The sequence below is a fragment of the Leucopleurus acutus genome, assembly GCF_964270905.1.
Source record: "Leucopleurus acutus genome assembly, contig: HAP1_SCAFFOLD_830, whole genome shotgun sequence".
NCBI classification, from domain to species: Eukaryota; Metazoa; Chordata; class Mammalia; order Artiodactyla; family Delphinidae; genus Leucopleurus; species Leucopleurus acutus.
The window spans coordinates 1-51098 of NW_028138599.1; the positions used below are offsets into that span (position 1 = coordinate 1).

General features: G+C 41.5%; 1 protein-coding gene across 1 annotated transcript; it reads right to left on the reverse strand.

Annotated features, from left to right (window-relative positions):
• Nucleotides 1-5668: 5668 nt before the first annotated feature.
• Nucleotides 5669-43656, reverse strand: LOC309979013 (metabotropic glutamate receptor 7-like; the record flags this gene model as incomplete). The annotated part of the gene is made up of 5 exons (XM_082865831.1): nt 5669-6474; nt 21494-21536; nt 28623-28713; nt 40132-40825; nt 43622-43656. 5 exons carry the CDS (start codon nt 43654-43656, stop codon nt 6297-6299), a joined length of 1041 nt encoding a protein of 346 aa, XP_082721957.1. The 3' UTR covers nt 5669-6296.
• Nucleotides 43657-51098: the final 7442 nt, after the last annotated feature.

Genomic DNA, 51098 nt, shown 5'->3' on the forward strand with positions numbered 1-51098 from the left:
CGCTGGGCCTGCGCGCCCGGAGCCTGTGCTCCGCAGCGGGAGGGGCCCCAACAGTGAGAGGCCCGCGTACCACAAAAAAAAAAAAACACAAAAAAACAAAAACAGAACCACCATATAATCCAGTAATTCCACTCCTGGGTACATATCTGAAGAATACAAAAACACTGATTTGAAAAGATGCATGCACCCACATCCAGTGTTTTTAACAGCATTGTTTACAATAGCCAAGATATGGAAGCAACCTAAGTGTCCATCAACAGATGAATGAACAAAGAATACGTGCCATATATACACAATGGAACACTGCTCAGCCATAAAAAATGATTAAATTGTGCCATTTGCAACAACATAGATGGACCTGGAGGGTATTATGCTTAGTGAAATAAGTCAGACAAAGACAAATACTGTAATGATATCACTTATAAGTAGAATCTAAAAAATAAGACAAATGAATGAATACAACAAAACAGAAACAGATTCACAGATATAGAAAACAATCTAGTGGTTACCAGTGGGAAGAGGGAAGCAAGAGGGGCAAGATACAGACTGGGAATTAGGAAGTGCAGACAACTATGTATAAAATAAACGAGATACAAGGATATATTGTAGGGCATGGGGAATATAGCCAATATTTTATAATAACTTTCAATGGAGCATAATCTATAAAAATATTGAATCACCATGTTGTACACCTGAAATTAACATAATATTGTAAATCAATTATACTTTAATAAAAAATTAGAATTTTATGTACAATAAAGGATACCAAAGTCAGACTGAAAAACAGTTGATGGGTAGAGGACATATACATTATCTAAAACCCAATAAAGGACTCAACATCTGAATACAAAAACTTCTACATCTCTAAAGACACAGAATACTCAATAGAAAAATGAGTGAAGGTCATGATAGGCAATTCATAGAATGGAAAACATGAATAGCAAGAAAGTATATGAAGACCTAACTTTTCTACAATCAGAGCAATGCAGAATTAAAACACCTTACTTGCTATGAATCCACACATGCCAAATTTCCAGAAGTTAAAATGCAAATTATGCTGTGGAGCAACTACGCCTGCGCACCACAACTACTGAGCCTGCGCTCTAGAGCCTGGGAGCCACAACTACTGAGCCCGCGTGCCTAGAGCCTGTGCTCCGCAACAAGAGAAGCCACTGCAATGAGAAGCCTGCGCACCGCAACGAAGAGTAGACCCCTCTCGCTGCAACTAGAGAGAGCCTGAGTGTAGCAACGAAGACCCAATGCAGCCAAAAATAAATAAATTAATTAATTTTTTAAAATGCAGGTTAACAGCGTGTGGTGACAAAGGATATGGCAAGAGAGAAATTCCAAGTATTGCTGGTGAGGGGAAAATGGTACAGCTATTCTGGGGAGGAATCTGTGAAATAAGGCATATATATGACTTCTACCTCAGCCATTCCACGGCTGCACTGTTACTCTGCACTGCTACTCAAGGGGACATGTGGAAAGAGTGTATTAATGCTTTATAGTCGACATAAAGTGTTGAAAATAGCCTAAGTATGTATCACCAGGGTAATGGATAAGCAAAACATGGTATTAGCATATGGTGGAATATTAGACAGTGGCCAGAAGCAATCATTTCTATGGAGCAACACAGACAAATTTTAAAACAATAATTTTGTGTAGGAAAAATAAAAGAATAGGATGTGATTTTTAGTCGATACTACTTTTGCAAAAATTAGAAAATACAAAACAATTCGGTATTTCAAATATATACACGTTTAAAATAACTATGAAAGGTGAGTTGGGAAATTACATATTAAATGGCCCAAATGGTGCTATATAGGGGAAAATAAAGGAAATAAATCTGGCAGAGGAACGTCGGGGCCAAAACCAATCTTAAAAGTATTAGAAAATAGAGTGACCGTACACACTGATGATAAGAGTAACGTGAACTGAGGCATATGGTCCCTTTTGAGTAAATGCCTTAAATACAAACTAAAAAAATAATGTCATGAGATTTACAAGCACTATAAAAATATTTAGCATTATTGCAGTAGATAGTAGAAATATATAACCTTTCAACTTAAATAAAAACAAGACTGATGAAATATCATCTTTGTTCCCATGTCATCCATGCTAAGGAAGAAATAATAAATCAGCTTTTAAGATAGAATTTTTTACAATGAGATAAAAAAACAAACAAAAAGAAACCCTAACTGTTTATCCCATGAAGGGAGAAAAAAACAATTTGAAAAGTCAGAGTAGAACTCTCTGAGGATACTATTTAACATCAATTTTTTTAAAACAGAATTTTAAGAAGCTGGTTTTGAATTGTTTATAGAGTTTCTAATTAGCATGCTGAGGAAATACAGGGTCCATCTTAATCCAGAAGCAAGTAAAAAGTTCTGACTCTTAAAATTCTAGGCTCTAGAGTAGGTGCGTGCTGGTGTGCTGGTGTGTATGTGTGTGTGTGTGTACATTTGCTGTGTGTTTTCAATAAACTCAAGAGTACATAAGGGTGTATGTTATTACATTGTAACAATTCTTGAGCAAGTCTAACTGAAGGTCAGTAGCAAACAAGTAGATGCCGCTTGGGTGGCCCCCCAAACTCTCAGGTAATGCGCAGATCTGGCTTGGCAATCATGTTCTGCTTTTAGATATAATGCATTTTTATGTTCTTGTTAGCATTGAAAGACTAACTTGAATATTTTGCAACTGATGAAATGGACAACAGAGCAGTAACCTAGAGTTTACAAGTATTTGGGGCAGTAAAACTTTAGTTCTAGATTTAACTTGGATTTTAGTCCTAATTTAACTTGGACTTTCTACAACGCATTTTTTTTCTATAAACTGGAGGTATATACCACCATAATCCTAAAAAACCTGTGACTTTGGGCTTCAGGGGTCTAAGCCTTCTCTCTAAGTGACTGAAAGGTACAACTGGATATTAGACCTGTCCAAAAATTGTCCTTTTCTGTCCTCATATACAAGGGTTCAGCTTGATTTTTGGATAGCTGTCATTAAAAAAAAAAAAAATGTGCAAAGAGCTAATGCCTTTTGCTACAAGACAAAACAATTTCTCCTGGACATGCAGTAATAGGAGGCAATGCCATGTGTTGGAAGCATGCACATATTTTATGATAGATATTAATCTGGAGGTTAACAGCTAGGTGCTCTGGTTGAAGTAGTTTATTTCAAACATACATATAATGTTAACCCACTTTGTAACAAAGCCTTCAACATTTCATATGCAAATTCGTTTTTCTTTCTAGTTTAAGCCCAAGGAAATCCCTATAAGTCTTGTCTCCAAAGAGAAAATATAAAGAATTCGTAAGATTAAAGAGTTCTTATCAATTGTATAAAAAACTAGAAATGTACTAACTAGACAAAAATGTAGACGTCTAAGAGAACGTCCAACAAATAGAAAAGTAGAGGACTGCACTGAGATTGCAATCCTGAGAAAAATACATTATTTCTAAATGAAAAAGTAAAAGGAGATAGTATAGTTAAAGCCAGAAGAAAAATTTTAAACCTACAAAAATACGAGTCAATACAAAGCTAAAAACCCATTAATTTTACTATATACCCAAAAGATTCACAAAAGATCTCATGAATATCACAAATTAAAATAAAACAAAAGCCAGAAATATTGTTTTCCCCAAACTGTACTACCACCTGCTTATTGCTTCAGTGGTAAGAAGAAAAATTATCTTCAAATAGTTAAATTGTATACCTACTTATATTTTAACTCTTAGGTGGATCTTGTTATATAATATATATGATCTCTGAAGAAAACTTGTTGATTGTTTATTTTGGCATCTGTTAGGAAATTCCTATTTAATTAGATAAATCTCCTTAGATAACTCTTAAATAAAAATAGATGCAAATATAGTATGTTTCATATCATTCATTTTAGACCTCCAGGAGTTGGAAAAGCTCAACCTGGAGAAGAAACTAGTTTTATTGAGGGAAGAAACTACTTTCCAGTTTAGAAGAAGAGGGATTATCCCATTTCTGTAGAGGAAGCAATCAGGAAGATACAAAAAGAATGATCCTTGCCTAGCGCTAAGGCCAGAACTACTGTGAATATTGTACCAGATCTTGTAAAAACAGCCACTGTGCTGGCACTCACAGGCCCGGGTCATGGTGTGTTCAACAATAAAACTTTGTTCCAAAGGATGGAACTCCTTTGGGCCAAAAAGCTTTCACCTGCATTATTCCATTAACCTCACTGTTTTGTTATGGGAAATGTGTTTATTTTTTGAAATGACATTGAAATATATCCTTAAAAGAACACTTTAGGTCTCAACAAGATTCTCTTCTCTTTCAGCCAACACATTACCTTTTAGAAATCAACAGTCTACTTCTTTCTTTAAATCATCACATTTCAAAGCTGTAGCAGCTAATAAATGTTAATATAATTTTTCCAAAACTGCAATCTCCCTAAATTTCTATGCTGTCTTCTTTATCCTGTCTTTTCAAGGTAAAGGTATCTTTCCAGTTTTCTTAGCATTATCAGGATTATGGATTTTGTTCATTGTTAAAGTTCGTTATTTATGGACGTAAGTTAATGTAAATGCAAAAATATCTTGTATTATTCACAAGCTGGCTGACTTAAATCACTCGCTCTTAAAGCAACTTTACTGCTCTCCAATCTGTTCAAATGCACAGAAATATAAATTCAGGATGATGTGGCTTTTCTGCGATGCTTTCTTTTCAGGCTGCAGTCTACATGACAGCGTTATATTTTATCCTTGCTGCTGTTGTTGTTCAATCTATAAAATCTCTCTTGAAGACCCCCAAAACAGCTTGTAATTTACTTTTACTTTTGGTGATCCACTGTTTTCAAATTGCCATCTCTGACCATATCCCTCTTCCAGGGGAATTTATGCAGACTCTTTTTTTTTCTTCTACATACTGATTTACGCTAACCTGAGCAATTTACCACTTCTACATCCATGTGGTAGCTCAAATAAAATGAGTTCCTGTGTTAATCCCACAGTAAACCTCGGTAATTCTCACATCACAGGAGTTGTAAACGTTTGTTAACAGAAAAAGAATGTTTTTCCCAAAATAGCTACATAACTCTTAAGACTACTCAAATTCCTAAATAATCCTTTTTACAAGACTCCCACCAACTTTATTTTGATACATTAAACATGTGAAGCCTATTTTAAAAGGTATGTAACAGTGACTTCATCAAAACAGCTTCCTAGTTTTTCTCATAATGTCTTTTTTCTAAAGTTTGCAAACTGTTTTTAAGCCAACTTGAATAGTGATGAATGTGAGCCGCTATCAAAACGCTTAAGAAGCATTCTGCCAGACAAGATGGGCAAAAATGTTCTAGATCTGCTCAATCTGACCTTAGAGGTCATGCAACTTGAAAAAATGAAATATCTATTTCCAACACTCATTGAGCCCTTCATTTTAAAAATAACTTCAGGGCTATTTCCACACTCTACATTTAATAATACAATTTTTTTAAAAAGGATGTTAGGCTCGGTGAAATCAGAAACTGATCTGCCACTTAAAGCTGGTGAGTCTATTCTTAATGGGCCTCTGGTAGATTTGGGATACTGACGATAGCAGTTTCATTTAAGAACTTCGCTGAAAAGAATGACATCCGAAAAGGACTGCTGGGGAAGACAGGGAAGAGAAGACCGGAGTCTCCTGAGAAGACAAAGAGAAACGATTTAAATAAAGTCGCTAAGGAGGAAGGAGGTGGTGAGACGCGTAGACAGAAGAGCGAGAAAGAAGATTTAACGAAGAAGTGAAATGGAGCGCAGAGGAAGGCAGAAGCTAATGAGGAAACAGATGGGAAAAGGTAGTGTTTTCAAACGGGCATGCACCAGGAAGGGACGAGTTACCGCCTGGAGTAGCCCCAGTGCTTACAGGTGAAAGAGATGCTCGCAGAGAACAGGGACAAGCAGTTTACTTCCAGGCTTTGGAGCAAACTAAAATTCCCTGCCCCGAGCCTCTCCCAGCCTCGGCCGAGCGCGGAGGCGGCGGCTGGGGAAGGGGCCTAGCCAGGAGCCAGGCCCGGCGTCCCGCTCCTCTGGGCTCCGCGGCCGAGGGAAAGAGGCGAGGATTAAGCGGGGAGAGGTCCCGGCCGCAGCTCGGCGGCACCCCAAAAACGGTCCGGGGCCTCGGCGGTGCCCGCGAGCCGTTCCCCCTGCGGCGGGGCGCCCAGCGGCCTTACCTGGGGCGAGGGAGGGAGGCGAGGTCTAGGGCGTCCGCTCGCGCCCGCCGCAGAACCCCTCTGCTGCACTCAGCCCAGGCTTCCAAAGGAGGCGCGACCCTGGCTCAGCCGCCGCTTACCCCTCGGGGTCTTGGCCACCGCCTCCGCCGCCTCCGGGGCTGTTTACACCGTTGGGCCCCGCACCTCGCCGCCGCTGCCGCCTTCTCTCCACCCTAGCGCCGTTGCCGATTCGGCCGCCGCCACCTCCTCCGCCGCAGCCTCGTCTCTCTGGAGCATCTTCCAGCCACCGAACCCTGAGAAACAGAGACTCCAGCCGCGCCGGCAGGAAACTCCCCCGCAACTGCTAGGGGGGCGAAGCGGTCAGAACACCGGCGGCTTTTCCGCCATTGAGCAGCAGCCGCTCCGCTCCTTCTGCCTATGCAGACTCTTAACCCATAATTGCTTTACTCTTTACCTCTATTTCTGGGTTCTTAAATTAACTGTTACATCAGTGTTCTTCATTACTCAAATTATTTTTTCTTAGGAACTTTTCCTGGAAGTAAGTTCATGCTATTTTTGACAAGCAAACATTTGACTTCTGAAAGAATTCTTACAGAAATGGGTTTATATCCCAAATGCACCACCAAAAATCTTTGTGACCTTGCATAAACGTCCCTTACCATTTCAGGTGCTATCTTTGCTTGACTCCAAAGTGAACTGATTAAAACTATGAGCATCTAGCTGTTATGTACTTTTGTCTCAGTTTGGTCAATGAAACTCTCAAAAATCCATCGGATTTTCATTATTTTTATCATTAGCCTGTTTGTATAAAATAAGTTACCATTTATGGAGCCAGTGTTCTCCTTTATTCCGGCATCCAATCATTGTAAATATTTCTCATGGACACATTCTTAGAAGGCCTATGAATAACCTGGCCTCTTACTGATTCTCCCTTTTGGAGTCTTACTAGCCAGACTTCCCCAGTAACTTTCAGAGAGAGTTTTCCCCCTTTCTGGGTCTTCTTTTTGACTTCTATACACCATAGAACTTTGAAAAGTCATCACACCAATACTAATATTACCACATACCCTCCAAAAAGCTCCAAGCTGTTTATGCCTATTCATTAAGTTAATACTTTATCAAAACTTGTCCAATTGAGTAGTTTTAGCACAGATATTTTACACATTTTAGCACAGACATGCTCTGTTTAAGGCTGACAGATCCATTAGGAATTAACTTTCTGGTACATTTTCCCTCTGACATTTTCCTCACAACTGCGTTTCCTCATAACTGAGCCATCAGTTATCTCTTGCCTATAGAAAGGCAGATAAAAGAAAGCTAAGTGAGAAAAGATATGTAAATAGACTAGCACAATATTGGACACATAATAAGTATTCAATAAATGATAGCAAGTATTCTTACCCTTATCCTCACATTAGTTTATATGTATTAAAAACTGATTACTGGACTCAACTCTTACTTCCATTTCTCATTAGATCCTCACAGAAACCTTGGAGGAAGCGAGGTTTTATCCCCATTTTACAGGTTGGGAGACTGCAGCCTAGAGGGCTTAAGTACCTTAACTGAAGTCATATAGTCAAGAAATAAGCCTATATTTGTCACAATCACTTGCCCATGCTTTGACGTGACACCACCACCCATCATTTACCCAGCTTCACCAAGGTACTACTAAATTTTTTACTCTTATTCTCCTCTCTTTGCTTCATACTACCATTGCCACCAACCCAGTCAAATTCACTTTTAATTTTCCAATGTTAGTGAAGGGAGTAGAAGGTGGAAATTGAGATTAAAGGAGGAAACTTTAATGTTATTCAAGGATGACTTCATCTTAACTTCCAGCCTTCGTCTACCCATTCTCTGCTCCAGTCACACGCAGAGTATTTGCTATCTCTTCCGTAAGTCTTGACTTTTCTTGTCTTTATGCCACTTTTCTTTTCTCCATTTGCAATGAATCTCCCTTTCCCTTGCTTCTTCACCATTTCTTACTCCATACTCTCCATTAAAATTCAAATCTACCTTTAAAGCCCAACTCATATACCAGTTCTGTCCTGCAGTCTCCTGGATCTGCCAAGTCAGAACTAACCACTTGCTCCTCCGTGCTCCTGCAATGGCAATGATGTTAGAAGGGCGAGTGATTTTACAGCTCGCTCACCACCCGCGGGAAATATGTCCTATTTGCCCTTCCACATCCTTTCTCCACCCAACTCTATATGGATGGCTTGCATGGCCTATCTTAGTAAGTGTCCTTGCTCTGGCTTCTGTTTGGCTCACCAATGAAGAGTACCAATAGAAGATTGTAGGGAACGAAGGAGGGGAGTGAAGTTAGGGTATTAATTCTTGCCAAATTGTTGGGAGTTGGCTGCATCCCCCAGCTAACATATAGTGCTTCTCTGTGGGGCGTCACAGCATCTTTGGGGAGGACTCTCTCTCCAGCAAGCCTTCCTTTCTCTTTCATCTCCTATAAAGTAGCCACACTTTTACTGAACCCAGGGCACTACACTATCTCTTGATTCTCTACATTGGGCTCAATTTATCCTTATTGATGTACCCCTGATTTCCTGCTGAGACCCTGTCTGATGAACTTCGTAATATGCTCTTCTAAGCTGTTAATTTTACAAACCACATTATTACACTTATTAGAAGAATGTCTTCAGGATGTGTCAGTAAGCTCTGATTGGTGATAATGGTAAACAGCTAGAATTTATGGAACATAAAGCATGCTTCGGTTACTCTCTTGAGTACACCGTGTGCATTATTCTAATTAATTTAAATCACTATTAGCTAAGCAAGGCACACAGATGCTAAGAGGTTCCCAGAAGTAACTTGCTCATGGTCACTCCAGTGTCTCAGTAGTGTTTAGGACTCAGATCTGTCCAAAGCCTAAACCTTAAGTTCTAGGTCTAAGCAGTGGCTCTCAAACTTGAGTATGCATCAGCATCACCAAGAGAGCTTGCTGAAACAGGTAGTGGGCCCCACCCCCAGAGTGTCCGAGTCTGTAGGTCTGGAGCAGGGCCCAAGACTTTCACTTCTAAAAATTCCTACGTGCAGCTGATGTGCTGGTCTGGGTTACCAGACTTTGAGAACCACTAGTCCAGGCATTTTAGGTCCAGAATTTCAAGTGTTAGAATAATTTTCTGGTGATAAATGTCGAAAAAAAAAGCACTGCATTTTCCTGTTTGTAAGGAGGTAATAAATTCAATCTTAAAGAGTCAATAATGGGGCTAAGTATTTAAGAAAGAAGAGTTATTCTCCAGGAAGATGGGAGGAGATGGACATTCTAAGGACAGGAATGCCCTTTCAGGAAACTTGCAAAGGGAACAGAAAAGTAACATAGTAAGATTCTGCTATCCAGTGTTCACAGAACATGAGTGGGATACTCTTGACTGTAAAATGGGAAGCCAACTTTTGCTCACCATATACATACCTTACTCAGTACAAATGTTTATTAAGAATCTCCAAAAGCTAGACACTAGGCATCAGGGCTACACTGATAGAGCAGATAAAGTGCCTGGCCTCAGGGAGCTTGTGCTTCAGATGATGTACATCAGCTAGATAGACTGAATGATGGATACTCTATTGGGTTCACACTTCGTCTCAAGAAAAAAATATATCCATAGACGTGATCCAGGAGTCAAATGGCAAAAGACCTAGCCTCAAAGTGAGTGTTAATTTCATTAAATGGTAGGTAAAAATTATTTTATATGCCGACATAGGCTCTGCTTAAAAGACACACTATTCCTCCAAACGTATTATACAAGGCAGCTTATGAACCTGTGACTTTTTCTAGGAGAAATGTTGCCTTCTTTCCCAAGAAGGGAGCGGTAGGGGTCGGGGTGGAAATAGTTTCATCATCAGAGGCACAGTCTCACTACTACTGCTCAGCTCCAATTCGCAACCTTCTGAATGGTTTCCAGACTAAGTCATTTAGCAAAGTGATGAAGAAAAAATGGCCCATTAATCTTACGATGCGTGTTATAACTTAACTCTGGGTTTAGCATAGGAAAAATATTATTTGCATTGATTAGAAATATGCTTTATGGCTGCATATATTATTCACTCTGAACATTCTAAAATTATTAGCTGGGTTGACATGATGAACTGCACAGGAGTACTTCTAGATGACATCTCAATGTCATCTGTTACTCACATCATATAGGTCTAGGAATCAATATGTATTTTACTCAATATGAGATCTTATTCCAAACACCAAAATATGCCTGTTTTTATTCGATGGTCATCATCATGAAACTACCAGCTAAACATCATTTAGAAAATTCAAAGCAAGTAAATTACTGTATTAACTGTCCAACTATGATTATGACTTTCCTCCACTGAGAGCTGAACCTAATATAATGATCTGGTCAGTCTGACTAGGAGGATTTATTCATTAATTTACTCAAATGTTCTGAGGTATATTTTGAAGGACTTAAATTATGGTCTGCTTTGTAGGATCCAACAGTAAGGGTGCAGGTTTATCTCTTACAAGCTCTGTGACCTTGCCCAAGTGACTTAGCATCTCTGAGCCTCACTTTCCTAATCTGTAAAATGGAAACAATAATAGAACCCAAGTTGTAAAGCTGAAGGAAAAAAAAGTAATATGGTAATGTATTTTGGCACAAAAGAGCAGTTACGCTGATGGTCATTATTTGTGAATACTGTTGCTAAGATTATTGAAAACCTGTTGTGTGTTAGGTGCTGTTCAAGGACTAGAATTTTAAGACTGTTCTTCACCTTTATCCCAGTTTTACCTGCAAAGTTCTGCCATGCACTGGAAAAACATACTGGTATTTCTAGGGAAGGGGACCACTCAGGTGACATTTTTGTTTCACCAGGTATATAAAGTATACAAAGGTTAGAGTGTATCTTTTAAGTCCTTTGGACGTCTAGTTACCTTTCACTAGAATGATTCTAGTAGATCCTGATAGATACCTGAGACAAGGTCAGGTCAGTGATGTTGGTACCTTTTCTGGCTTAAGAGCATAGGGCAGAAACACAGGAAGAGAGGTCTTCCTTTTCCACTCCTGTTACTAAGAACCCTCTCGAATAATGACAATCTGAAACAGATCACTACATCGTTGCATGTTGTAGAATCAAAGCAGTGTACAAAGCAAAGAGCACTGGCCTCCATTATACTTGCATTTCACTCGAGATTCACTTTTCTAGACCGTGGAGAAAGCAGATGTTCCAACACTTTCCAGGTACTGGAATATTACAAGCTGGCAATCTCCACCACTGCATGTTTGATCACACTATTCCCTGCAAATGGAATGCTGTTCCATCAAGGTCAGATTGACCAGTGCAAATACCCGATTTTATCGTACGGTCAGAACCACATTAACTTACTGAAATTCCGCCCAGCTCAGGGTCTACCTTCTCTGTGAAACCTCCTGTGAGATCCCAAGTTACAAACAACTCTATCTTCTTCAGAAGACATTGTATACTATATAACTAGTAATTTACATATAAATATATGTATATGTGTGTGTATTTCTTTGTTACATTAAGTTATAACTCCTGTGGTTTCTCTTCTTAACTAAACTGGACCCCCTTATCATCACAGTGGCCATGTACATCATTGTATCCTCCAAAAAATCCAGATAATAATATCATGGATTCAGTATATAGTTGTTTAATAGAAAACAATTAACTAACCACTGCAGAATACTAGTGTCTCTCAAGGTGTGTTCAGTGGATCATAAATCCTATGAGACAGTCCATGAAGGAAAAGATTTCAAATAAATTTGGGATCTGTTGTCCACTACATCTCCTTATCAGAGACTCATAATTCACAAGACTCGTAAAAAGCTCTGTAGCAAAGAAACTGTTGACTTAGTTTGACCCAGTATTTCTCTTACAAGAGTATCAGTTCTGGAGGTCAAGGACATTTTCCACCTCTAATACAACATCTCTACTGCCTAGTAGAGTGCCTGGCACTTAGCAGACACCTAATAAATATTTGAATAAGTTTCAACATACATTCCCCTTTTAAGCTATAGAAGAAAAACACAGTATATAGTAGATTTTGATTCACTTGGGGAGAATAATAATATGAATAGATAAATTTACACAAATCATTTTGAAGTATATATATTTGATAATACTTTTTTCCACACATCTACACAATTGCACATTTAGTGGTGATAGTAAACGAACTACATTTGCTTCTGAAAACTTGCTAAGAAGGATGGCTACTAAAAACTACAACTTGAACCCAAAACAATTGATTTAGTTCATTGGTCCCCACTCCTTAGCAGTTTTAATATAGAAGAAAATAGACGCATATATTTCTTTTCTGCCATAATATGACATCATATAAGGAATGTGATTTTATTAGCTAGAAATAAGATTTGCTTTTGTTATTTTAGTACATTTGATCACATAAGAATAATTCTAGATTTTTTCCCCTCCTGTGACTCTCATAGCATCCCCATCTAAAATAGACTTTGGGGATTTAGATCAAATGTCATATCAATTGTCCTAGACTGCTTACTATGTGCTTTCACTATAGATTTTAATGTCAATAGAGAAAGGAGAAGGAAAAGTCAGAGGGAAATGAAACAGGTGTATGCAACACCCCTCTCTACTACCGACATTTCTCAGAATTCTGGGGGAAGTTGCATCTATAAGTGGAAAGTTTTTCACCATGGAACTCACGGTGGTTGAACTTCTCATGAAGAATTTTTTTTTCACTACTGAAGAAAAATATGTTTGATTTTACCATAACTGAAAAGTTCTCCTGTTTCTACTTCTGAGGTTTGCCCTCAAGACTACTGTTGACCTAATGGAAGGGACTCCTATGCATGGAGGAAAAAGTGCACCATTTGAAGGAAAAGCTAAAGGAGTGGTATTCAGGTAGCTCCTCATTCCACCAATGAAAACATACACATAGGTTTTCCACTTTACACCTCATTTTCCACCTTATTTTCATGGTTTTGAAATGAATATGTAGGGTCTGATGAGTTTGTCAATAGTCTATAATTATTAGTGTTATTAAAATAGAATACAAATGATAAGCCATATGTAAAAATGCTGTGTGAATAAACTGCTATACCCCAAATAATACAAATGAGTGAATGGCAGTAAATGCTAAGAGGGATTAACAACATAAAGGATATTAAAAAAATGATGACCGTATTTCATATTTATGTGTCTTTTTCTCTCTCACTCTTTTTTTTTTTTTTTGCGGTCCGCGGGCCTCTCACCGTTGTGGCCTCTCCCGTTGCGGAGCACAGGCTCCGGACGCGCAAGCTCAGTGGCCATGGCTCACGGGCCCAGCCGCTCTGCGGCATGTGGGATCTTCCCGGACCGGGGCACGAACCCGCGTCCCCTGCATCGGCAGGCAGAGCACTCAACCACTGCGCCACCAGGGAAGCCCTTCTCTCTCACTCTTACTCAACTCCTAAATAACTAAGAGAATATGCTCACAAATGGTAAGCATGTTTTGGATGTTCGATGTGTGTTTGTGGGAAAGAACCAAAAAAAACTGCCTCAATTAGGTCAAATATCATACAAGAGATGAATGAGATTAGAGATGGGATTGAGATTTGTGTTAGTTACTCAATAGCTAACCAATCACAGATATGACAGTGTAGTGCAATATGCAAATATACTTTTAAACAACTTCTCTTAAGTTATCTACTGTCTGTAAAGACAATCACACTCAACTGCTCTGCACTTAACCCAGAGCTTCTGAGGTAGAATCTGTTAGAAATAGGTACACGTTTCATTGCTTTGGCAACATTTACATGGCTCTGCATCAGGCAATACAACTGCTAAGATCACACGCTGGGAATTCAGGAAAGGCTAGTGTCCAGTTCTGGTCGTTCTACCACCCAACTGTGATCTAGGGTAAATTCCTGATGAAAAAAAAAAGAAAAAGAAAAACCCTGGAGATGCTGAAACAGTATTTCCTACTTCAGGGTCGTCATGGGGATAAAAGGTCATTAGGATAAAGTGCCTCTCACCCAGGAAACACTGATAAATGCTACTGATGCTACCATCATCATCATCATCATGACTGATCAAGAACATATTGCCACATGGAAATTCAACATTCCCTGGGCCATTCACAACTTTCCTTTAAAGGACTCATATTCTATGTGGGGTCTTAACACCTTCAAATAACAGAAAATACAAGTCTTTACGCCTTTTTTTCTGTAGCTAATTTTGGCATCTTTCACCTCTGTCCACTTAAGTGTTGGTTTAGCATATTCTTGTCACACAAAGAAGCTACTTCCCAAAGAGAGGAACAATGTGTCAAGTGACAAAGACATTGAGTGAAGTCTTTCACATCCTAGATTGTCCACGGTACAGCTCAGCTGGTCTCTGGGTTGGAAGGCCTGGGTCTACTTTGCTCGTCTGTTACAGGGGAAGGGACATGGTCCTTAGCATGTGGTCTGTGAAACAGAGGCAGCTGCGGGTAGAATTATAACACAAGCAGAACTGGCTTCAATTCTTGCTTCTTAGGTCTTTTTCTTCTTGTTCAGCTGTTCAAGGAACTTGCCTGCCCTCTGTCCCTGCCAGGACGATGTTACATCTGCCTGGATAAGTAGGTCACCATTGTATATCAGGAAAGGTCTTATTTGTAATCATCAGGAACCAGATACGGCTAATTTGAGCAGAAAAGGAAACTTTTGGAAGTTTATGGTTAGGTCTCAGTAACTAGAAGCAGACTAAACAACCGAAAGCCAAGGCTATGCTATTGCAATTATAGGATCAGGCCAAAGTGATGTTATAAGTCCTAGCTGGCCTTGCTACCAAGCAGGAACAGGAAACAGGAGGTTGACCCAGCACTGCTGGCCTTGCTTCTTTACATCATTTATTTGTAATTCAAAATCCAAGAGAGGGGTGCAGTTGGCCAACCTGAGGTCGCCCGACTGTTTTCCATCTGTAAGGGAGACTGAGCATGTGAGTAAACAGTGTATCTGACATGTTCAGCTTGTATAACGAGAGGAAGGCTCTGTTTCACACCAAGACCCACAAAGTGGAAAATTCCCCAAAGAGAAAGGAATTTCAGATCAGATGCTTGGAAAGTTAAAAACAACAACAACAAACAAATGCAGATGTGGAATTAAAGACATGGAGTCATTAAGAACCTATATGTGGAGTGATTCAGACCTGAGTTCACATCTGGAGCAAGCTACTCAATCTTGCTGAGCTTCAATTTTTTTTAAAGGAAACAACGTGGAAGATGATATCCACATGTAACCTGTGGTACACATGAAGGAGGGTAGTACAGTATATGATGCCTGGCACATCCTATGCATTTTCTGAAACTACTAGTAGTACTATTATTATTGTTACTTATTATACAATTTATTGTAGAAATTAACAGGGAGAGTATTAATAAATGTTAATACAGTGCTAAGTGTCACATTTATGATCTCAACTAATTATTTGTTGATTCAACAAACATTCCACATATCAGAAAATAACCTGTTAGTGTATATATATATATATATATATATATATATTTTTTTTTTTTAACAGAAGAAAAGAAACCCTGAGGCTTAGAAAGTGTAAACAATGTACCAAAAGTCACTCATTTAAGAGGTAATGGAATATTATTCAGCCTTAAAAAAAATGAAGGAGATCCTTTCATTTGTGACAATATAGATGAAACAGGAGTGCATTATGCTGATGAAATAAGCCAGACAGGATAAATACGAATGATATCATTTATATAGGGAATCTAAAAAGAAAAAAAGCCACACTCATAGAAACAGAGTAGAAAACTGGTTGCCAGGGGCTGGGGTGTGGGTGGGGAAAAGGGGGAAGACTGGTGAAAGGGTACAAACTTTCAGCTGCAGGATGAATAAGGTCTGAGGATCTACTGTATAACATAGTTACTACAGTCAATAATACTGTATTGTATAACTAACATTTTCTGAGAGAATAGAACTTAAGTGTTCTCACCAAAAAAAGAAAAAAAGGAAAAAGGTGTCATGAGCTGTTAGATGTATTAATTAACGTGATGGGAAGGATCCTTTTACAACAGATATGTATATCAAATCATCATGATATACTCTTTGACTATCTTACAATTTTGTCAATTATACCTCAATAAAACAGAAAAAAAAGAGGTAATAAAGATGAGACTCCAATCCAGGATTATCCAGCTCAAAAAACTACACTCTTAACCATTACAATATAGTATCCATCCATATGTTGTAACTGTAAAATGCTTAACACAAAGGAAACGTTAAATAAATGGTATTTATTCTAACTCTAATGCTTACTAGATATTAGTTATGTGGTATGCTTTACATCTAACTACAAGGGTATAAGGTGCAAATTCTTGCTACAGAATATAAAAGCCCCTGTGGTACCCTGTAGGATAAACACAGTACCTGTAAATCTCTCATCTCTCAACCCAGAGTCTCCTCAAGTTGGAGGTCTTTACCCCCTTTATAATGTGGGAATAATGCCTTTCCCACATTTGCACTGGGCATGAAAATCCATACTTCCAGGTGTATACTGAACCTCCACTTAGCTCCTCGTCACCTTGGACTCACCAGACCAAAGATCATTTATTCCATTAATATAAATGATGTAGGGCTAGAAGTACAGAATATACAGAGAGTGTTGGAGGAATCCAAACAACAAGTCCTCCACTCTCAAAACAAATTTTAGAGTTCCAAAAGTAAAGAGCAATGTTTGGAAATAAAACTAAAAATGAAACTAACATCTACAATTAGCCAAGTATTTATTATGGGCCAGGCTACTTACTAGGCACTTGATAAACATTACAGCTCATCTTCCTGCAGTCCTTCAAAGTATATAATATTGTTTCTATTTCATAGAGAAGAAGATTGTATCTAAGCAGGTTAGTGATTAGCCCAAGACCACAGGGCTAGGCTGTAAGAAAAGAAGGCCAAGTTTCAGTGGTCAAAATGGTGATGGATGTTATAACTAGAAGATTACGGCTAATCAAATAAAAATATTCAAAACGGTCCTAATGCATTATTAGGATTTCTTTAGAATAACTTGGGTGCCTTAGTGAATACAGTAGTGGTAGGCACTACAGTCTCTTTAATTTGCTAATCATACAAATCTACTTTAACATTCTTGGTGACAAGGAGCTAACTACCGATAAGACAGCTTCTTCAGTTTTGGGGCTACTCCAGGGTGAAATGCCGGAACGTCTTACTGCCTGCAATGTTACCTAGTTCTACCAGGGGGAATAAAGCAGAACAAGTAGCCACTGTTCTTGACAAATGGATACAGTTTCAGTTTTTCAAAATATGAGTGTCAGATTCATTCATTGTATCAGATAGATCTGTCAAATGGCTTTGCCCATTTACTAATGGATGGCACACTGCAGACACACGTTGGGTCAAAGGACTCAATGTCACCTCATTGATACTGTCATCAATATAATTTGTATTGGCATTTTGTCTCACCCTGACTTTAAGGACTACGTGAGGAGATCCAAGTCTCCAGACCATGGACTGATCACCTCTGCTTGACACAGTATTCTCTGCTCATTTCCAGAGGGGACCAAGGATGAGCTCTTGTACTTCTGAGTCTATTCACCCTACCTGGCAACACATACTACCTGGGCTGATTGGATCAAGCAGGAGCCCCAGAGTTTAAATTTCCAGCTGCATTGGAGGAAACAGAGGCTATGCCCCAATCCCATAACCCTTCACTTCTTACTGCTAGCCTATCCTAGGCTGTTCTTGCTGATAGGAGTACTTCATGCTAAAAATTAATTTTGCTTACCTGATGGCAGTCACACAACCTCAAATGCCATTTTTATAAATAAAGCAACCACCAATGGAGTGTGATTTAGGGTTTTTTCTTCTGTAGACCCTGCCTACCCTATAAAATCTCCCATTACTGCATCATGGAGACTATAATCCCTTTCCGAGGGAATAGATTCTTTCCAACCATAAGATGAAATAAGAACTTACATTTCTGTACTGCCCAAAAGGAAATAAATTGATTACAAAATGCAGGAGAATGACTGATTTTCCACATTTGTTGTGTTCATTAAAGGGTTTTTGAATAGACTTGACAGTATTAAAGAAGTTCAACACACACAAAATAAAAATTAATAAATGAAGAGAAAAAAATTGCATTTACAACAAACAAAATAAACACATTGATATATAAAAGGCTGTTATACATTGATGAAAAATGGATGTCATAAAGTCACAAACTAAAAAGTATTAACAGCCAATAAAGATATGAAAATATGTTCAACCTTGCTATTATTAATCAAAGAAATACAAATAAAATAATTCAGGTGTCATATTTTACTGACTAGAATGACAAAGTTTTAAAAAACTTGATAATACCGGTATTGATATTGATAATACTGGTACTGATGAGTGTGTGTAAGAAACCACACTGGATGTTAAATTCTTGGTAGAAATAAAAAGCACGGTAACCTTTCTGGAAGACAATATGTCAGTATGTACCAGAACTGACAACCAGCCATTCAAGTTCTAGAAGTCCATTCTAAGGAAATAAACAAATGCTCAAAGACATGAACAAGGATGCTTGTCTCATTGCTTAGCAAAGCAAAACAGGAATAATCTAAATGTTGAACAGTAGGGACTGGTTAAATAAATAATAGAATGCTGTTCAACCATTAAAAATGATGCTGCAGATTTTTATTAGGTGATGAGTAATCATACTTATATTACTAAATAAAAATGTTATAGAACTGTTTTGTAGTTTGATATAATAATTAAAGGTATTTTACACTTGCATTGTATTTATATGCACCCCGTCACAAAAAAAGTTTCCAAAGATACCCTCAAAAATGTTACAGAGATGATTTATCAGAAATGGGATTTTGAGTTATTCTTCCTTTTTTCTTTAAATCCTTTCAATTTTGGAGTTTCTGCAATGAGCCTGTATTATTTTTACAATTAAAAATATTTAAATTTACAACAAAAGGATCTAAATTCCTCCACTTTTCCATTTATTTTCCACCCTGACTCAGGGCATTTGTGTAAAAAAAAAAAAATCAGCTTATTTTCTCTTTTGTATCAATCTAAATTTACTTTTCATAAGTTAACTATTTTAGTCTGGCAAAAGTTTCACACAGGAAAATTGTTAAGGTCTGAGTATTCTATTACCTTTAAAAGCACTGGAAACTTTGAAATTCTTTCTTTCAGAATTTTCATATAATACTGAAAGGCGGGGGGGAGGTAGCAAAATGAAGGGAAATAGATAGTAGTAGTCAACTTCAATTAAGAAAAAGCAACAAGAGGCAGTTTGTACTCTTTTGATAACGGCAGAAGCCCCATGTGTCAACTCATGCTAAAAAAGGTATATATACACACACATATATATGTTTGTGTGTATTATATGTATATGTGACACACACACATAATTAATCCACAGTCTTAGGCTAATCACTCATTGTGGCAGAAACAACAAGCTGTTGACTACACTTTAATTAGCTCCTCCAGCCTGTAGAGGCATCACTAGGACCAAGATAGGAACAACATTCTCCATCTCTGCTTGCATCTGGGTATGGTTCTATCCCAAAGAACGTGACCAGAGGTGACCTGAAGAGTTTATGTCTGAAGGATAACGAGTTGATAATTGTAGCTTGCAGCTTCCTCTCTCCTTTCCTTTTTAGGACAAACGTAGAGCCACTTGATGAAGGTGGTGGGTCCCTGAATAACTGAGCAGAAAACTGACCCTCAGACCACCAAAGTCCATACTACACTCCTGAGTGAGTGAGAAACGAACTGTCCATGTGTTGCTCCACTGAGGTTTAAGGTTTATTATTTAGTGTTTAACTAACGCATTTTTTCTTTAAACCTCAGTTGCCTTCTCTGTAAAATAAAGTCTTTGAAAAGGATCCACTGGAAGTTTTTTCCATGGCTTATGTTTTTATCTTAGTTTTTAATTCTCAGAAACATTGCGCGCATTTTACCTTCTAAGTTAGTAAGTCTACTTTTTTTCCCACAAAGACGGGTTCTTCAAGTTATGGAGAAGTCATAGCAGACTGTTGCTTCAGTTTAAGATACGCATTCACATATGAGATGAGAAGGGTGAGGACCCAGAGAAACGCCTTTGACAGAGGGGAGTGAGAGCATACTGAAGAATGTTTAGTAATAAAGAATTCAGATGGGAGAAACGGATGGGTTACATCTAACAGATTTGCTCAAAGGAATTCTGGAAAGGCAAATATGTGAAAATGTATAGCAAAGACATGAAATGCCTTTTGGTCCCTAAATGGATTTCATTTCAAAGACGTGCATATTGCAAATACATGTACCATAACGCTTCTCTGTCCACTTCTAGAATTTTCTAAAGCCTGACAGAACATCTGCAGAGAGAGGATGTCATTCCAAGATAATCGACTGCGAGTTACTAAATTAAGATAAAAATGTCCTTAACCTTGAACAGTTTTTAAAGAGATTTTAGAAGAAAGGAGCCCTCCAGGGGGTTGTATAACTATATAATTGTACCCTTTCTAAAAGGCTATTTACAGATACATAATGTTTCCCCTCCATTCTTTAAAGTAAAATATAGGATAAAAAAAAAATAGTTTGGGGATAATATTTGTTTGGGACAGCAGGCACTGCTAATCAGTACCACTCTCTCCTTATTCCTTACTATCAGAGCCCTGGTTTAGGAGACCCCATTATCCTTAAGGCTAAGGTGGCCAGTTTAAAATCCGAGCTGATGAGATCTAAGTGCAAGTCTGCTGACCATCTGTGGTAAAAAATTTGCTCTCTGAGTTAGACACTGCCTTTTTTTTCTTACTTAATTTCTTTTTTTTTTTCCTTTTCTTTCTTCCTGCCCAAATTGTTGGAACACTATTGGAGATTCTGGGGTCACTTTGAAGCTATGTGGACGTGCTAGAGATGTGGAAGCTGGAAGAGCGAAGCAACCCAGTCCCCTGGTGATGCCCTTCAGCAGCTGGACTAACGCTAGAGGGACTATCTCCAAACTTCCTGCTACCCGTGGAAAGTAAGGTAAATCACTCATTCACTTTCTGTTACCTACTAACTGATCCAGAACTCTAACCTCAGGGTTCTAGAACCCTTCTCAGTATCCCATAGTCATACTCATGTTCCGGACTCCTGATCATCAGACTTGCTTATAGCAGATGTATGGGGAGGGTGGGCTCTTCTGGAAGCCCTCATACTTCCTCCCCTACCCCCACCACACACAAATAATGATCTTTATGTCCACTCATCCTTCTGTCTACACTCAGAGGCCAGGGCCCCCAGGAAGGCTTCACCAACAACCCTTTACTCCTCTCTACATGCAGAAAGGGTAGAGGTGTGGGCTCTGGAATCAGACTTCCTAGACCTGAATTCTTAATCTGTTACTTACCAGTTTAGGACATGGGCAAAGTAGTTACCTTCTCTGGACACCCCTGTAAAAGAGGAACACTAAGCAGCACCCATGTACCTTACTGAAAGGATTAAATGAGCAAATGCAGGTAAAGTTCTTGTAATTTTTTCTCGGGTCAATCAATTCTAGCTGCTATTGTTACCTTTGACTAATTTAGGGCAGAGTCCCTTTGCCCTCCTTTGGTTCTCTGGGCCCGTCTCATTCACAACACACACAACCGCATACTGCAGAGTTTTGAAAGGTGGTTCTCAAAATGTGGTCCCTGGGCCAGCAATATCAGCCACACCTGGGAACTGGTTAGAACTCTGGCACTGGAGCCCAGCAATCTGTGTTTTAACAATATTCTCAGGCAAATCTGATGCACACTAAAGGTTGACGACAACTGAGAACATCTGTCTCAGACTCTCCTGGAGGCATTCACCAAAAATAGTGTTACAGGACCTTACACCTGACCAGCTGGAGAAGGGGTCTAGTAATTGCCCTGGTTATCATGCTTGTCATGATTTTTCAGCACATAAATGTTTGAGAATCACTGCCATTTTGAATGTGTGTTTCACTTGTCTGTTTTTCCAGTGGACTTTACTTCCTTACAAGGAAGGTTTGTGAAGATTTGTTGCTGTTGTTTGCATTATTAGTTTTATTATGCTAATTCTAGAATCTCTGGTGCATAGTGCAATCTCAGGCAGGAAGTAGTGGCTCATTAAAACAGGTATCCCAAAAGTCTTAGTAGAACTTCAAGATTAATTCCTTCAGGAAGAGGTAAAATTGTCATTAGATGCAGATGATATGATAGTATATATAGAAAACCCTAAAGACTCTACATGAAAACTACTACAACTGATAAACGAATTCAGCAAGGTAGCAGAATACAAGATTAACATACAGAAATTGGTTGCATTTCTTTATACCAACAATGAAATATCGGAAAGGGAATGTAAAAAAACAATGCCTTTTAAAATCACAACCCCAAAAATAAAATACTTAGGAATAAACCTCACCAAGAAGGCAAAAGACTTATACGCTGAGAACTGTAAGACATTAATAAAGGAAAGTGAAGATGATTCAAAGAAATGGAAAGACATCTCATGTTCTTGGGTTGGAGGAATTAATATTGTTAAAATGCTCATACTACCCAAAGCAATCTACAGATTTAATGCGATCCCTATCAAATTATCCATGACATTTTTCACGCAATTAGAACAAATAATCCTAAAATTCATACAGAACCATAAAAGACCCAGAATTGCCAAAGCAATCCTGAAGAAAAAGAACAACGTTGGAGGCATAGCCACCCCAGACTCAGACAGTACTCCAAAGTCACATAATCAAAACAGCATGGTATTGGCACAAAAACAGACATATGGATCAATGGAACAGAATACAGAGCCCAGAAATAAACCCACACACCTCAGTTAATCTTTGACAATTAATCTTTGACAAAGGAGGCAAGAATATATAATGGGAAAGAGACAGGCTCTTCCGCAAGTGGTGTTGGTAAAGTTGGACAGCCTTATATAAACCAGTGAAGTTAGAACACATCCTTTCACCATACACAAAAATAAACTCAAAATGTCTTAAAGACTTAAACATAAGACATGACACCATAAAACGTCTAGAAGAGAACAGAGGCAAAATATTCTCTGACATAAATCATACCAATGTTTTCTTAGGTCAGTCTCTCAAGACAATAGAAATAAAAATGAAAATAAACAAAGGGGACCGAATCAAACTTACAAGCTTTTGCACAGCAAAAGAAACCATAAACAAAATGAAAAGACAACCTACAGAATGGGAGAAAATATTTGCAAATGATGCGACCAGCAAGGGCTTAATTTCCAAAATATACAAACAGCTCATACAACTTGATGACAATAAAAGCAAACAACCCAATCAAAAAAAATAGGCAGAAGACTTAAAGAGACATTTCTCCAAAGAAGAAATACAGATGGCCAATAGGCACATGAAAAGATGCTCAACACTGCCAATTATTAAAGAAATGTAAATCAAAACTACCATGAGGTACCACCTCACACCAGTCAGAATGGCCATCATTAAAAAGTCTACAAATAACATATGCTGGAGAGGGTGTGGAGAAAAGGGAACCCTCCTACAACACTGTTGGTGGGAATGTAAGTTGGTGCAGCCACTGTGGAAAACAGTATGGAGGTTCCTCAGAAAACTAAAAACAGACCTACCATATGATCCAGCAATCCCACTCCTGGGCGTATATCCAGACCAAACTATAATTCAAAAAGACACATTCACCCTGATCTTCACAGCAGCAATATTCACAATAGCCAAGACATGGAAACAACCTAAATGTCCATCAACAGATGAATGGATAAAGACGAGGTGGTACATATATACAATGAAATACTACTCAGCCATAAAAAAGAATGAAATAATGCCATTTGCAGCAGCAACATGGATGCAACTAGAGATTATCATACTAAGCAAAGTAAGTCAGAAAGAGAAAGACAAATACCATGATACCACTTATATGTGGAATCTAAAATATGACACAAATGAACCTATCTATGAAACAGAAACAGAATCAGAGACATAGAGAATAGACTGGTGGCTGCCAAGGGGGAAGCAGGTGGGAGAGGGATGAACTGGGAGTTTGGGATTAGCAGATGCAAACTGATATATATAGATTGGCTAAACAACAAGGTCCTACTATATAGCACAGGGAACTACATTCAATATCCTGTGATAAACCATAATGGAAAAGAATATGAAAAAGAATGTATATACATATGTATAACAGAGTCACTTTGCTGTACAGCAGTAATTAACACAACGCTGTAAACCAAGTATACTTCAATAAAAAATAAGTTAATTAAATTTTTAAAAAGATTACTTCCTTCAGAAGAACAAGTACTACACATTCACAAAAAAAGTACCCTTTGAAAGTTTAAATTTTTGAATTTCTTTGCCACTTCCTTAGTTTTGATCATCTTGGACAATATATTTTTAATATTGACTTTTAAAAAGAATTGTGTTTCAGTGTTTGCTATCCCTTAGAGAGACAGAAACAGATAAGTACAACTAAATACTTATTTTTCAAAAGTCTCAAAAGTATAAGGGAAATGAAAGTAATTATATCTTCAAATGATTTTGGGGTATGTTTCTAATTTCATACTTCTGATGCGATTAAAGATTAAAACTGTATTAAGACATTTGAGACATGCCGCATTGGTATTAAATGAATTTAATTTTGTGTAAAGTGGTAGAAATATTTTCTTCAGCAAACATACCTGCAGATATAAAATCACAACCATAAATCTACAAAAAAGCAAGCTATTGAATGAAATCTGATTGGTTATTTCCCTGCAGTATGGATCTGCTAATAATTTAATTTACTACTTGCTAACAGAAGCCAAAATTTAAATATACATATATATATGTGTGTGTGTATATATATATCTTCAATTTTAAATCATTCATATATATGAACAAGGATACATACACATATATAACAATTGTTCATATATATATATATATATATATATATATATATATATATATATATACAATTTAAATTAAAGAAAGTACATCCGGTGGCCTATTTTTTCCCCCCGATTTCTAAAGAACACCATATTCTATTCTAGGCAGTGGAATGTCAATCCACCTTAAGGGTTGTTCAATGAGCATATCTGAGAAACCACTGGTTTAGCCAATGATGTACTTATTGAGGGAGGCCCTAGTGCCACTGTCAAGAGCTTATCCACAGGAGAGATAAGAAGGTACTTGTTTGGTTTGTGAAAAGAAGGAGTAGTGAGGAATGGCAGGTAGCTGCAGGTTGATGACACGTGATGTCCATATATATGTAGAACCAACACACCCATAATTGCACCCATTTTCCATACCCAAATCCAAAACCTTTATATCATTAATCCCAGGCAAAAATGGTAAGATTCATGTGTGTTACTATCCCACGGCTTCAAGATGCCTATAAACTCATGAGTATGTCTTAGTTTTATCAGTGGAGGACAAACCAGGCTTCTATCACCAAGCCCCATTCCATAACAGGCAAACCAGTCCAAGACTTCTCTGAGTGTTGCAGGAGAGTCTATGGAAGGGGCGCTCACTCCACTGTGATGCCTAAAATGCCTTTGCACAGAGCAAACATTCAATACATGCTGAGTGAATGAATGAGTGAGCTGGTGTCATAAAACAGGCTTATTTCAGGGAAATTCCATTCAACAGGCTGGCATTCCTTCCTACCCATCTTAACTGTTAAGCTTGCCATCAGACAAAAATTTAATTATAAAACGTTAGAGCTGAGGAAATTTTAGAAACTATCTACTCTCCAGAGGTATACAACTTTAATTTAGTGGTAAAAATCACTAGGAGTGATTTAGGAGTCTATCAGACCTGAGTCCAAATTCCACATCTACCATATTTTCGTGAGCAAATAACTACTTCTGAGGCTCTGTTCCATGTATGCATTATGGGATATCATAATAATACATACATTAATTGTATGACTATCAGGGGATGAAATGACACAATCCATTTGCCATGGTCGGCTAAGTAATTTGCACCAAGTAAGCACTCAAGACATTAGCCAATATTAATAGCGGAGAGATGAAAACAAAACTCTGGGACTGATGCCTACCCTAGTGGCCCCAGTGGTCATAATGACTTTCTTCCATTCAGCCTGCTCTCTTCTCACTACGACTAAGGAAGAGAAGATGAACACATTAGGAATAACAATTTGAAAATGGTTTTATACTCCCTGAATGAATGGAATTAAAATAAAATGATTCATGAGTTCTGCAGAAATATGATGAGACTTTAGATCTTTATGTTAGTTCTCTACAAAACCAATTTATGGCCCTACGATGTACCTTCCCACCCAGCCCCATCCTTACCAGGATCAAATATCATTGTAAATGGAAAAGTCAACAACACATAATCAACAAGCTAAGTTACAAGCCAGTGAAGTCTCGGAGGTTTGATAGAGAAAATTCAGATTTATCATTATATGTAAAAATAAGATGATATGAAGAACTCAATCTAAAAAGTATTACCTGGAGATCTATAATCTCTACAATAGTGCTATAAAAAGTAAAGAGCTAGAAATCTATTTAGATGGTTTTCCTTATAAGAAAGCACTTTCTGTATAACTTTTAATGTACTATTGATGAGAACAATTCAACAAAATTCAAATAAATACCTGCAGATGTCCTACAAGAAGAAAAGAACGGAGTTAGATGTGACAGGGGATAACTGGACTTCAGGATGAGTAAGACCCTATACTTGACCTCAATAAATTAACGTGAAATACAGTGGATGAGTCATGCACAGAATGTCAGAATTCTAAAAGGCCAAGCTAAGTACCAAAAGGAACATGTGGGGACTCTTAAGAAGGAAATAAAATATTGGTTAGTTGATTCCGAAAAGGCAGAAGGGAGTAGGTTCCCTTTGGCTGCTCTTTGAAGAGATCACTTCCTTTCCCCCCTAGTCCTGAGGCTAGGGTGGCATGGGCAATAGAGGAATGCGGGGACTGAGAATCATTTCTACTCTCACCAGAGTGGCTGGAAGCAGATTTTCTTACCAGGATGTAGTAGTATGCTAATATTTAAGGGTTCTTGAGGTCAGAGAGAAGGGTTTGAATACTCCGGCTCCATCTCTTGCTGTGGGTCAAGTTTCTTACCTTTCCAACACCTTGGCGTCTTTATCTGAAAATTGGGGATGATGATAATGTCTCCCACCTGAGTGTGAGAACTATATGCTATAGTGCATACGCAGGGCTAAATTTGGTGCCTGGCAAACAGAAAGTGCTCAGTACGGCAGGCCAGTGTAGTGACAATAAGGCAAAGATGATGGGGGTAGTGCCGGTGTTGCTTCTGCCCCCAGAACAGGCTCTGACTGGGAGAGAGTTAAAGCACCTTTGGGTTCATGGGGGTTTATATATAAGCAACGGTTGATCAATGTGAGCTGGTTGTCCAAATGATTATGTGCAATCTAAGGAAAAAATGGGCCTCGGATCTGCTCAGCTACTTAATAATATTAGCAGCGGTAGTAGCCAAAGAAGCTAAATTTTATTAAGTGTTTATATGCCAAACAACGAGCTGAACGTTTTAAAAGGATTTACTCACTTATTACAACGAGGCTATACGCTAGGTCCTGATAATGTTATTCGTCTCTTTCAGATGTTGACTGAGCCTCAGACGGGTTACAAAAGCACCTAAGATCCCGTTGTCAGTACATGACGGAAATGAGTTCAAATCCAGCCTGTCTGACTTGTTCTTAATCACTAAGGTATGAAATTAAGCATGTTGCCCTTTGCCTGATTCTCCTTCTGAGGGCTCAATATTTCACTTAGCTCTCTGAGTGCAGAAGAGAGAAAATTCTCTCTCCTTGACCCAACTTGGCATCAATATCCAACTCCCCTTCTCAAAATGGGTTGCTTCAATGAGCAGCAATGAATGCCGGGTCGTGGACCAGTCACCTTGATGACTAAGAGTCAGACACTAGGGAAAGAAAATGCTCTGTGACAAACCTACCCTTGTACAGAAACAAGACAGAAATGGGGGGACAGGGCAGAAGACAATGGAATAAGGCATAGGAAAAATAGCACCTGGCATCGTGATAGTAATAATAATAATAGTAGTAGTAGTAGTAATAGTAATAATAATAGACTTCACTATGCTCTAGGCATTGTATTAAGTGCTTGGTGTAAGTGACTTCATTTTAACATTGAAAACAAGTCTATGGGGATGAAATATTATTAACATCATTTTATAGGCAGGAGTATTGAGGTTCAGGTAATCAGGTAAATTGCCCAAGCTCATATGGTTAGCAAGTGGAAAGCAGAGATTTGAACCAGCACCTACACTCCTAACCATTATGCTATAACCATTATGCTGAAGACATAAGAATTCCAATGGTCTTTCCCCATAACCCACTCCTGCACTCCAGACTTAAATAGTCCAAGATCAAGAGAGAGCAAGCTTGGAGTTGCCACTCTTCAGTGAGTGTCAATCATTTCAAAACAGTGTATTTGCTAACAAGATGCAGGTCCTGTGATAATCTTCTCAACCAGGTATCAAGAAACAGGAAGCAAAGATTCAAGTAACAGTATGTTCCTACTTACGAGGAAGGTGGGACAGCATAGTTGACACTGGGCTTAACTGTTCTGGAAAACGTGGTCCCAGTAGGCATACACGCTGGTACATTTTCCCCACCTACCAAATACAAAAGAAGTATTTCATTTCCATGTTGCTCTTCAAAGTTCCACCTCATTCGTGCCTGTCATTCATCCTCTGGCCTCTTCCTGTCTCCATTTCTGTACAGAAAGGTGCTGAGTCTCTGCTCTCGGATACGAAAAGGGTGTGTTAGGAGAGGGAGCCATGGTACCTCAATGTCTTTTTTTTTTTTTCATCTTAATTCTATTATGCCAACTCCACTGAACTTAATTAGAGTGAATACAGAATTACACAATTACCCTCTGTTCTATTCTTCAGATGTTATATTTTGATAACATTTACGACATGCTGCTCTCCCCTTGAACACCAGATGAACACTAGAAATGGATGTGTGTTGACATAAAATCTGTTATAATTACAATTAAAGTATAGCTTACATAATGATGGTGTTAACATAAAATTATAGATGTGTAGAGACAACGTGGTCATGCATTTTTTAGTATAAGTACATGCTTAGACCAATATCTGTTAGCGGAATGAAGATGGAAGAGAATTTTGGTTAAGCCACAAAGGCTGTTTAAGGACTTGCAGATAGCTAAGGGGAACTCAAAGACCAGTAAGATAATATTTCCCCTGCCATGTTTTCGATTGCAAAGTGAAGGGAAGATGTGAAAGTAAGTACCCCTATGGAAATTACAAGACAAGTACATTTTTTTCCTTGAATACCTGGGTAAATGCTTAAATTCTAATGTATATCAGTGATGCAAATTTTCAACTGAGTTTGATAAATCATAAAATAATAATTATACATATATGTATATAAAACTGCATGGAACTAGACAGTTCAGAATTACTTCTAATTAAAGAGGTACCCTATGACAACTAACTTAAACCTTACAAAATATGGTTCCAAGTACCCTATCAGAGTGAAAAGTAGGAGACTGAAAGGTTTATTGTAAATGTTTGTAGTCATGGTGTCTTAACTAAAACTACTGTGTCACAAATACTACTAAAATAATTGTGACATTTTATTCACTTTTACTGCAAACAACAAAACAAACTATAGGTATTTTTTCATTTCAGGTAATTATTTTAGCTAACAGTTATTAAATGTTTTGAGAAGACAGAGTGCTAATTGCATTACTTCATTTTATCTTTAAAATAGCGCTTCCATGTAATTATTCTTAATATCTCCATTGTATTAAAGTGTATCTCTAGTTTAGACCTTTCTTCAGAACTGCAGACTTGTGTATCCAACTGTGTACTCAGCATCTCTACTTGGACGTCACGAAAACATCTCAAATCTTATACCTCCAAAACTGGTCTTTAATCCCCCAAACATGCTCTACCCCAAACTTTTTCCATCTTAGGTGACAGTAACCACACCTTTCCAGTTCCCCAGGCCCTAAATCTCGAATTCACCCTTGACCCCCTCTTCCTTTCCATTCTTGCATTCAATCTACCACGAAATGCTGTCACAACCTTCCCAATGTGCCACTTCTGAGAATTACCAGCCGCTAGCAGCCTGGTGCAGGCCACCAACATAGACCCCGAGGATCCTGTAGTCGCCTCCCGAGATTCTCCCTGACTCCACTCTCTCCCCACATCCTCAAGGCCACAGATAGAGTTGTGCTTTTCAAACAAGAGACAGTTCATGCCACACCTCGGCTAAAATCCTGCCCCTGGCTGCCTACATTTAGAGTAAAAGACACAGTGCATGTGATGGCCTCCCAGGACTTACCCAATCCATCCCATCACATATCCGACCTCCAGCCCTCCTGCTGTCTCTTCCTCCCCACTGACTAAGTCAGCCAGGGTGGCCTCCTTGATATTCCTCCAAGCTGCCCGGCATATTTCTGCCTTAGAGTTTTGGCAGAAAACTCTGGCAGAGATGGAGGATTCTGGTTATTCTTGCCCCCAGGGAGTGGTCTCCCCATCATACATTCTGACAACTCCCTCACTTCAAGTCTTTGCTCAAATGTCAACTTATAAAATCCACCCTGACTACCCTATTTAAAATCAGAACCTACCTGTACACTCCTCCAGCACTCCCAACCCAAGCCTCTTCAGTGAGCTTCACATCCTTTTCCTTCTCCCGTAGCGTCCATCAACCTGTGACAAAGCATAGAATTTATTTATAACATCCGTTTCCACACGAGAGTGTAAGGAGGGAGAAAGCATGCAAGAAGGAGCAAGCAGGCAAAGGCTCTTGTCTGATTTATTCATTGATACGTCCAAGCATAGAGAACAGGAAGATCTTTGATAAATAGTCCTAAAAAAGATACAGATGAGGAAACTAGTAGTAAAGCTCAGAAAGTTTAAGTAACTTCCTCAAGGTTCTAGAGCTAGAAGAGGGTCACAGTAGAATTCACACTTGGGGATGTCTAACTTCAAATCTCTTAGCCTCTCTGCTATCTTTTTTTTCTTCTTTGCGGTACGCGGGCCTCTCACTGTTGCAGCCTCTCCCGTTGCGGAGCACAGGCTCCGGATGCGCAGGCTCAGCAGCCATGGCTCACAGGCCCAGCCGCTCCGCAGCATGTGGGATCTTCCCGGATCGGGTCACGAACTCTCAACCACTGCGCCACCAGGGAAGCCCCTCTCTGCTATCTTAAGTCCATGCAATTCAGGATTTGTTTTAATCAGGGCCATGGAAATTCTCACTCCACTGAATAGGATCACCAAAGTGTTCTCTGTCTAGATTTATATATATATTTTCCATTTAAACAAAGGAAACAGAAGAGGGCAATTCATCATGGGTTATTGCGGTAGTTTTACAGCAATTTTAGCAATAATGACATTTAAGTAATAGTGATATTTAATGATAGCATAATAATAATAAAATAATAGCTCTTAAATGTATTGAAGACGAATCACATGCTAAACTCGGTGCTAAAATATTTCCATGTATATTTTGTGCAAAATCCTTATGAATATTCTATCAGATGAGCTTTATGTGTAACTCCACCAGGCATACTTCTCTTATTCCGCTTTCAAAGATAAGGAAATTGATGAGAAGTGTGGTAACCATTTAATCAAGATGAGACTGGTAATAAGTTGTGAGTATGAATTTAAATTCAGGTCTAACTCCAGAATTTGATTCTCAATCCATACATGAAAATTCTGATAATTCCTTTGATAAGGGTATGGTCTATGTTCTCTCCTGGAAAACATCCCCCATTATGTCTGCCTGTGCTCATACCTTCAGAACACAGTCAAGTTTGAAACATGATAAAAATGTTTAAATAGTGTGCTTTAATAAATGGAAATATCTTCATCTAAACAATAACACAAAAAGGCAGGCTGAGCCCTTTGAAGTGGCTTCGTTGCTATCTTCCATCCAGAACAAGAGAAGGAATCAACAGCTGCAGAGTAAAGAAAGCATGAAACCCAGAGATGGAGGATTCTGTAAATGACCAATTACAAGACTATTAAGCCACACTTTCATAGCAAGAGGCAAAATATTCCATTAAACTGAAAATTCTTCTACCCCTCACTCCAAGGCCCACACAAACATTAATGTTGCATTTATTAGGATGTATTTCCTGTGCTCTATCAACTTGACTTTCAGCAACTGTATTAATACAGTCCTTTCGCTTTGCACATATATCTGAATGATGGATTCCATTACTGGAGTTTTGTAGAAAGAGTGGAGTGAATGAAGTAAAGTTTGGGAAGAGCCATCATAATCCATAATGATGGGCACTGAATCAGGACAAGAAGAAACCTCTCTTCTCATTTATTTGAATGAAAATTCTACTATATATTTATTGCCTCTGTACAGGGCCATCTGTTGAATAGTGGAAAACAAGCATCTTTCATTTGGAGGTAGGATTTGTGTGCTCAAGTTTCTATGGGCCTGCAGAATTAATCTTGTTTGAGAAATGAAATAAAATGTAATTTCTTACTGTAAGTAGATGTGGTTAAGCAACTGGCAACTTTGATGTCTTTAAATCACTGCAGTTTCAGGGTAGGCAAATCTATAATTATTTCAAGCACTTCTTTATTGGCGCAACAATTGAGCAGTGTACATAGTGGTCAACAACCTGGGCATTGTCAGACGACTCCAAGTTTGAATCTAGACTTTGCCACTCACCAGCTATGTGACTTTCAGCTATGAGAATCACTTTCTTCAGCTTTACAGTGTGGATTATTATATGCCCTTTGCAGAACTACTGTAAGAACTAAATGTATATGGGCACAGTGGCTCACAGTAAGGGCTCAAATTAGTACTGTGGTCACTACTAGTAGCATTGAAAAGAAATTAGAACTTCTATTCTCATAAAGTGGGATATGTGTCCCTTTTCATTGTAATTTCATATCATTTTACTTTTGACCTTATAATTTAATAGCTCGATCCAACAAACATTTAGCAGTAAATATAACTGAAAGAAGATTACCTGTCAAACATGAAATACTGTAGCATCAAGTGTGCTGGCACAATACTCTTCTCAGATAATTAACCTGTAAAAATATGTTATTGTCTGCTTTTTAATTAAGCACATTGAACATATATATTTACTGTGCCAATTGGCGAAAGGTCCATTAATTAATCAGTCTAACTATATGCTGCATAAACGTCTTCTAAACATAATCGTATATGTATTTTATTTGTTGGGAAAATGTGTTTGAGATTGTTCTTTTCTGCCTATTTAAAGTAAAAGAGGGTGAGAAGTAGAGTTAGGCTTAATGTACTTTGTACTCCATTATGCCATGAAAATGCTTCTGTGCCCTGGAGACAACAACAAAAGATTTGCTTTAATGACAAGAATCAAGTATGTTCTAAAGCTTCCAGGAAGGAGGCATATAGGTTGCAGTTTATATCAGAAGTCTTTGCTCTCTCTCTCAACTGCGTCTAGATGGGAAAGATGTGGTCACAAATGCTTCAAGGTGACATAGTAAATGTTGGAAAAGAGGGGGGTAGGAGGCAGAGTTTTGAATATCTCAAACCTGAGCTAGAAGGATTTTATTTAAAGAAAATAGCGGATATTATTTTTCACTTAAGGAATGCCACTCAGCAAACCTGACATTAATGTAGGAAATTAGCTCTTTTAGCTACGATGCTTTCAAATGCACATGGCTGAAAACAAATTCAAAATAGTCAAAGGAAATTTAAAAACAAAAACCAAACAACGACAACAACCTCAACAAACAAGTACTAGAAATTCAGGGATGCAGCCATATTCAGATACAGTTGGATCTGGAAGTTCGTTCCAGAGTATCAGCAGGGTTCCAGCTCTCTCTCCATCGCTCAGCCCTGCTTACCTCTGCAAGACTTTATTTTACAGAAAGTCTCTTCTTGTGCTGGATGGTAACTGGGAGTCCCAGAGTCATATCTCCCCAGCTTAGAAATTCCAGAGAGAAAAGACAATTCTTCCATGTTTCTCTGAGAGAAAAGTCCTGGGGAGGAGTCTGATAGACTTAGCCGAGGTCAGATGCCTACCCATGAGCCAATCACCTGCTTTACTGGAGTTCAGTCCCTGGGCGACTCATCCCCGGGGCCCGTGAGGAGGCAGGATGGCATTATCTGGCAGGTCTCCAAGAAAAGCCTGCTGTTTTTGTAAGATGAAAGGGGAGAGGACATGGATAATGAAACCTGTATCTGCTTCTGTAAAATCCACAGAATCTTACTCCCTGCCCTGTGTCGATGACCATGCAGTAAGCTGACCCAGGAGGTCATTTTTCCCACAACAGTCTTTATATATATGACTAAGGAACACACTGGTAAAAGAATATGGGAGAAAGTCTGAGTATGACAAGTCAGCTAGACTGATATTAACTAAAAAAGCTGTGTGAAAATATCCTTAAAAAGTTGCCCCCAACTCACTCAAAGTCCAAAGTTGGAGCTGGAAATACAATGTCATGGAGTTTGGATAAGAACAGGTTTTCTCCAAGCTGAACTATGACACAGAGATTAGAGGCTTCTAGAAACTATACTTTTTCAAAGAAAAAGCATCACATGAGAAAAATGAGGCCTAGAAAAATTAAATGACTTAAGGTAACATAGCTAATTAATGGCAGGACTGAGACTAGAGTATACTTTGTGTAATTGGCTATGGTCTTTTTTGTTTGCTTTTGTTATCACTTCAAAACGAGACAAACTTAAAGAAAGGAAACACAACCAAGGCTCAGTGGTTGGAAAAGAGATGGATGTGAACGCCCACTTGTTTCTTACGTATAAAGTTACCCCTCGCAGTGTTTTGGAGGAGAAAACGCTGGCTCTTCCCAACGTTGGTTACATACACAAAGATTCCAAAGACAAGACAAGTGCTTTGCAAACAAAGTAACTAGAACCAGCTCAGGCTTCCCCGCGCCGGGTCCTACGTTCCACGGTCAGAACCACCAACTGTATCCCCCCCGGGTAACAAAGTGATTCAGAAAAGCTAGCGTCTTCAGAGAAGGGAGAAAACTTAGCCGGGAAGAGAGTCAGGAGGAAACTTGCTCAGCTTCTTGCTGGGGTCTGAAACGATCCCAACAGAGTCCTTAAACCCCTCAGGTTTCCCCAATCAAGCACCCTCGCCTCCAACCTGGGCCACCCCAGATCTGACTATCAGAGGAAAGAAGTCTGCGGACGCACGGAGAGCTGACCACCCCACGAGAAGGACCTACGCGCGGCCGCACCCACTCACCCGCCGCTCCCCGGGAGACTGGAGACCAGCGCGGGGTCCAGGTCCTGGGCGTGGCAGACTCGTCCCTCTCCGGGCCCAGCTCCAGCTCACCTCGGCGCGGCCCGCCTGGGCGCCGCCATCTTGACCGGAAAGGGGGCCTCGCGCCGGAGGCCCCTGAGCGGGCGCCCTGAGCGGAGCCGGAGCGCCGGGGAACCCCAGGTCGGCGCCCTACGTCCCCCGCGCGCTCGCGCCCCGTCCACGAGCGACGAGAGTCCCGCACGCAGCGCCCTACCCAGGCTTCCGCGGAACCGACGCCCCGCGCAGCCCGCACCACGGCTCAGGCGGCGCCGAGGGCGGCCCGGGCGGAAGAGCGGGCGCGGGGCACGCGCTCGGTAACCTGGCAACGCGGAGCAACCCGGCGTCTCCGGCGAACCCCAGCCCTCCACCACGAGGAAGCACGGACCGCCGCACCCGCCGCCCAGCACCCGCCGCCCAGCCCGCGCCGCCCCTCGGTCGTTCCGCCCGCCGCTGCCCGCTGGCTATGGTCTTTTAAATCCATGATACAACGTCTGTATGTAACAAATCTGTTAAACCCTAAATGTTTATGATATTCAAGTAATCCATTATCTGAATTATTCTTGAAGATAAAACATCCAAAGACTTCTTAATTGTATGGGTATACATACATAAAATACACGTGGAGGTAACTTCAAATATAGTATGTGCCTGTCTCTAATTCCTTCCCTCTCCGCTCTTGTAAAAAAATGCCCCTTTAAAAATTGCCCACTCACCATCTGTTAGGTAAATTTGCTGAAACACAGTAAATGTGGAGACAGAAATTGTTATAGAGACTATTCCAAATGGCACCGACACCTGTATTTATGAAATTTTTAAAAGGGTAAGTTAGAGTTGATTTAAAAAAAAAAAAAATCCCACTATAGTAACACCACATCATCCTAGGTGCCCAGTTCTATCCAATTACATAAGATGGAGAAAGAGAGAGAGAGAGAGAGAGAGAGAAACAGAGAGAGAGAGGAGAAAGAGAAAGAAGAAAGGAAGAAAACCAAGTACTTATGTATAAAATGTTGCTCCCAAAGTTTGAGATTATACTCAAGCATCAATGAACAGAAGGAAAACACTTACAAATTTACAAATGTATTTCATTTATGGTATGAGGGACACAGGTTTAGATTTGCAACACGCTCCCACAAGGGTCAAATTGACCACTTTTTTCTATCTAGTTGCTCTTGAGAGAACAAAACAATTGAAACAGATGCCATTCAATTCCAAGTCTATAGCTTAGACCATGTCACTGCACATGAAATATTGTTCATTCAGAGTCAGCACATAGCAAGAGTAATTTATACTCTCAGAGTGTTTGCTCTCAAGTCAATAGCAGAGAAGCCTTGACTAAAAACGTTCCCATTAATTGCCATTGTAATATATCTTACTTATAGCCCATGAAACAGTGGTCAGGGGAGATTTATTCTTTGGACACCATATTATATAATCTCTCCACTTTAAGCCATCCCCCACTCGGCGATTATTTTTTAAATATGTTACTCGTAGTCAATATTAATTTACATTTAATCTTTATTAGCATTAGGAGAGTATTATTTTGTACAGGCTCAGAAACAAATCTCCCGAAATTCCTCCCTGATGCTCCCTTCAGGCTGAAAATGCATTGCAGGGTGGCTGCAGTGACTTACTTCTAGTTGGCAGAGCCCTGGCCACACACTAATTTCATTAGCCTCAAACTCCTGGATTTGAAAGATCCACTGAATATGATTCCTGTCCTCTGACATGTCACTTACTAACCAATTCAGTGTGCATACAGAGGAGAGAAAGGACTTGCTCAGCTCTGGCCCACCGGCAGGCAGGTGAGAATTCCCAGTCAGAGACACTGTTTACATCTGAGTGGTCATTCTTGCCCGGGTCCTCATTTTCAGGAAGGAACTTCAATCCAGGCTTTGCTGGCAGCTGCAGCATTTGTTACATCCATTACTAGCTCCTTGTTCCTTCTTGCCCCCCAGTGCTTAGCATCCCCCATTTCAGTCACTAAGTCTTCCTTCCCCCAGCCTAGAAGCTTACCTCACCATAAATTTTTATCTCAAATGATAGGTTTGGCACATTCCCCACAGCAACCCACAGGGACTGGGGAAAAGAAAACTCAGATCTCTGGAGAGCTAAGAATTCAACCATTTAGAGGAGTTTCTTTTATACAGGACGGTCTTCATTGAGCTGAACCCTGCAATCCCAGAGAAGATTCACCTACCCGTTCTTTTCTTCTTTCCCTAAAGTGACTGTGTCTTTGAACAATGGGTCTGTGTTCCACTATTCTCTCTATTCATTTTGCAGGTTTACAGAGGCTGGGAAACTGGGGACTGGACTTATATGCCAGGGGCTTCTAAGATCACACGCAAAAATAAGGCTATGGGAAGAGATTGTTGGAATCTATCTCTGTATATTTGAACATGGGCAGTGGTTAACCAGGATGCTCACACCAAGCTTATATCCAGCTTGCAGCACAAGCTACAAGTTGGTGCATCCCTCCTACTACCAGCCTCTTCTCAATAAATGCAGGTGAAAACTGGGGGCTCTTTTCCCTCAGCTGTTCAATCCAACATGAATAGCTGCAATTTGCAAATTAGAGGAAAATGACAGTGTTTTCTCTGAATGGTTTTGGTCCCAACCCACACTGCTAATGTTGGCATTCAGTTCCTTTCCTTCCCAGCCCAGGGAACGGGGGAACTAAGCATAAGGCAAGCGTTCTCTTTTCTTGCAAGTGCCTCAGATCCACACACCAGAGAAGGAATCAGCTCCCCCTGGAATCTTTTTCAGCAAACACAATCCTTCAGCCTAGTCGGCAAGCTCTCTCTTGACTTTAAGATTTCACTCTTTTTTCGACAGGCAGGCCCATCTGCAGTACTGCCCAAGCTCCAAGTGAAGGCACCAAAATAATTTTAAAAATGTCAAACAGCAAATGTGCCTTCAACCCCCAGAGCTCCAGTAAAACTACTGTGAGTTGCCCCTGTGGTTCTCAGGTGACCTCTGGCCTCATCCTCCCTGCAGCGCTGCCTCCTCAGGTTCTCTAGTTTAAGCTCAGAGGTAAAGGAAGTGCTTCTGGGTTTTGCTTACAACAACCCAGGCTCTTCCTGAAAGCATTACCTCAAAGTGAAGGCTGCCCAGAAGCACTTTTGGCCTTGCAAACATCTAGAGATCTCCATGGTGGCATACTCAAGAGGTGCTAGAGATGCTCAGAGGCTCAGAGGGGCCATACCAGGCTGCAGCTTTAGACAGGCACCCCTCCTTCTGGCACAAACACAAACTTCATACTCCTGGGTGCTGATGTAGTGACAGCTTGAATCACAAGGAGTCCCCTCCAGAAACCCAACATGCTTCAGGAAAGACACTTGAGAGGGAGCCAACTTTTTAGCTACGGGGAGCATAAGGGTCAGCCAGAACATCTGGAGAAGGGACTAACTGAGCTTGGGTCCTACCAGGCAGGGAGAGAGCTGTGCATTAGGAAAGGATCACTTCAAGACAGAGATGAACAAAAAACTTGGATATAGGGGTAGAGAAGGAAAAGAGAGGCAGAAATTGAAAGGGAGAACATAAAAACAGAGAGACAAAAAAAAAAAAAACAGCAGGGAGAAAGAGACACAAGGAGACACACAGGAAGAAAGACAGAGAAACAAGAGAATCCATAGTCACGCAGACCCTGAAACTCAATTTCTTCATCCAGAAGCCATCCATCTATACCCAGGGCGGCACAGGAGCCGTGGGGCCGAGGCTGCGGGAGCAGGCGGTGAGAGAGCACTGCAGCACCGCCCACGGCTCAGCTGGCCCGATCCGCCGTCCTCGCATCTTCCGCCGTTGCCCGCCTGCACCCGGAGCTAGAGGACCGCCCGGCCTTGCTCAGCGCACCCTACTGCCTCCCTCCAGGCGCCTTCTTGTCTGGCTCTGAGAATCGTCCTCAAAACCCAGGACTGGGGTTGGGGGCTGCGTTAGGGAGGTCGTGGGAAAGGATGGGCACAGGGTGGGTGCAGAGAAAGCGATTGTGCTTCGCAGTTAGCATGAGCTCACCTCTGGGCTGTGAGCTGGCAGGAGTAGAAAGCTGATCGCCCGGCTCCTGCCAGTGGCCAGATCGCAAAGGCAGTTTAGACGGTGCAAACAACTGCCCAGAGCAAATCACCTGGGGGCACGTCTGCGGGTGGCTTCTCCCCCCTTGAGGACAGTCCCCACGCCTTCCGCCCCATGCCCTCGCAGAGACAGGTTACAGGTCGGGAAATCCAACCCGAGCGAAATGGGCAATTCACGTCCAAATGTAGGTGAAGACCTAGCCTTCGGTTTAAGAACTGCCTCCCTAAGCTCTTCTCGAAAATTTCCAAGGCAGCTGCAGCTTGTCGGGCGGCTTGGGGCAGGGAAGCTGGGGAGTTGAGAAATGCCTAGTTTCTAGGCGTCTTCTCATCTTTCCTATTCCTTGCGCCTAGGTGGCTCTCACAGGAGCCCGGCACTTTTACAAGCCTGCTTTGGAACCATATTTCACTCGAATGCAAACCCATTTAAATCATCGCCTTGTTTTTCGGAGACTGTTTCTTCTAAATGGGGCCATAAATCCAGAATGTCAAGCCGGATGGAGTGGAGCGCGGACAGGGGAGAGATGGAAGGGAAATGAATCAAGCAGGGAAAGTACCTCCTCGGGTGAGGTGGGAGGGATTCGGCAGGATCTCCAGGGTGGAAATGAGCGAAGGCTGACCAGACCCCGCACCCCTAGAGTCCAAGCCAGCCTTCAGGATAAAGAGCGCGGGGAGCTACGGCGCGCTCTGCCCCGGAGGGAGCGCCCCCCTACCTGGAAAAGCCTCAGGATGTTGGCTACCATGATGGAGACCGAACTCCCCGAAGCCCCAATCACTCCAACTACTTTCTCGGGCTTGACGAAAACCGGAGGCTCGCCGTTGGTGCAGCGCACTTCGGAGGTGTCCTTCTGGATGAGCGCCTGGACGAAAGTGAGCGACTGTTCGAGCGCATAAGTGTCCCTGGAACGAGTGTCCAGGATCCGCGCTCCCAGCGTCACGTTGGGCAGCAGGTTGGGATCGCTGTTGATCTGGTCCAGGGCGTAGAGCATCGCTTCCAGCCTGTGGATCCCGTTCTCCCTCTTGATGTCGCCGCAGGGCACTCCGCTGGGACCCTTCGCGTGCACCGGGAAGAGCCCCCCGAGGGTGACGTCCCCCTCGATCCGAATGGAGTGCGGGGCGTACATCTCCTGGCCGCGCGCCGCCGCCGCCAGCGCGCACAGAAGCACCTCCAGCACGCAGCAGGGAAACTTCATCAAAGTCAGGGCGCGGAGCAGCTTCCCCAGCTGGACCGTGCTGCTCCCGCGGCTGCGGCGGTGGCGGCGGCACTGGAGGGGACGGTGGCGGGCCCGCGGGAGTCCTGGCCCCTTGGGGTGAGCTCCTCCGGTGAAGCCCAGGGTCTCCTGCGGGCGAGGAGGGTAGGGGCGCCCGGGGAAGGGCAGCCGGCGAGGGTGGGGGGTCCCGTGGCGCCTGCGAGCTTGGGGCGCCGTGCGCTCTCGGGTTCCCCGGCCAGCGCGCCGCGCTCGAGCTCGCGCTCGGTGGCTTGCAGCTCGAGCTCTCCAACAGCCCAGCACTGGGGAGAGAGCGAGGATGGCTATCGCTTTAAATGCGCATTCGGCTCCCTCTCCTCCTCCGCCCACTCCCCCCCACCCTCGCTCGCTCTCAGGCTCTCCCCACCCTTCCCAGCGCCCACCCTCCCCACGGTTTTGCAACATCACGCAGGGAGGGGCTGCGTGCTGAGGTAAGGGGGGAGGGAATGGGTGGGCGGCTGTGGGGCGGGGGGAGTACCTCCGATTGGGAGTTTCGAGGTCCCCAGGGAATCTGGGGATTGCAGGTCGCAGGCAAAGGCTGAGCTCCTGCTTCGGTCTCACTGTAGAAGCCGCTCGCTCGCCCGCCTGCACCCACACGCACATTCTAGGCACAGGGTGGCATCAGCTCCGGACAGGGCGGTTCTAGCTGGGGCTGACTGCTTCCAACCCTGAGGTCCGGAGCCGGGGCTGTCAGCGCCGGGAGAATGCGAGGTAGTCGAAGGTGATGCCGCCAAGCATGAAGGGTAGTAGGGAGACCCCAGTCTCTACTGCTAATTCGTCTGTGCCAGTTTTTCCTAAGAAAAACACACATACACACAGGAGCCTGATTTATGACCTAAAGAACCTTTAGGCAGAGACTTCTCCGGGGCCAGGCACTGGGCTAGCCTGTAGGGAAAGACGCCAACAAGAAATGCTGGGAATGGAAATGCATCTTTGGTCTTCAGGGGTTACTGTGGCCGGAGCCGGATGAAGTAACCCTGGTCTCCAGTAAATCTGTGGCGGATTCGCTCCTTTTCTTCCTTTCATCGCAAGAGATGGAACAACTGAGAACTCTGCAGAGCGCACTTTCTTCTCTGGCGCTGACAGGTGTAAGGCTCCCTCCTACCCATTTCCAGAGATGCTTTTGGGCTGATGTCAGGTTTCCTCGGGCAGGAAATAGCAAGAAAGAGGTGACAGTAGGAGGAGCAGACAGAAATCTCCCCATCTATCCAGTGATCCAGTGATCCATTCTTTTTTTTTTTTTTTTTTTCTGGCTGAAGATTTGGGGGGTTTGGGGAGTGGAATCAGGATGCCAGAGCAGGTAGTAGTGCAGTTAGGAAGCTGTTTTTCAAAGGTGTCCCCTCCTGCAGGTCCAGCCCAAACTTGGCCCAGCAACAAGTGGCCCTAGTTCCTACACAAGGAAGGGCAATGTATCTGCCCTTGGTGCCCACGTGTACTGCTTATGGTGGTCTCTACTCTTGCTGAGCCTTTCCGTTGGAGGGCAGCGAAACTGTCTTATACAGAATTGAGGGCGCAGAGAAAACCAAAACAAGACTATACTTTCTGTTGTAATGTTAGTGTACTAAAGAAAAATGTCCTTGCACATAAACAAAACAACACACACACACACACACACACCCCTAAAAAGTCAGAAGTTGGGAAGTTGGTTGTCTCTTCCACCAACCACCTGTATGACCTTGGCACTTCTGTTCCTGTGCCTGAGTTTTACTTTGCCCATCTGTAAAATGATGAAATTGAATTGAATGTTTTACAGGTTAACTTTTAACTTTCAAATCCTCTGTTGAAATAGGCCATGCACCTTTGGCCATGGTGTTGTTTTTAGACCAATATCCTTTGTTGCTTTATGTGTAGGGCACCCGTTTTTTGATACCCAAACAACACTTCAAACATTTCCTGGTACAGAGGATATTTTTTTTCTTGTTGACCACCCATTTATCGTCCTTCTAGGGAGAGTCCAGTCCATCATTTTCTTTTCAGACATGCCCCTCCTCCAGGTTTCAATACTTAAGGTTTGAGGAGGAAAAAAACCTTCTGGCTACAGTGTTCAAGGAAGGGAATAGAGGCTAACAAGAGCTATGCAGGGCTAATCCCTGGAGTTCTGCTGGAGTAACGAGGGTGATGACATAGGGTTACCACTGTCCAATAGACAATCCGTGCCAGAGTTAAAAGAAAAAGGAGCCTCCTTCCTCTAAATGCTTTATGTATATCTTTTGGACAATGTTACACTATTTGATTTTGTAAAAACATACCATTTTACTGCCATCTTCAAGAAAAGTGATGTAAAAGCTATGCGAAGCTACCCCTGTATACAATGTGATCATCCATCACTCATAGATGTGATGCCCTGCTATATAAGTGCACACCTTGTGCAACCTTATGCTGTGATGCGCCCGCCCCTTCCAGCCAGCCCTGGAGCTGCGAGCGTATAAGCCCGCAGCTGTGCCAGAAGCTCCCACATAAACAGGGAAATATTTGAATCCCATAATGAGAGATACCAGAGAGGAGAAAAGGCAGAGAGAAGAAGGGGTGGGGAAGAGAGAAAGGGACCTGGTTAAAACATGTGAACTCCTGGATCCACATGTGCCTGAAAGATTGCCTCTTTTTTTTCAATTATATAGTATTTTATTTCTGTTGTTTGAAGTCAAAATATCCTCTTGTAACTCACCTATTCTGCTATTCAATACATTGGATCAAAAAGGCTGGAACAAGTGAAATAGATATCCTGTTAAGGCAGCATTAGCTAATTTGGAAAGGAGGAAAGAAGCAAAGCAATAGAAAGGCATCCTTGGGAACACAAATACTGTGATCCTAGTATTTAGGCATCAGTACCTCAGGCTATATTTGATAGAGACTGTATCCTTATTTAGTTTTTAATTTAAGGCTATTTAGTAGGCACTTGGTGCCAAAAAATATATTTGAAGAGCTGTGTTACAAGTAATAACACTTGATTTTTTACCTGCCCATGTGAGGATCTATGTTCTCCTCTTCCATTTCCAGGTCACAGCTTGCAACTGCTCAACAAATAGTTCTTGGCTGACTGTTGAATGTTGCCTTGTTCTGTGTTCTCGCTTTGCTCTACTCATTCTCCCCAAACATCTGGCAGCAATCATTATCTTCTTTTTGTTGCAGTCATCTGTGTGCATGTTTTATTTCCCTTGCTAAGCTGGAAGATCCTTGAGGGTAAGGGGCTAGGTATTATAAGGGGCTAGGTATTATTTTATCTTTTTACCTCGGACAATGTTCAGAATGGTGTTTTGTACCTAAGAAGCACTCATGTGTTGAATGAATCAGAATCGGTTAGCCATTCCCCACTGTCTTTATCTCACAATAACAGAAACATAAAGTGGGCAGAGCAGAAACGACGGCAAATAAATTGTCCTCTCAGTCACAGAATGCAGTTTCTAGAACTTAAAGAATAATTAGTAGATTTTGAAATAATTTTGTTTTACAAAAATTTCATAAGATTGAAATACTCTAACCTTAAAGCTCTCAATCAACTCTAAAGGAGGGCTTTAATTGGCTCTTCCTGAGTCAAGTGTTTATTCCTGGGCCGATAACTGGGGCCATTGTCATAATAGAAAGTGTGATTTGTTACCAGAGAAAGAGGAAAGTGACGCTGGGCTTGCAAGATATTTATATCTTCAGCCAGAGTGCATAGGATCTGGAACTTAATTGGTGACGCAGTTTTGTTTGAGATTATATGAATGAAAAATCTATGTGTAAGGGTGATTAATCTAAAACTTGGCCAGTCATTGTCCTAGTGTCATATTAAATTGCAGGAGAATCTAGTTTTAGGCACAAAGATCATAAATATAAAATGTGTTCCCAGGCTTGGTTCTGTGTAGTCAGTAATCTATACTCACCCAGTCATTAATAAAAATGAAAGTTAAGGACTCAGTCCTAACTTATATGCTTAGCATTGTATTTTGTTAACAATCTCAGTTTTATTTTCTTTGTTCTCCCCTGCCCGTCATCTTCTGCAGAAAATAATGTCTCCACTTTCAATTCCCTGTCTATTTAAATCCGATTTGTAATTTATGAAGTTGTCCTCCTTAAGGGCTGCTGCTTCTGCCACAGTAATGTACTCTGGCCATTATTATACTCTTCCATCTTTCATGTAGGTCTCCATCCATAGGTTTTGTTTTCATAGCTTTTTTTTTTTTTTGGCGGTACGCGGGCCTCTCACTGTTGTGGCCTCTCCCGACGCGGAGCACAGGCTCCGGACGCGCAGGCTCAGTGGCCATGGCTCACGGGCCCAGCCGCTCCGCGGCATGTGGCATCTTCCCGGACTGGGGCACGAATCCGTATCCCCTGCATGGGCAGGGGGACTTTCAACCACTGCGCCACCAGGGAAGCACTATACTTATGATTTTATATTTGCTTATTTACTTTTGTCTCCCCCCTCAGCTCAAGAGAGACTATATTCATCTGTGTTAATCACTGCTGTATTTCCTGAACATGCCTATAAATCATACTGAAGAATGGTGCCTGAAATTTGGTAAGGGATCAATCAATTTTCTTGGCTGGATGAAGAAATGTGTTCATAAATTAATGAACAGATCTTCGGGGCTTCTGACTTGAGGACTAATGGGAAGAGGATGGCAAATGTTTGGGACAGGGTACTGCAAGAAGTAGTATTTGGAGTACTCTGATAGCTATCCTAACAGATAAGATTGTGTTCATTTAAGTAGTTTTAATGAGAGAGCTGGGAACTAGGGACACACAGCATTAAGGTTTTTATAATGCATTCTGTAGAGTTCTTTTTAAGTCTGTACAAATATCATTGAAAATATATGCATACATATACACCTCTGTTACTTTACTTAGTGCTTTACAAGAGCCCCTCAAGGAAGGGGTAGTAGCAACTCTCAGTATCCTTCCTTTATGATGAGCTTAATTTATTCAAAGTTACATCATAATTTATTTGTAACTGTGAAACTAGACTTAGTTATTGAATAGACCGTCCCTAGAAACGTATGACATTAATAAAACCAACAAAAATTTGTTCAGTTTCCAATGACAGACACACTACAGACTCAATTATGGGCCATCCAGTTTAATGAAGGGAAGAAGTGATTTAACAAATATAGAGCAAACAGAATATGAAGTTTTATCCTCCATTAATATTAGTAACGGATAGTGTGGGCTCCAACGCCTTCAAGATAGCTTGAGACCATCATCTCTGTGTCATGGGCAGGGGGATGTTCAGCCAGGATATCTTTCACTGTCACTGAGAAAAATTTCCATAATATATAATGATACCTACTGAAACTGATATGGGGCATTCGGGTAATAAGGAATCCGTTAGCATATTTTTCCGGAAGCCTTGACTACAAAATGAAGACAGTAGATTTGGACACTTTCAGCCATGAAGAAGTTGTTTGGATATTCATCTTTATGCCTAATGAAATAAGCTTATTTCATCTCTGCAGCTTCCCATATACCATTTTCCCACCTCTGTTTTATGTTTGGAAAGACTTTTAGAAATTGAAAGTCAAGTTAAAAAGTGAGTGACAACTTAAATGATATATGGAATATTTTGCTGACTTACAAGAGCATGCAGAATTAAATATGACCCAGTTCAAATGTTTATTTTAACGTGTATGTTGAGGTGGAATTTTCAAGGTGCCAGAAAATGAGAATTCACCTTCCAGTGTGTGTTACCAGCTCTGTTCATTGCACAGAATCATCTTCATAAAACATACTGTTTTCTATGTACCTGGTATATATCTCAATTAGTTTGAAGAATTTCTCAGATACCTCTTAATATGTAATGCTCCAATTCCAATCTTGCCATGTCCTGTACCAGTGACACAGCACACAGGAGTTTTATTTCTCTTTATTTCTCTGGGTTGTTCAGAACCCAATGAAAGAACAATGGAATGGGATCAAAGAGATCAGGGTTCTTGTCCCAGATTTACCATAAAATAATTGTGTCCTCTTGGGAAAATTATAGTCATTCTAGGTCCCTTTTCTTTACTTTGACAGAGCTGCACTAGATGACCCCAAGTAATATAGCACTCTTTCAGTAGTAGCTTAGATGTTATTGGTATTCTGAAACAAATGAAGACAATGACACATGGAGCTGTGCAACATCTCTGTAACTCTGTTGTCTTAGAGTTGCCTCCATTTTACAGATGATAAGATGACTGTGCATAGAAGTAGATGTTTGGAACCAGCAGTTCCAAAGTAAGTGGAGGTAAACCGCAAATTTCCTTCCTTCCTGAAGCTCACTTAGCCAAAACATAGGCTTCTGAATATTAAGCTGTAAAGCATATTATCAGTACATTTTAAAAGAAGCTGTTCTTCTAGGATTTCCAATTAATAGCAGGAGGTTTTGAAATTCTTAAAAGATCATCTAATTTTGTGAGATTTACAGCTCTATTTTCCTGTCAAGCAAGTTGTATTAGTGCCAGACAGTCATCTGAGCTTCTGGATGCTTCTCTGAACCTCTTGAAGTTTTCTTCTTGCTATCTGAAATTCATGCCAGATAAGCCTTTTTCTAGAGCGTATGTACAGACTTGTGTATTTTCATATAGGAAAGCGATGCAGTGAGTCAAGTCGTGGGTTAAGCCCTCATTCTCAGAGTGGTATTGAGCTCCTGGTGAAATATAATCATCATTTCCTCAGAATCGAAAAGCAGTTATCTCAGGTGTATAACCCCATTAACTATTTATACATTTACGTATGATACAAGTATTTATTGTACCTACGAGGTGTGTTCTCTTTGGGAAGTACAAAGCTCTTAGAGACATAGGTTGTTCATTTTTTTGTTTTCCCACAAATACTGTGACCCTTTGAGCAGGAAGGTCTATATTTTACTAACATCTAGAACCAGCAGTTAACACGGTGTCTAAGATGTAGTCAATAAATATGAAATAGGTAAATGAACACATTTTTATGTAAGGGCCAGGACATGGACAAATAGAAATTTTTCATTTTCAGTCACAAAGCAACAACAGACATAAAAATGATACCGACAACAAGTGCTACGGTCATTCAAAGAAGGCATAGAATAGATAGAAGGATCTCCTCTATGGCACAGGGAACTATACTCAATATTTTGTAATAACATCTGTATGGGGCACCTGCTCCACACCAGGCCCTATGACAGGTGCTTACATACTTTCCCTCTCCCCCATCCTATGGGGAAAGTACCTCTGCTATAGATTTAACATTTGCCTCCCCCAAAATTCATACGTTGAAATCCTAACCCCCAAAGTGATGGTATCAGGAGGTGTGGCATTTGGGAGGTGATAAGGTCATGAGGGTAGAGCCCTCATGAACAAAATTAGTGCCCTCATAAAGGAGACCCCGCAGAGGTCCCTCGACCTTTCTGCCATGGGAGGTTACAGAGAAAACACGCCAACTGTGACCCAGGAAGAGGATACTCACCGGACTGTGAATTTGCTCGCACCCTGATCTTAGACTGCCAACCTCCAGAACTATGAGAAATAAATTTCTGTTGTTCATAAGCTACCCAGGCTCTGGTATTTTGTTATAGCAGCCCAGATGGATTACGATAACCTCTGTTCTTAGGTTTCAGACCCAGAACCTCAACTTTGGAGAGGTTATGAGGACCCTAAAGCCACTCAAGCAGGCAGAGGCAGATTTGAAATTTAAATCTCCAATTCCACATGTAAGTCTATCAGACCCTGTCTCCAGACATGATGTCATGAACAAGAGCTAATGCAACAAAGAGTTTACATGCAGCAAAACAATTAGCAAACAAAGTAAGAATATAGTAGACCAACTGTTTTTGTCACCCAATAGCCATTCACCACTCTTCCAGTTGAACAGAAGCCATGCCCCGTGGGCACATTCAGCCCTGCTGTTTTCACTTCCCAGATTTGAGGGGTAGGAAATTATTATCCCTCCTGGCCATCAGCACCCTGACCTCTACCACCCACCGGGCCAGCTTCAAGAACAGCTGGATCCACCTGTTCAAATGAAACAGGTCTGCTCTCTGTGGTGTTGGCTTCTAGTTCAAGCAGCTCTCCCCACATGATAGCAAAGCTGGCTCCCAGCAGTTGCAAGCATGAATCCTACCAGCCTAGCAGTCCCAACAGATACCTTTTAAGTATTTTTTCCCCAAAGCTCCAGTTAAAAGTCCTAGGCTGATTCCAATTTGAACTGCTCTGGACAAACATTTTCTTTAGAACCAAGAAGGCTGCCAGACAAAATACAGGATGCCCGCCTCGTTAAAGCCGAACTTCAGATAAACAGTAATTTTTTTAGTAGAAGTATGTTGCATGCAATGTTGAAGACACCCTAAAAAGTCGTGGTTTTCATCTGCGGTTCAGCTTTAACTGGGCGCCCCGTGTGGGCTTTGCCGGCTGTGGTGGGCGCCGAGCGGGGTCGGCGGGGACGGTGGGGGACTGTGGCCCGAGCCGGGTTGCACACCCAGCCCACAGCGTGCAGGGAGAGAGGGGCAGCCTCGTCTCCGCTGCAGGAGCTGAGACGGGGAGAAGGGGAGCGCCCCAAAAGGAAACCAGCTGTCCCTCCCAGGAGAGAGGAGATGGCTGTTCAGCAGCCAGAAACAGCAGAGGAGCCCGAGCACAGAAGCGGCGGCCTCTGAGGACGAGGCGCACATATTTCTGGTGGGCGAGGGGCACGCGGGCCGGTCCGTGGGAAAGAGGGGAGCCCGCGCCGGCCCCTCCGCCTCCCGAGCCTGTGCGTTTCCCTAAAAGAGCAGCAGCTGTGCAAACTGACGGTTCACAGTTGTGATAAATCGCCTTAGGAAAGCACTTCGATTAAAGTCACATCTAACTAGAACGCAAGAAGTCATCCCTGAACAAATCAATTGCGAGAGGGGCAGCTCTGGGCGCGCACCCACCCCGCTGCTGTTTTGCTTTCCCCGCAGGACGAGGGCCGCTCACCGGGTCGCGGGGACAGCGCGCTGTCTCAGCTGGGGAAGAGGCACTTCCTCAGGACACATGCAAAACCCAAAGTGTGAAAGGAGGCCTTTATTCCATTCCTTTGGGGGATTTCTTAATGACGTAAAGCCCAACTTGGTTTCAGATCTGCCTGTCGTTTCCGTGACAGAACCTTCCTGGGGGGTCCACCAGCAGTGGGGTGGCCAGGCGCCACAGGGCTGTGCTCCCCTTCCCAAGCCAGTTCATCTCCATCTGTAGCATTTTCAGAGAAACTCTCGGATAGGTTTTCTCCAACAGGTTCTTTTTCCTTCAGTTTATAAAGTCATTCTCCTGCACAAAATGAACGGCCTGAAGACATCACTGAGCCTCTTTTTCTCCCAGGGTCAGGGCCAGCACGGCCCCCAGACCACAGGAGCGCAGGGCCTCACAATGGGCTTCAGGCCTTCCCCTCCCCTTCCGCCCCTCCCACCCCGCCCTACCCCTCCCCTCCTCCCCTGCAGAAATCACATCCCTTCCTCCAGACTCCCCACTTCAGCTTGACTTCCAGCAGATCTTTACCCTGCCAGTTAGTAATTCAGGACTAATTAGGTGATTGCTTTCAGTTATGGTAGCAGTTGGGGTGGGGGGGATGAAATGGCTTTGCCCCTATTCTTGTTGGAAAAATAAATTACACCCACTGTCACTTGAGATCTTATTTTCCCCCCAATCAAGCAAATTAGCAGCGTGGTTCATTTTCCCAGCATTCACTCCTGAACAGACGGCAGTGCCCTGGAACGTGGCTTAGAGCTGTGTGGTCAGTGCAATTGTTTGGGGCTGTTTGTGCCGACAATGACAGGAGACGCCTGTCTCCCGAAAGAAGAGTGGCCCTTGTCTTGCTTAGGCCAACGAGCTGCCCAGAGCGCTGCCCGCCTGGCTTCTGAGGAAGACGTACACCGCCATCTAGTGGAGATGGGGGCTCACTGCAGTGTGCTCGTTCTCCCGCCTTTCCTTCTGGCCGGTAAGAACAAGCAATAATGCTTCTTGTAAGTTCCTAAAAATAGGGGAGGTCTTATATCACCAGGAGTGAAATGTTTGCCTCAATGTCTGTAATGAAAGTGCAACCCCGTGCTTGCACAACGTCTGTCTTGTCGGTAGCCCTCTTTCATCCCGATGTTTAGGTCCAAGACAGGATCGTCATTGTCTGAGCAATGGGTATCTCTCCGAAGCTGGGTAGTTCTCCCCTGTCCCAAGTAGTGTGGGAGGAGACAGTCAGCACCTTCACAGACGCCTTCATCTCTGCAGCCTCGCCATCACTCCTCATCTCGCCCACAGCAAGCCCGATTCCAAAGTGCACAGGGTAGAGGCGTTCGAAAGTTGGCTTGTTCAACCAGGGGCATTGCCACTTCCCAGAGGGAGCCAGAAACACACCCACATCCTAAGACTCTTTTCAGTCTTGGCGTTGAGGGGGTTCCCACTCTGTCCCCTGACTACACACAAGTCAGTGTCTTTTTCCTTTCTGCTCATTCTACCTACATGAAGAGCACGTTGATCTCCCCAGTTTTAACACAGGAACCATGA